The sequence below is a fragment of the Lissotriton vulgaris genome, chromosome 5 (genome assembly GCF_964263255.1).
Source record: "Lissotriton vulgaris chromosome 5, aLisVul1.2, whole genome shotgun sequence".
Classification (NCBI taxonomy): Eukaryota; Metazoa; Chordata; class Amphibia; order Caudata; family Salamandridae; genus Lissotriton; species Lissotriton vulgaris.
In genome coordinates this window covers 1,167,483,553-1,167,555,641 of record NC_141693.1, presented here as the reverse complement: position 1 = coordinate 1,167,555,641, position 72,089 = coordinate 1,167,483,553, and positions in this window count along the sequence as shown.

Genomic DNA, 72,089 nt, shown 5'->3' with positions numbered 1-72,089 from the left:
ACTTGCCCAAGGCATGATCCCGGATTGCCTAAAAGCAGCTTAGGTATCCCCTATACTAAAAAAACCTAAAGCAGATAGTGCTGACCTTAACAACTTCCGCCCTATCTCTAACATCCCCACTCTAGCCAAACTCCTAGAAAAATGTGTCCAATCACAACTCTGTGCTCACATTGAGAATTTCCAACTCCTGGACCAACATCAATCTGGCTTTTGGAGTTGGCACAGCACTGAATCGGCTCTCACTCACGTTATGGATGACATTTTAAAAATGCTTTACCATAATGAATCTTGCCTCCTAATCCTCCTTGACCTTTCCTCTGCGTTTGACACTGTCAATCACAACAACCTCCTATACATTTTGGAGAATAGGATGGCCTTTCTGGGCAGGTGTTGCAATGGTTCTCGTCCTTCCTCCACCACAGATCCCAAAGAGTCAAGGCGAACCACTCTCTCTCCCAGCTGTCCCCAGTATCTGAGGGGGTCCCCCAAGGGTCCGCCCTATCTCCCATTCTTTTCAACTTGTTCTTGGAACCATTAGCTAATGCACTAAATTCCACGAACATTCTCTTCCATATGTTTGCGGATTATAAGCAACTCTATTTGAAAATCTCCGCCCGGATAATTTCATTTCACTCAACACTATTTTAACGAATACTCACAACTGGTTAACCGAGAACCACCTCCTGCTCAACACCTCCAAAATGGAATTCCTTCTCATTTCTCCTCTGAATCACAACCCCAAGTTAGACTTCTGGATGAATCACCTCACTGCCTTCAACTGCTCCCCTTCATTATTGACTCAGCGAAATCTCTCGGAATCACCCTGGACAAGCATCTAAACATGAAGAATCATATTAGCAATGTGTGCAAGTAAATTACCTGATGAGGACACTCAGGAATCTCAAACCATTTATTCCACAGGCTAACTTCAAACAGGTGGTCCAAGCACTTGTTTTGCCGAGGCTAGGCTATGGAAGTGCTACGCTCTGTGGCCTCCCCAAATATACCTTGGCCCCACTAAGGGCATCATTGAACACTGCTGCAAGACTGGTTACAGGTACCAAAAGAAATGCGCACATATCCCCAGTCCTTAAATCCCTGAATTGGTTGCCCTTAGAAGCAAGAATACAGCTAAAGATTGCCTGCCTGTCTCACAAACCCCTCCATTTTAAACCCCCGGTTATCAAGCACAAAAGCTAGAACTCTCTGGAGGGACAGACCTTCTAGAAGTGCTAACTCTTTCTTCCTGAAACCCCAGATCACCGAGATTTCTCATGCTCTGCTCCGAAGATCTGGAACTCTCTCCCACCGGAAGTTCACAGAATGTCCCCCAGGGTTGCTTTCAAATTGGAAGCTAAAAGATTCCTTATGAACAAGTTCTTACCTTAAATGGATTTGGTTCCTCAGCTCTAAGGAAATGGACTTACACCTCTAAGGCCGGTGTAGGTGCTATTCTTCTTTAACTTTTCATTGTCTCCCTTCCTAATTCGATATGCACCAGTTCTGTCGTATTCCCTGTTGATCCCCTTTTGTATGTAACTGTTCTGTTTTCTTATATGATGCTGGTACTGTATTTATTACCTTTCCTCCAATTGTAAAGCGCTCTGATATCTTTCAGGATCATGTTTGCGCTATATAAAACTTTATAAATAAATCAGAGTCTCTTACAGGACATTAACACATATTGAAATATCCCAATAGATTTGTTGCCCTCTACTGCAAATCTTGAAAGAATTGATTTTATGCCAATTCCAATAAAGTTTCAAATTGCCAATCAAAAAAGTACTTATGTGAAACATGTTATTTTCCAGAGATGTCCAATATATGAAAACGAACTGAAGTAAGCATTATTAGAGAATATAATAATAAAGAAGAGAATGATAACCGTGCTGGTTCTGGAGTGATGAGATTTCATTCTAAAGAAGAAGCTGTGATTTAGAAGTCACAAATACATCATAGTCTTAGTATTTTGAAAGAAGGAGAAGGGCACATGTGTATGATACATAATGAAGGCATTGGTAAAGTCAAAGTAGAAGTAGGTTGTTGTACAAACTTACAATGTAAATAAGCATTACATTTTAGGTGCTGATACTATGCTTAGAGGTGTTTATCACATATTTACAAGACTGCCTATTTCACACTTTTAATGAGCTGGACTGTTACTTGTTATTTAGCATTAGCAGGAGTAAGTGCGATAGTGTAGGACAAAATATTTTGGCTTCTCTGCCTTGATTCCTCTAATAGAATTGCTTTAAATGATGTAAGAATTAGAAAGCTGTCTACTTTAGTAGAGCATTAAGTGAATAGCACAGCAGGTGCTTTAGCTAGTATTAATTAAGAGATACTTGCAATTAGAAGTATGGTATTTCAAACTTAAATGGCTTTAGATATGCTATTAGCAAAAAAGGGTGTGTAAGGTAATTAAGACTCACGTCTGCCAGATAATTCTCAGAGTATTAATAGATTTATTAAGAAGTTGACTAATATTGCACAAGAAGTTCACCCATCAGCAGAATATGAAATATGGGTTCAGATTGTTTCATGGTTAGGTGGGTTGGGTAAATGGGTGTTACAAGAAGTTGCTGTTTCCCTTGATGTCATATTTTTTGTTGTTTTGTTTTAGGTGTTTATGTAATCAATTTTGTGGAGTTACTTTGAGCATACTGTTAAAAATGAAGTGCAGAAGAAAGAAGAAGGGGAAATTGAAGAAATTTAAATGGTTCGGGAAAAAAGCCAAAAAATAAAATAGACGCAAAAGTTTAACTCTGAAAGAGTCAGATTCGATGACAACGATATTGTGAGTTTGTGATGGTGTGATACATTTCAATTATCGGAGGGAAGAATTGAGAAAGCTCACAACAAAAAGCTACAAGGGTCAGAGCTATACAAGACCAGAACTCTCTACCACTCCTAAAGTCGGCCTACGTGTTTGTCACTATTCTCTGTGCATGGCGTCTGGGATTTTACCCTTAAGCATCCCTGATTAGTCATCAAAAGAAGACCACTTACAACTGAAACACGCAAGATGACCCAGCACCAGAGTACTTATATCAGATATATATTTCAATGTATTTATATCATAACTTGCAATGCGCCACACAAAATAACAACAAATGGCTTCTTGAGGATAAGCAATTTCAAAGACTTGATTGTAGGTTGTTTCAGTCTTTATTTTTCAAATTCATTAAAACATAACAGGATTGCTTGCCGCCAACGCGTTTCATCCCACTCGGGACTTCTTCAGGGTTTCGTTATAATATTGTGGGATCACTGACAGAACCTCGGCAGACAAAATATCGGGAGGACAAAATATCGAGGTTAAAATATCGACTGACAGAATATCGACTTCCTATCTTCAAACAGGTAAGTGCAAAAACTATCGACTTCAAAATATCGAGTGTAAAAAATATAGAATGTCAAAATATCGAATTTTTTAAATATGTTAAAAGTAACTTAAAAGTAATATAACAATAAATTAAATGAATATAAACATATTTAAAATACTTAAATAAACGTGAAATAATTAATGTAACTTAAAAAAAAGTTTAATACATATATATATATATATATATATATATATGTGTATATATGTGTATATATATATATATATATATATATATATATATATATATATATATATATATATATGCAGACACAGAATCCCGGTACACGCTAGTACCCGCTCTCGAGTGGGTCGTCTCTGGGGTCCCGGAAGCCCAATTATTTCTCACCACGTTCTCCTTTTCGAAAAAGTACGTAGACGACACACCAGGAGTTTGCTGTGATGTGGAAGTTTATTGGCAGCAAAAAAGCAAACAACGCGTTTCACCTCACGGCTTGTTCACGTTTGCTGAGGTTTCAAAAACACAGTCCTTTTACATTGTTTTACCCTCAACATAGAGGTAGGACTACTCCAAAAACACCAATAGTGCACAGTGTGGGGGACATTTTGGAACGGGAATTAGCAACCTTTAAGTCCGATATCATTCACAATAATAACCAAAATAACCAAACTACATAAACCTTTACGTATAACATCACAGTTGTGGAAAAAATAGTTTAAATTCTCTAAATTAATTCTATTCCCCATGTGATATTGTTGGAATTACATGATTTACTGTTCAAGGAGAACTGAGATAACGCCCAAGTGGGCATAGTCTGGTAGTAATATTTAGATAAGTGGTCTGACTGAACTGTATTAAGTTAATCACAGTAATATCCTCGACATGACAGTTTGCAGAATTGTTGCAAAAAGATTGTTTGTTTTACCGAAATGCCGTAGACTTGTCATTTGCTCATGACCCATGCCATCAACTTCCCTGATAGAAAACAGATGATACCTGTTATTTAATAGATTGATGGGAAATGGTTGGAATAAAGCCCCAGTGGGCATAGTCTTAGGATAATGATCATGAGAACGATCTACCTATGCAAATCAGTTCCTAAAAACAAGGTTATTTCTAGGGTAACAATTTGTAAAGATGATATAATAGTGATTCGTGTCGATTTGATAGTTAGTTCAGAGTCTTTCAATATGTGGTTCAGAAATCCAGCCCAAGTGGGCGAGGCCATTAGTCATATATGATCTCAGTATATACTTGCAGCGAATTCCACAAGTAGTTGTCTTCAGACTTTTCCATCTTAGTTCTATAATACTTCTCCAAAATTGATTTCCAACATATTATAATAGTTTTGGTTATGATCGACAATCTTGTGCGTTAAGGTTCCAAAGTCCCGCATATATACAAACAATTCTGTGAATTAAAACATGGAAAAACTGTTTTAAAAAAGACGACTTACAGTAAGCAGCTAAATATTTCTGAATGTCTTTCAAACTCTATCATATTTACATTTTTACAGTTTACATTGTTCTTTTATTGCTCAAGGTGTACAGATAATTCTTCATGGTTATTCAGACCCTGAGGGAACGTGGTTTCGAAATCAATAATGTACCTTGATTCCATCTTCCTAAGGCATGTTGTTCTGTCACCACCACGTACTCCTAAATCTATCTTGTCCAGCACCACCATTTTAAGCAGATTCTCATTTTGGAAATGGTGTTCAAAAAAATGCCTGGCCACAGGGTATTGTACGTTGTGATTTCGAATTGCCCTTAGGTGCTGCAACACTCTCTCTTTCGCCCTAAGTGTGGTGCTTCCTATATACCACCTATCACATGGGCAGATAAGTAGATATACACAATATGTGGTGTTACAATTTAAATTCTTGTGTATTGAAAACACCCTCCCTGTGCTAGGCACAGTTATCTCTTTGCAGTTGGTGCTGTTACGACAAGCTTTACACGATCTGCAGCATCTAAACCCAGACGTGTCAATGGGTTTGTCCTTGCTAGTTACAGAATTCGGGCTGAGCTCATCCCTCAAGGATTTGCTCCTCCTGAATGTAACTTGTGGGTTAGCATTCAGATGTGATGTCAAATGTTGATCTGTCAAAAGTACATGCCAGTGTTTCATGAGAATCTTTTTCACATCTCTGGCTTGGCCTGAGAAAGTGGTGATAAATCTGATATTGGAATCAGTATCTTTGATTTTATTTGTGTCTAAGAGATCTTTTCTCTTCTTCATGTCCACCCTTTTAATAGCACCCTGTATAGTTTTTTCATTGTACCCACGATCTCTGAAGCGTTGAACCATAGTTTCCTGTTCTTTCTCAAACGCTTCTTTCGTGCTACAGTTACGTTTGGCACGTAGTAGTTCCCCATAGGGGATGCTGTCTATGAGGTTTCTGGGATGCGCAAAGGGATTCGAGGAAGACCGAAAGGAACAAAAAAGCAAAAATCAGGCAACAACGCCGCAAAACAGCCCGTGGGAATGGAAACAAGGGGCAGCAAGAATCAACTATGACGGTAATTAATTTATCTAATAGACCGTTAACTGTACATGAACATGAGGTGCTCTCATTAGGATTGTCTTTTTGCCCCAATAACAACTTTGATTATGCTCAGACAAGAATAGACTTGTTTTATTTCTCACGAAAACTTAAACTTAAAAAGTGGTTTGAAACCCACCCGCCCAAACCCCCACCGAGGGTAGAAAATAACTTTGAAAGTAACTTGGATTTGAATGACATGGAGTTAATGGAAATTATTTCCTCTGGCACTATTGAAAGTGGTGATTTTTTGAATAGTAATGATGTTAACACCTATGAGAATCCGGGGAGCAATTTTAAAGTAAAATCTAAATGCATTCCCCAAATTACATGTGAGGCAGTGGAGGTATTTGAAAAAGGTGTTCTACAAGACCTGAAAAAATTAAGACATGTTCGTATGCCCAATAACAAAAAGAACCTATCTTTTGAACAACACAATGCAATGGTTAGCCTCAAGGAAGACACTAATATTGTTATCCGCCATGCGGATAAGGGAGGCAATGTGGTTGTTCTTGATAAAGGTAACTACTTGGCAGAAGGACATAGACAACTTGAAGATAAGAATTGTTATGAGGCAAGTTCATTTGTTGAATTCAGGGAAACCAAAATTGCATTTGAAAATATGTTGTATGACTATAAAACGGTCTAATAACCTGGGAAGAATATGTATTTCTCAAATGTGATCATCCAAGAATCCCTATTCTATACCTTCTCCCTAAGGTACATAAAAATGCCACTAATCCACCAGGGAGACCCATTGTCTCGTCACTGGGTTCATTATTGGAAAAAACATCTGAATACATCGATTACTACTTAAGACCATTCGTAGTAGCCCTACCCACATATCTGAAGGATACGACTCATTTCCTAAAAAGCATTGAGGGTATTGTTTGGGAGCCTACTTACATCTTAGTCACCTTAGATGTAAATAGCTTATATACATGCATAAAACACACTATAGGCATAAAAGCAGTAGAACACTTCCTGAAATCAAGATCCATTGCATACTTGGAACATTCGAAAATGCTGGTGGCATTTATCAACTTTTGTCTGCACCATAATTTTTTCATTTTTGATGAGCTGGTATACCAACAGTCACAGGGCACAGCGATGGGCACCTGCTTCGCCCCTAGCTACGCTAACCTCTTTATGGGGTGGTGGGAGGAGCAGGTGTCCAGCGAAATCGCCAACTTTAACACCAATGTTGTCCTGTGGCCTCGGTATATCGATGACATCTTTGTGATCTGGGATGGCACAGAAGAATCAGTAAAAAGCTTTGTGTGCGAGTTGAACAACAATACCATCAATCTCAGATTCACTGAACACATACACAAATCCAGAATAGAGTTCCTGGACATAAGTGTAGAGATCCAAGGGACTGCTATAACCACCAGTCTCTACAGAAAAACTACAGCAGGCAATAGTCTCCTTAATGCCAGGAGTGCGCATCCCAGAAACCTCATAGACAGCATCCCCTATGGGGAACTACTACGTGCCAAACGTAACTGTAGCACGAAAGAAGCGTTTGAGAAAGAACAGGAAACTATGGTTCAACGCTTCAGAGATCGTGGGTACAATGAAAAAACTATACAGGGTGCTATTAAAAGGGTGGACATGAAGGAGAGAAAAGATCTCTTAGACACAAATAAAATCAAAGATACTGATTCCAATATCAGATTTATCACCACTTTCTCAGGCCAAGCCAGAGATGTGAAAAAGATTCTCATGAAACACTGGCATGTACTTTTGACAGATCAACATTTGACATCACATCTGAATGCTAACCCACAAGTTACATTCAGGAGGAGCAAATCCTTGAGGGATGAGCTCAGCCCGAATTCTGTAACTAGCAAGGACAAACCCATTGACACGTCTGGGTTTAGATGCTGCAGATCGTGTAAAGCTTGTCGTAACAGCACCAACTGCAAAGAGATAACTGTGCCTAGCACAGGGAGGGTGTTTTCAATACGCAAGAATTTAAATTGTAACACCACATATTGTGTATATCTACTTATCTGCCCATGTGATAAGTGGTATATAGGAAGCACCACACTTAGGGCGAAAGAGAGAGTGTTGCAGCACCTAAGGGCAATTCGAAATCACAACGTACAATACCCTGTGGCCAGGCATTTTTTTGAACACCATTTCCAAAATGAGAATCTGCTTAAAATGGTGGTGCTGGACAAGATAGATTTAGGAGTACGTGGTGGTGACAGAACAACATGCCTTAGGAAGATGGAATCAAGGTACATTATTGATTTCGAAACCACGTTCCCTCAGGGTCTGAATATCCATGAAGAATTATCTGTACACCTTGAGCAATAAAAGAACAATGTAAACTGTAAAAATGTAAATATGATAGAGTTTGAAAGACATTCAGAAATATTTAGCTGCTTACTGTAAGTCGTCTTTTTTAAAACAGTTTTTCCATGTTTTAATTCACAGAATTGTTTGTATATATGCGGGACTTTGGAACCTTAACGCACAAGATTGTCGATCATAACCAAAACTATTATGATATGTTGGAAATCAATTTTGGAGACGTATTATAGAACTAAGATGGAAAAGTCTGAAGACAACTACTTGTGGAATTCGCTGCAAGTATATACTGAGATCATATATGACTAATGGCCTCGCCCACTTGGGCTGGATTTCTGAACCACATATTGAAAGACTCTGAACTAACTTTATCAAATCGACACGAATCACTATTATATCATCTTTACAAATTGTTACCCTAGAAATAACCTTGTTTTTAGGAACTGTTTTGCATAGGTAGATCGTTCTCATGATCATTATCCTAAGACTATGCCCACTGGGGCTTTATTCCAACCATTTCCCATCAATCTATTAAATAACAGGTATCATCTGTTTTCTATCAGGGAAGTTGATGGCATGGGTCATGAGCAAATGACAAGTCTACGGCATTTCGGTAAAACAAACAATCTTTTTGCAACAATTCTGCAAACTGTCATGTTGAGGATATTACTGTGATTAACTTAATACAGTTCAGTCAGACCACTTATCTAAATATTACTACCAGACTATGCCCACTTGGGCGTTATCTCAGTTCTCCTTGAACAGTAAATCATGTAATTCCAACAATATCACATGCGGAATAGAATTAATTTAGAGAATTTAAACTATTTTTTCCACAACTGTGATGTTATACCTAAAGGTTTATGTAGTTTGGTTATTTTGGTTATTATTGTGAATGATATCGGACTTAAAGGTTGCTAATTCCCGTTCCAAAATGTCCCCCACACTGTGCACTATTGGTGTTTTTGGAGTAGTCCTACCTCTATGTTGAGGGTAAAACAATGTAAAAGGACTGTGTTTTTGAAACCTCAGCAAACGTGAACAAGCCGTGAGGTGAAACACGTTGTTTGCTTTTTTGCTGCCAATAAACTTCCACATCACAGCAAACTCCTGGTGTGTCGTCTACGTACTTTTTCGAAAAGGAGAACGTGGTGAGAAATATATATATATATATATATATATATATATATATATATATTAATTCAAACAGGACCCAAATTTTGAACCGAGGCCGCAGGAAGTATTTTATCTCGTTTATTCAATGAGTTGAGATTTGCATCTTGCTGTCAGGCATAAAACACAAAAGGAACATCAGAAATTCAAAGCGCTGGACGCGTTTCAGGATTCATTCCTTTCTTCAGCAGCGTTAGTTCTCGAAGGATAGACAGGCACTGTTCTCGGCGCACACTTATGTTGATGACTGCCTCAGTGGGTGTGGTTCGTTTTACGGCTTTCTGGGAAACGTAGTGTGACCAGAGAGTGCAACAGTAGGGAAAGCGTTGGATAGCGTAGGGGTAAAAATTACTATTCCCACTCCAGTGAGTGCAACAGTAGGGAAAGCGTTGGATAGCGTAGGGGTAAAAATTACTATTCCAACTCCAGAGAGTTTAACAGTAGGGAAAGCTTTGGATAGCGTAGAGGTAAAAATTACTATTCCAACTCCAGAGAGTGTAACAGTAGGGAAAGCGTTGGATAGAGTAGGGGTTTAAATTACTATTCCAACTCCAGAGAGTGTAACAGTAGGGAAAGTGTTGGATAGCATAGGGGTTAAAATTACTATTCCAACTCCAGTGAGTGCAACAGTAGAGAAAGAGTGGGATAGCGTAGGGGTTTAAATTTCTATTCCAACTCCAGTGAGTGCAACAGTAGAGAAAGCGTTGGATAGCGTAGGGGTAAAAATTACTATTCCAACTCCAGAGAGTGCAACTGTAGGGAAAGCGTAGGATAGCGTAGGGGTAAAAATTACTATTACCACTGCAGAGAGTGCAACAGTAGGGAAAGGGTTGGATAGCGTAAAGGTAAAAAGTACTATTCTCACTCCAGTGAGTGCAACAGTAGGGAAAGCGTTGGATAGCGAAAGGGTTTAAATTACTATTCCAACTCCAGTGAGTGTAATAGTAAGGAAAGCGTTGGATAGCGTAGGAGTAAAAATTACTATTACAACTCCAGTGAGTGTAACAGTAGGGTAAGCATTGGATAGCGTAGGGGTACAATTTACTATTCCAACTCCAGAGAGTGTAACAGTAGGGAAAACGTTGGATAGCGTAGGGGTTTAAATTACTATTCCAACTCCAGTGAGTGTAACAGTAGGGTAAGCGTTGGATAGCGTAGGGGTAAAATATACTATTCCAACTCCAGAGAGTGTAACAGTAGGGTAAGCGTTGGTTAGCGTAGGGGTAAAATTTACTATTCCAACCCCAGAGAGTGTAACAGTAGGTAAAACGTTGGATAGCGTAGGGGTTAAAATTACTATTCCAAATCCAGTGAGTGCAACAGTAAGGAAAGTAAATACTTCTTATATAAATATACATATCATAAATAGTAAAATCTATTGCAAATTAATTTAAATATTTAAGAATTGTGTACATTATATTACATATTCTATTAAAATGATAAATAAAAATTATTTAATAATATAAATTACCTACTAATACTAATTATTTACCTATTAACAATCAATTAATTCAAAATTTTTAAATATTTTACAAAATAAACTCAATATATTTATTTAAACAATTTAATTACTTACAATTTAATGACTTCAAAATCTATTCCTCTATAAACACACAACCCACTACAGAAATTAAATTAATTAAATTAACATATTTATTAATTAATCATTTAAATGTATTTACCAATTATATTGTAATTAATTCCCAATTAATAATCAATTAACAATTAATTCGAAATAAATACCAATTAATTAAATAACATTTGTAATTAATTATAATTAAATTACTTCCCACCCTATTCCCCTATAAACCCACAACCCGCTACAGAAAATAAATTACAAAAAAAATATTTAACAATTAATCAATTATATTTAATTACTGATTATATTTGAATTAATTACCATTTAATGATTAATTACCAATTAATTTGAAATAATTACCAATTAATTAAATAACATATTTAATTAATTATAATTAAATTATTTCCCACCCTATTCCCCTATAAACCCACAACCCACAACAGATAATAAATTACAAAAAATTATATTTTCATCAATTAATCAATTAAAATTAATTACGAATTATATTTAAATTAATTACCAATTAATAATTAATTAACAATTAATTTAAAAAAAATTAAATAATTAACATATTTAATAATTATAATTAAATTACTTCCCACCCTATTCCCCTATAAACCCAGAACCCGCTTCAGATTTATATTACACAAAAATTAAACATTAATATTAACTTCCCTTAAATTCGATATTTTTGTTGTCTATATTATGTCTAGTCGATATTATGTCCATTCTATATTTTTGATTCGATATTAATGCTATTCTAGTCGATATTACATTTTTCTAGTCGATATTTTTGCAGTCTATATTATGTCTAGTCGATATTATGTCTACTTACCAATATTGTGACACAAAATTCACATCAGTCTTCAAATATTCCTATTGATGATCAGAAAAGGTATATGTTATGAGAAAAGTAGTTATTTTTAACAATCAGAGATAATTCCATTTGTGTAATCCATCGAATTTTCCTCCTGATATATTAATCTCATAATATGTTTGAAACCATAGTGCGGTCCATTAGTGAAATTCCCGGCATGTGTGGTCCCTTGTAATCACAGGTTGCATGACCGGAGGACTGGTGTGATTACTTTGTTGGAAGTCTTTGCAGGAGAGCATCTTAAATGCACAATACTCTAACTGAGCTTGCGGATCGGTAGAACAGAAACATTGACACAGTTATGAGAAAACTAAGAAGGATGTCCACATGGGTGCAGGTCATCTATGAGAAGAAGGGAAAAGCAGAGACACCCGTAGATAATTTCTTTTGCGGGCATGTAGCCCCAGGAAAAAAAGCAGTTTGACAGCGAGGGTCCATTGCAAAGTCCAGGGCTCACTAGAGGTGAGAAATTTGTTGATAGGTTCTTTGGGAGTCTCCACAAAAAGATGATGGTGTAGGAAGAAAGACGACAGTTGTAGAAGGGGTTGGAGGTGACACGAGTAAGAGTTACAATGGCAGAAGGCAATTCAGATATTAAAGACCATGCCAAGATCACTTGAAACACTCCTTGCCTCCCAAGAGGAGACTAACTGATCATCCAGCTCTATTTCAACAACGTGCCATCACTTCAATTCAGTATGGAAAACGGTTTCGGTTTCAAAGCTTTTATTCGATTTGTAAACAAATCATACAAGCAAAACATGAAATCAATCCATTACATTGAAAATTTAAAAAGAATATACAAAATTTATACAGGAATCCGAGAAAATTCATGTAAAGATAGGACATATACTAGCACACGTTAATATTGGATCATAATTAAGGAAGACACATAAAAGTGGCAAAAGGAATAGAAGTTAACAGTTAAAATCGTACAGACAGGAGTAGATAAATTAGCACAAAAGATTAATCCTGGCAGCTGTACGTTGAGCAACAAATCCCCGCATAATCATAGGACATAAAAATTTCATTTTAAAATTTGTTAATACAAGAAAAGAAAAACATGTACAGACAGTTTTCAGTATGGAAAACAAAGTGAAGAGGCTGGAAAATTCAGGGCGGGCAGCACATTTTTGACTTTTGGACTGACATTATTTAGATGGATGTACAGACATGCATCTATGGAGATCGTAATGGAATAAGCACCCATGTTGAGCAGCGCTGTGAGGCTGCTGACAAGGAATACGGGGTACTGTTAGACAGAAAGTACCATGCTGCTCACATTCCAGAATTAAAGCCATCCTGGTTTAGCTCTTATGATGGGCTACAAAATAGGGGTCAATGAAGTGCGGGGAGAGGCGCCTGCTTTTCTTTCTTGATGTCAGCCCTACCACAGCTGCTAGATGGTGGGAGCTCCAGAGTCTTCAAAAGGAGTTTGTATCCCTGGGGACCAAGGCTAGCATGCTCTTCCCAGCTAAACTGAGAATAGTGATGGGGACAAAACCTCAATATTTGGATGGGCAGAAGCAGCCACTATATATCTGGGCACCAGCCTTTCCCCCTCTGCTGTCCTATCTGGGCTTGTGGATAGCCATTGTGCGGCACATAATGGTCCATATTACTGGGCACCAGGCTAGTGAGCTTGGCATCTTGCATTTTTTAATGGTTCTGATTGTTTGTGGTGTTCTACTATTGACGCTTACAAATCCCCTGATCCACTGCCCCTGCAGTCATTTCCTTCTATGAGGTTTTATGGGTTTCTTCCTTTTTTCGCGATCGAGTAATACAGAATACTTGTAAAGTTCTTGCCCTCAGACGATATGTTAAGAATTAAGTGCGATGAAAATCTAATAAAAAGATAACTGAAATAAAACTATCCGTCCGTTTAAATTTTTTTCACACTCTGGCCTCTAGCGTGAATTCTTTTCCAAAACGTACCTAGAACCTAAACGATGTCAATAATTAGTCCTAAACCTCCATTCGTGGCATGGTCTGGGGGGGCGGGGGGAGGGGGAGGGGGTGGGGTGGGGCTTTATTTTAATTTGAATAGTGGTTTCTGTTGCTCAAGCATAAAGCGCGAGAGGGCAGATGAAATAAGTATTTCACAGAGAGTAAATGTGGAAGATTGCCACATCTTTGAGATGCCATAGATTACCCAATAATTTGGAAACTTGTTCACTCAGTGTGTCAAGTCACCACCTTGATCAATAAAGCATACAAAGGCTTTAACAAAAAAAATCGTTTTTATGCGTGTTACATAAATATTACCAAGCTCAGTGTATTGTATCGTACTATAAACATAAGGACATGTTTGTAAAGCACACTTTTACCCCATGGAGTCTACTGGTGTTAGTGACTCATAAAGGATATTCATTAATAGTCAACCAAGTACTACTATTTTTATCGATTTCAGAAGGATGTAAAGCTGAGTGGACTTGTCAGGATTGGAATCTGAGATTACCGAGTCAGTCAGAGTTCCCTGCATTGGATGTATAGGTCCAGTAGATCACAATAAAACCCATGCACGTAATTTATTGTGTTTTGTAATGGCATTTCTTTTTTGAGTGCTTCCTTCTCCTGACAAGGTGTTGAAGTGCCTTACAAACAGGTAGCACACTACTCCATTGGATACCTATCATATTCAAGATATTTGTCATGTACATTGATTTACAATTGGTCATGTTGTTTATCACAGTCATCCCACAGTTTTTAAGCAAGTGTAATTAAATGTATCACTTAATCTGTTATGTAACGCTGTCACAATCTGTCCTGATACATATCCCACAATAGTTATGCAATCTGTCACGCAGGCAGTCATTCATGTCACTGGGAATATGGTCATGTAGCGATCATGTAAGCAGCCATTCAGGGACCATGGAAGCATTCATACAATGGGTGAAGTAAACACTCGTGCAATTGTATCATTATGATCTAGCTATAGTAGTACATGTGAAATACTATATGTTGTCAGCCTATTTGTATCCTTCCTACAGGGTAGCCCACAATAGACAGGAGAGCAATTCTAAAATCGCTATATTGCAGAGATCAGTACACCAGATGGCAAAGACTATATCTCTGCTGATGATAAATGGGAATAGTCTGATCTATTGCAATGACTGGTGTGTGCACTTAATAAGAAAATGTTGATTTTCCTAACTAGAATAGTGAAGGAAAGTCCTGGTTTTATTAAAGACACGAAGGTGAATACTATTTCTCCTTAACTTGCTGCTTGTATTACAATAGCCGCAAATCACAGAAATGAAAGACTAAATATTTGTCTTATTTGTACCTAACTGATGGTGAGATAAAAAGTGTACACGTCAAATGTTCAATAAAGAATAAATGCACATTAATATTACTAGTAGACTGAGTCTATTTTCTTAAACAAGATATTGTATATACCACACAAAGCTGTTCATAAAGGTGAACTAAAACGATGCAGAGGTTGTGGAGGTGACACGGACAAATCCACACAAACAGTAAAGGACAAACAAACAGAACCTTGTTACACAATGATGCAAAGTATATGTACATTTGCTAACAGTAGACTCATTGTTATGCTCATTTTTCATTGCAATTAATCTAGCATTTAGGTGTAGATGTCGATGTTTTGACACATTTGAAGATTATTTGGGGAAGAGTCCTCATCAGGACAGAAAAAAAGTATACACCCTCAAAAAACATGCTTAGATTATCACATCATCAAACAAGCATTGGCATAGCCAATAGGTCTCGCCTTTGGGACCTTAGAAGTGTTTAGCCATGCTGCACATTATGCTGGGTGCTGTGCAGCCAGGACTTGAAGAGCCAAACAATTACTGCACACTGGGTCATGCAATCTGAGTCTGGAATACATGCTTGCCTTAGGAAACATTTACTGACAAATTCCAAGGCTTTTTAACGAATCGCCAGACTCACCACTTATGCACTGCACTCTGAGATCTCACATGTACCACAAGTTCACTGCAGTCAGACATGTCTCAGGCACAACTGTGCACTGAACCCAGATGTCCAGCTTTCAGAAATGTCACAAGCACCGGCAACATGTCATAATGTGAAAAATCCTAAAACAAATTCCCTGCCATTGCAAAAGCCAGAAGAAGACATGACAAGATGGCTGACTGATTAAACAGTCTCTGCTGGCATCTGCTTTACATGCTTGGGCAGTATGTAGGCCCCTTCTTGTTTTACAAGGAACGCATGGAAGTCCCAGACAGTAGGTACTCGGAATGCATGGAATGCATGGATAATACGTTTAAAAAATATTTTCTGGCACATACCTTCAACTACTTCACCTGGCAAAGCAATGGCCCAAACATATGCAAAGAACAATATAAAAGACCAATTAAGTTAAAATTCATGGGGTTTGAAAAACGTGAGTACCTTACATGCACATATTGTCTGAATTGTTTAAAAAAATCGTGGCAAGTTAGACTGATAAAATGGTGCACATGAAATTTGTGTGCTATTAGTGAGGGTAAGGCCACACTGATATAATGCACCATAACATTGTGCTAATTCCTAAAAATAAGAAGGTCCAATGACTACGTATGATTATTTATGCATTTGTATGGTGTAGAGTTTGCACATGGTTTACTTTATAAAATACCTGCCTTGCTTTAGGAGCATCCCACCTTTAAACAGAGAAGTAGCCCTTAAAATATGTACCTGATAAGTAGCGTATCCTGGATGCTGCACTCAAGTTAAGTGCTGTTAACAAGACATTATCTGTATTTGTGTTTAGTATATGGTTGTGTGCGATTAAAACACTGTGTTTTTTGTGTTATGCTTCTTAGTAACACGCTTGTGCGGCATAATAAGGAGAGTGTGCTTGTGACTTTGTTGCTATTTATTCGAATTGTAATTCTCGCATTCAGGGGATAGAATGTGGCATAATCGCCAGAGCTTTGTTAGGTCTCGTAGAGAGACCTATTGCAGTCAAACCAGAAAGCTGAAGATTTGTAGAACTGCACGTGCTCGTGAACGCGCTTCTATCCCCCTGCCTTGCTCTTCAAAGGCTCCCCTTACCATTTGCTTGCTCCTGCCTCCCCGCCCACTGCTTCACACTTCACGGCCGCCAGGCAGTGACTCGCATTTCTCCTTCCCCCTCCCCACAGCAATGCCAAGAGCTTGTCCTTTTACCTTGCCTGTCATTTCTTTGTTTGATTTCTTCCCTTCTTGCTTGTTAACGTGTGCAGCTCATTTGGCAGCAAAACTGTATAACAAAGAAAAAAGTCAATAGGTCATAGACCTCATTAGAAAACGGATCTTTGGCCGCGGCTCCTCTCTGCAGCTGGCTTTTTGAGGCGATTTGCATACTGCCGTTTGTAGAGCAAAATAATTGAGTTGCACTGTTGCTGGCTTCGTGCCACCGCAAATGTAAAAAAATGGATTCTGTCTTTAAAGAATATTGATTGCGCTCTCTGAATAATGAGAACCACCAGCATTCCAATTGTTCTGCCATCACCACATGAAACGTGTCCGAAGCTGGCCCCGCATATTCTAAACATTACACAGTTCGTGCCGTTTAGGTCGTTTGTATAGCTAGTCAGACTCGCGTGCGTACAGATAGATGACTAGATTCGCTTTTGGGCAAACAAGTGGAATGCGTTTACTGGGTTTGTACTTTCCTTTACAAGTCATCTGTGCTGCAGTAGGCTTCTGCATCATGCAAAGGAAAGCAGCATTTAAAAACTGTGTCAGAATAACACGGCGTCACTCTTAAATCATAATGACATGTGTTCTGATCAGTGCTTAATGGAAGCCTGTTATCGACTTGCCAAGGATGAAAGGCTGAGTCGGAGTTTCTAACCAGTTACCTCCACCTCTCCAAGTAGGGGTGTAGTCCGCTGAGCTACCTTAGTTTCTCGCTATTCGCTAAAAAGACAACCGTTACTAATTGAAATGACTACCGCATTGCTAGGGAGGGTAGCTGTTGGCATTGAATCTGCTTCGGGAAGGGGACCTTATTTGTGGTTAAAAGCTAACAAACCACACACGGAGGCGTCCAACATAGTTGTCCCATTAAATATATATGCAAATATCAGACCCTCATGATTATACATCGCTGAGTAATTGGTGTGTGACCATAATCTCCTACACAGCTGTCGGCGGGGCGGTCACCCAGACAGAATCCGACCTCACTTCTTTATAGAGGGGACAGACCGCACCTCATGCAGTTTCCAGAGTATGCACCGGGTCTCAGTCGTTGGCAGGGGCTCTTCGTTTCAGCTGGCCCAATCCAAGTGCCATGAATTGGCAGATGAGGTGCTTGCTAACAAGTTTAAGCTTGTTCTCTCTGCCTTCTTCTCCCTCCCTCCCGCTGTCTCCTTCGTCCCTGTCTCTCGTCCCTCTCTCTTGCACTCTCCCTCTCGTCGGCGCTCTGTCTCTATCCTCTCTCTATCTCTCTGTACCTTCTCCCTTTCTCTCCCTCTGTCTCCCCTTGCTTTTCCTCTCCCTTCTCTCTTGCTGCTGAACCACCCCCTTTCCTCGGTCTCTCGGCGATGCTCCGTCTCCCTGCCTCTCTTGCCGCCCTGCCGGTCTCCTCTACAGCCGGCTGTCTTTGGCAGGTTAGATGATCCTCCCCCGACAGTATTGTAATCATATACACTTGGAATTCAGAAACGCGTTCAGGGGTTTTGCTTAAGTCATAACAGTGTGCTGAATTATTTTTGTAAATGTGTGTTTTGAGAATTTGAGGGGAGGAAGCGTGTTTGCAGTTGCATCGGGCTGGAATAAGAACGCGTTAGCACCCAATCAAATAGGTTATAGTATGTAATGAGAGGCGCTCTCACTAACTCGCAAAGTCGATATCCCACAACTAGCAGAGGTTTCGTGCTGAAGCTGAACCCAGGTTAACTTTGTTTCTTTTACTTGAGCAAACGATATGCTCATCCCACTATAATGTCAACCTTTCTTCCTTCCACGTTTGTCTATATCCCCACGGAATCTGGCAATGATGACTACTTTTATGGCTCTAAATCCCATCCTTCTTCCATGGTGTTGTTCCTTCTGCCCCCCGCCTCAAATTCTCATCTACGCTTTCTTTATGCTCACCCTGATCTTCCTCCTCTGATCACATGCGCTCTTTTAACCTTTGTTCTTCCTTCCCTCCCCCTCTCAACACGTCTTCCTTCCCTAGTTCGCCTCATTACCCCAACCCTCTGCTTGTCACCCTTTCCAAAATACCACAAGCTGCCCTGACCGGCCAGGCAGGTCTCATTTGTAAAGCTCATTTTCGAGATAAAGTTAGCAATTAATTATGTTTTCACTTTTGAAAAGTGGTGACCACGCACGGACCGTGCATATTTCAGACATAAAATTCAAATGAATGGGCCGCTCCCAGGTTTTACCTATATTACAGGGTTAGTTTTAAAGTTTATTTTATGTCAATAAATATTTTTTCACTGAACTACAAACTACGGGTATTTTGGACCAATGGATGGAGGGTATGTATTTCTAAGGGAAGACATGGAGCGGATGGGCACTCCCAGTGCATTCTGGGAGTAACAGTGCAAAGGCATTGCGGTACATATAACTGACCTAAATAACAGGAAAACATGGTCTATAAAAGAACATAGTTGTCAAGTTCTCAGTTTGCTTATGTGACATTTCCCTATTGACAGAGCTTTAAGTGGGATGAAAAAACTGGGGGGCGGGTATCAAAGAGGCGTGTTCGATATAATGCAGGTCGTAGATTAGAAACACCTAAGCTAAAAATCTATGCTTAGCATAGTTTACCACTCTACTGGTATTTTGCTGCTCTGTCATTGCATCCAGACATATAATACAGGTATCATTACAACTACAATAAGCCTGGACTAATGGCTTTGTCGATGGGTATTAGTTGCATAAGATAAATAGGCAACAAATGTGGCTTCTTTGTATAGAATATTGGAAATGCTTCAATTATAAAATGATAAGACTGTGAAGGTACTATAACAAGTCTCTTTGTAGTTACATCAAAGGCAGTGGAGGGTGGAACTGCTGCAGAGTTCATTTTTTTTTCTCACCCTGAGTGTGAGGGCAAAATTGGAAAGCCTATTATAAATAACAATAACAATAATATTTAAGTATTAATTATTATAAAAGCCATTGCTATAGGTGTCACATTTGCGAACGTTATAACTATAGGCATTGTAAATGACAAAGATATTAATTTTGCTATTTTCAAAACCAACACGTAATAATAAATGTGTCATTTACAATACCAATAGCTCAAACTTTCCTAATGCGAGACCTATTGCATTGCAAATGCTTGTTAGCTGGGGAACCTTGATCGAGTCTCGGCATCTGCTCAACATCCTGTGATTCTGGGCAAATCACTTAATCTCTCCTTGCCTAACAAAAATGAATGTGCCTTGTAACTGTACTCATGTAAAGCGTTCTAATACCTTTGGGTCGAGTTCACGCAATATATAACTGCAAAGATATAATAATAATTCGTAAAAAAATAGACAGGCTGTCAGCATGCAAGCTGTTTAGTAAGCGCTGACACTTTTTTGAATTGGCAGTGAACATGGTGCGATACGGAGGGAAGGTTAACGGAGGAGAGCAGAGTAGTCTCTGGTTAAGAACTGAAAGCAGATGAATAACTGTAAAGATTGCTACCGCTCTCTCTTCTACACAACATATAGGTCTTGTTTGGGCATGTGAAACGCCGCCTGTTTTTTCCTTGTTATCTATATTTGTGATATGAAGCATTATGTTTGAATTACAGAGCTCAAATTGGAAAAGAAGCATGAAAGTAATAATATTAAATAATAGTGATTGACAAAAAAGACACAGAGCTATGTATAGGTGCCTTTGTGCGATTTGAATGGGGTGGCAGGTTTGAAACACAAGCTGCAAAGTAAACAACCAAGCGGTGTTATGGTTCACACTTCACAAAAAAAGCAGGAAAGTCATCAAACCCAAAATGTGTTACGGTAGCGAAAGAAAACAGTTGATCAGTAGATACTCTGGAAGCGGATTGTGAAAACGAAAATTAGAGTAAAAGCGATTGAGATTGGAAAGGATACGGCAGCTAGATGGAGAGCAGGGTTGTTTAAAAATCCAGTCTAAATGTCAGAGTGAGAATGCTTTTGACGGTAAAAGTAAAGCAACACTCTGATAGAGTCACAAGTACGGATCCCAACTCAAAACAAAAGCTATTGTGCAATTGTTAGAAACGGGACCCTGGCCGGCCAAGACTCGCGTCGAGGTCAGTCAGGGATCACCATTTCTAAAGTCAGGGCAAGGGAGTCACACACCAAGGCAACCCCCACTCGCCCTCTAGGTAACGTAGCGCGAGCAGTCTAGGCTAAACTTGGAGGCGGTATGAGTTAAGTATTTGCGCACGCACCCCAGCAACAACACCCAAGGCCCACCACAAAGAAAGACTCCACACAAGGATATATAAAAAATAGCCTTTGTATTATAATAAACAACACATTAGATAACACACGCAAACTGTACAATATGCCAGAGGAACGGGCAGAATTTACAAGGGGAATTATTTACAGGACAGGGCCACATGGACCACTGTCAGGGGTAGGCACTTGTTAGAAAATAATACTGGTAGATATACACTTATGTCGTAAACATAGAATGAGTACCACCCAAAATTATAAATGCAACACACATCCAGTAATCACTGGAACAGAGTAAAGACCTCCTACGCAACCCTAAAATACTGTAGGTAATCACGCAGGTAACTAGGACCTTCTCATCAGGACCTAAGGAAGGAATACCAACACCTAAGCAATTCACTCTTAGCAAAGGGAAGGAAACCTAAACATAAAATGGGACATCAACAATCCTCTATGCAGGTCACATTTAGCAAAGTGGATAACATAAAATGGGACATCAACAATCCTCTATGCAGGTCACTCTTAGCAAAGGGGATAAACATGAAATACCTAATCAGGTCACTTTTAGAAAAGGTAAGCGGACATAAACAATTGCACATGAGATGCATTAAACACAGAGGTGCAGGTTAGAACATTTTGCGCAAGAATCACATATCAAGAAATTACAATGCGCGGGGTGCACATAGCACAACACTCACAATGTCCCTCAGGCCAACTGGCCTCGAAAGGGGCGGAATGCCCTGAGTCTCAGTGTCAGGGAGGTCTGCGCAGGCAGCACAGAACACAAAGCCTAAACGTGGCAACTGTCCACTAAGTGCTGGACAGTTGTAAATATGAACTGGGCAAACGTTGGAGCCAGGAGGGCTCAAGAACAAAGTGGGCAATGAGCCTCGCTGGGCTCGCAGAAGGAAATGCCCTGAGCCACTCGGGGCTCTAAAGAACCAATGCGGGCTGGTGGAGCCTCTCGGTACCCGAGGAGTGGGCTCCCTCGAGGTATTTACAAACCAAAGAACGGGGCAATGCCGGGTGGGCACCGGCTCTCGAAAAATAAAGATAAAGCAAGGTGGGCACTCGCTAATGCCGAAAATCGGCGAAATCGGTCCCAATGCCGGGTGGGCACCGGCAATGAAAATACAGCGCTCCCAAGCGCTTAGGGACTACAGAAAGCGCGCTCAGCGCTGAAAAGATAAGCAAAGCGCTATTGAGCGCTGGGGCACCAGGAAAGCGCGCCTGGCGCTATAAATCAATCAAAAGCGCTTCCAGGCACAGCAACAGCTCCAGCAGGGTCTGGAGGCAGGCAGAGGGGCAAGGCAGGGCCAGAGCCAGCACACTGGGTCTCCAGGCAGGGAGACAGCCAAGTGGCGGTCCTCTTGGCCCCCGCAGCAGCAGCAGCCCCCTCTGGCAAGATCCTAGGCAGAACCAAGAACAGGACAAATTGTATGGGGACACAGCCCCTTCTTATACAGCAAAACCCCTTTGTCTCAGGGGTGCAGGGTGGGGGGAAAACCAGTCGCAGCTGGTTCTGAAGTACTCTGTTTACCTTAACCACCCTCTCTATTCACTGGCAGGGTTAGGGCCATCAGTCGCACTACAGGGGGTGGAGCCAGCATTGTCCGGGGAAAGTCCAGGCCCATCAGGGACCAGGTGCACTCCTCCCAAGCCATCAAGCATGCTAATCTCGCACTCACCACCGGGCAGACCCATCCAGCCTTCCTGGAGCCAGGCTCACCAGCCAGCTCCAGCCAATCACACTGCAGACATATTTTACAGTAATATGCCAAGTCCCAGAAATGGCATTTCTACTCGTGACACACACATGCCACATACACCATTGCAAAGCATTCATTCCCACGAACACGCACATACCAAACTCGAGCATGCACTCCCCACACATCAGGAATTACTAGGGACAAAGACATTCCCCATGCATCCCTATGGGAGAGCAGGCCAGCCTAACTACCTGCACGCACTTTACTCTGGGACACAGAGAAAAAGTGCGCACAGACCAGAAAATCATCCACGCATATCATAGATTAAAAGCAAAAAGATTAGGGGTGAACCTGCCTTAAGGGCCAAGTCCAACACAACCCCCTTCCAGCCAAAACGCAGGGCAGACCAATCACCACCGTGATGGACTTACCTGCTTGGGGCGATAAAACACGGACGCGGGCCCGCAACTGCAGGGACACCCTCCTGTTTTACGCCACTGTGAACCCCTGGGGTTCTTTCTAAAACTATGGTAGAGACTCACTGGATTACCCCACTGGTACTCTCCAGCTGTCCTCGGCCAGGACCAGGCCCTAGGCCACCCAGGTGCCACTGGATCCTGCCAACTCACCAAGTGGGGGGTAGTAACCCCTGGCACATAACAGCCATTTTCCACTCTTCCTGTCTGCAAGACAGGGCTAGACTGCCACTGGTTCTCCAGCCTAGGGTCTACAACCTTAGGTGGACCAGGAGTCTCAGGGAAGGCTCTCCTCCCCTTACCTCTTCTCCTAGGGTTCCTCCGCCTCCTGCGAGGGGTACCCTCTAAACACCACTCTCCCAACCTAGGGTTTAACCCCTCAGGTGGTACCGGGGTCAGAGGTGGGCTTTCCCACCCTCTGCACCCCCTTCCAGAGTCCTGCTCCCTCCCAACCGGGGCGGTACCTCTGGAGAAAGAACTGGTTAGGACACTGATTACAGTGTTCCCACCCTTCAGGTCAGGCAAACCCTGAACCTGGCACTCCAACCTCCGGTCTAGAACCTTTGGTGGAATCACTGCCTGGCACTCCAGGACTTCTGAGGACTCACAGGTCATTCCCAAATCACTCTTTTCACTGGACTTCTGTACTCTCCCTCCTGAAGCAGTACTGCCAGACACCATAACTACAGAAGCTCCGCTCACAGATGCTCCAGGTCCTCCACACACGAGGAGATCTCCCTCAAGTGGACTAACAGGTAGGCATAGGTCCCCACCCTGGTGTTCCCTAAAGAAACCATCCAGGCTCTGAGGCAGGGCTTCGGGCATCTGGGGACTCTCGGTCTCACACTTACTTCCGCTCTACTGAGACAGACAGCAAGCCCCTACACCCTCCTCACTATACTGAGACCTAGCTGGGCTACTCTCACCCTCCTCCACCACGCTGGGTTGGAGAAAACCTGACCCACTATTATTGGAATCACTCACTAGCGGCGCTAAGGAACCTCTTGCACTCTCCCATCGGTCTGCTTCCTTGGCCAGCTCCCAAGGAACAAGGGTCAACCTCATCAGGTGTTGCCGCAACTCTGGGCGACAATGACTAAGCACCGGTCCCTTGAGAATAAGACAAAACAGTTTGTCATAATTATGTTCCGTGGGAACCTCTGACCACTCAATCAGTGCACACAGACAATCCTCTGTAAAGTCCTCCCAAGACTGGTGAGACAGCTTCCTACTGTCCCTGAACTGCAACCTATACTCCTCTTCTAAGGAAACAGAAACCATACTGGGAGTGGGACTGTCAACACCAACATTTAAAAAGCTGCCACCACTGGACTCCACCCTCCCTGGGGAATCCAGACAATTACACATGCACTCAGGGGGTAACCTACTCTCTTGGGCTACCTTCTCCCTGAACAAGGCCCTCTCAGCCTCTAGCTTGGCATGCTCCAACCTGAGCTGTTCCAACGCTAGCTGATACTCCCTCTCTTCCTTCCTATCCAACCACTCCTCTGGGGACAGGGAAAGGGATGGGGCACTGGTACTGACACTGGACCCAGCAAGGGACTCCCTATCTATGGGGTCCTCACCTTCTGCTGACATCCATCCACTGTCATCACCATCCAATTCACATTCTTCATCAGAATCTTCAGGGCTCCCCACAGACTCACCACCCTCATGGCGTGCGGCCCGGGCCCTATCTCTCTCTCTGTGCTCAAGATCCCACTGATCCTTTTGCCACAGGATCAGGCTGTCCCTAAGCTGGGACTGAGTAACCAACTCACTCACCTCTATGCCTCCCTTTTCGCAGAATCTGACCAGCTCTAATCTACTGTACCTAAACAGACTACAGAGATCAAAAACTGGCTCCATTTTGGCGGACGTTCTCGGGAAAAGTTTGACACAGGGAACCTGGGGGTCTGAGCTAAACAGGAGAATACAATCACAAAATTCAGCAAGATTCCTATCAGAGAACTTGCACTCCACTGTCCAGCGTAACACACACTCATTCACACACAACCCTCCCCTCGGACTGGTAAGGCAGTTTCTACCACCCCTGATTTTCTCAACCTGACCACTAGCGACACAGGTACCAAACTCTGGGAGCAGGGCGGGGAACAAGGTACTGGACAAAATACAAATGACACCTTTCAGGAGAAGCAAAACTGAACTTCCCTAAAAAACAATAATCCCCAAAATGCGGTTATCTAAAAAATGCAGAGCTTTGAAGTGTGGCCTGTCGCCACTGTGGTACAGCGCAAACACAAATTCTTATCCTCACCGCTGCCGCCAATGTTAGAAACGGGACCCTGGCCGGCCAAGACTCGCGTCGAGGTCAGTCAGGGATCACCATTTCTAAAGTCAGGGCAAGGGAGTCACACACCAAGGCAACCCCCTACTCGGCCCTCTAGGTAACGTGGCGCGAGCAGTCTAGGCTAAACTTGGAGGCGGTATGAGTTAAGTATTTGCGCACGCACCCCAGCAACAACACCCAAGGCCCACCACAAAGAAAGACTCCACACAAGGATATATAAAAAATAGCCTTTGTATTATAATAAACAACACATTAGATAACACACGCAAACTGTACAATATGCCAGAGGCACGGGCAGAATTTACAAGGGGAATTATGTACAGGACAGGGCCACATGGACCACTGTCAGGGGTAGGCACTTGTTAGAAAATAATACTGGTAGATATACACTTATGTCGTAAACATAAAATGAGTAGCACCCAAAATTATAAATGCAACACACATCCAGTAATCACTGGAACAGAGTAAAGACCTCCTACGCAACCCTAAAATACTGTAGGTAATCACGCAGGTAACTAGGACCTTCTCATCAGGACCTAAGGAAGGAATACCAACACCTAAGCAATTCACTCTTAGCAAAGGGAAGGAAACCTAAACATAAAATGGGACATCAACAATCCTCTATGCAGGTCACATTTAGCAAAGTGGATAACATAAAATGGGACATCAAAATCCTCTATGCAGGTCACTCTTAGCAAAGGGGATAAACATGAAATACCTAATCAGGTCACTTTTAGAAAAGGTAAGCGGACATAAACAATTGCACATGAGATGCATTAAACACAGAGGTGCAGGTTAGAACATTTTGCGCAAGAATCACATATCAAGAAATTACAATGCGCGGGGTGCACATAGCACAACACTCACAATGTCCCTCAGGCCAACTGGCCTCGAAAGGGGCGGAATGCCCTGAGTCTCAGTGTCAGGGAGGTCTGTGCAGGCAGCACAGAACACAAAGCCTAAACATGGCAACTGTCCACTAAGTGCTGGACAGTTGTAAATATGAACTGGGCAAACGTTGGAGCCAGGAGGGCTCAAGAACAAAGTGGGCAATGAGCCTCGCTGGGCTCGCAGAAGGAAATGCCCTGAGCCACTCGGGGCTCTAAAGAACCAATGCGGGCTGGTGGAGCCTCTCGGTACCCGAGGAGTGGGCTCCCTCGAGGTATTTACAAACCAAAGAACGGGGCAATGCCGGGTGGGCACCGGCTCTCGAAAAATAAAGATAAAGCAAGGTGGGCACTCGCTAATGCCGAAAATCGGCGAAATCGGTCCCAATGCCGGGTGGGCACCGGCAATGAAAATACAGCGCTCCCAAGCGCTTAGGGACTACAGAAAGCGCGCTCAGCGCTGAAAAGATAAGCAAAGCGCTATTGAGCGCTGGGGCACCAGGAAAGCGCGCCTAGCGCTATAAATCAATCAAAAGCGCTTCCAGGCACAGCAACAGCTCCAGCAGGGTCTGGAGGCAGGCAGAGGGGCAAGGCAGGGCCAGAGCCAGCACACTGGGTCTCCAGGCAGGGAGACAGCCAAGTGGCGGTCCTTTGGCCCCCGCAGCAGCAGCAGCCCCCTCTGGCAAGATCCTAGGCAGAACCAAGAACAGGACAAATTGTATGGGGACACAGCCCCTTCTTATACAGCAAAACCCCTTTGTCTCAGGGGTGCAGGGTGGGGGGAAAACCAGTCGCAGCTGGTTCTGAAGTACTCTGTTTACCTCAACCACCCTCTCTATTCACTGGCAGGGTTAGGGCCATCAGTCGCACTACAGGGGGTGGAGCCAGCATTGTCTGGGGAAAGTCCAGGCCCATCAGGGACCAGGTGCACTCCTCCCAAGCCATCAAGCATGCTAATCTCGCACTCACCACCGGGCAGACCCATCCAGCCTTCCTGGAGCCAGGCTCACCAGCCAGCTCCAGCCAATCACACTGCAGACATATTTTACAGTAATATGCCAAGTCCCAGAAATGGCATTTCTACTCGTGACACACAAATGCCACATACACCATTGCAAAGCATTCATTCCCACGAACACGCACATACCAAACTCGAGCATGCACTCCCCACACATCAGGAATTACTAGGGACACAGACATTCCCCATGCATCCCTATGGGAGAGCAGGCCAGCCTAACTACCTGCACGCACTTTACTCTGGGACACAGAGAAAAAGTGCGCACAGACCAGAAAATCATCCACACATATCATAGATTAAAAGCAAAAAGATTAGGGGTGAACCTGCCTTAAGGGCCAAGTCCAACAGCAATTATAAAGGAGACAGTAGGCAAATGCAATGCATAGCAGTTTCACAATGCGGTACAAAACTCTGTGCAAATGCTCTGAAGGAATAAACATAAGCGAGATAGGGCATAGGGAAGGGAAGCACGGCAGGAGAGCTGTGCTTATTAAAAAACAAGGGAGGACAAGGGTGAGAACGAGAGCAGAGGTATGTCCACATGCGCATGCGGCCACGATAATTGGAAACAGATGACCCCTTGCGCTGCTGCTCACTTCCGCAAGGTGGATGCCAGCACAACCTCGACTGTAACAAAAGTGCAAACCTATTTTTAAAGGTCCTCTCCTACAGCAGCGCTTGCGCACTGCGCTAGGCTCAACCTAAAAAGGTCAGAAAATGTGTAGACCAAACAGTGTTGTTATCCGGTAGGTAAATACTTGGGTCGATGAATTTTTCAACAGTCATGCGCCCATCCCGACAAAAATTAAAAGCTTGAAGGTTAAAGACTCATCCGTGACCAAGAATACCAGAACGTTTTGAAGCCATCAGCTGTAGATTAATGGATGGGGTGAGATTGTGACTCTTGTTGTGTGGGGCGTACATGAAGTGAGGGTGAAATGGAATAATACAAGAACATTTTTGCCCATTTTGAGGAGAGCTCAGAACCAGATCTGTGCCATCCAGACTGAAGAAATTAGAACCACCAATGACTTCTGTCTAGAACTCTGAGCCAGACACCTGAAAATCATGACAAAAGGAAGAAAAGTGTAAATGTGACCAATCTTGCAAAAACATGTTTAAGGCAAGAGGATACTGTGAAGGTTGGATAACTGACAGTTTAAACACGGTAAAAAGATCTATTGGCAACAGTTCCCAGTAATGATTCAGTGTTTGGAAAACTACTGTGTGAAGTCTCCTGCCCTAAAGGTACCTGAAGAACCAACCTGCCACCAAGTGAATATTGATGGAGTGAGGTGGCAAACACAAAATTTTGTGTACTCCTCATGAAATCAATGTCCCATAACCATAACGTTTATTAATTGCATGTGTTGTGAAAATAACCAACCATAGAATAAGATGCATACGTTATTTTTGTTTTTAAATTACACACAGGGAATACTAATTCTGCTTATATGTTGCAATAATACTAGCTAATAGCATAGCTTTAGTATAAATAAAATGCTATTTAAATGTGCTTTTGTATATGTTTTGTGAAAGGAGAGGGTTGAATATGTAAGTATAAAACGCTTTTGTGTGGTATATTGCTAGGTAACGACTAATGGGAAACATTAGCATGGGGGGAGGTAAACAGAATGGGTTTCATTATTAAAATTAACATGGATTTCTGTTTGTTTTCATGATAGTTCCGAATGTGGCCTGTGAGGCCTAGTGAGAAAATGGCCGCTCTGAGCTACTGCGAGTGGGTATTGATCTGCGCAGGTGCGTCAAAGTTTTCTGCCAGCGCAAGTGAACTGACTGTGCTTGAGGAAGAAGTTCAAGGCTGTATCACCCGGAACCTAGGATGGGTGCCAAGCGTGAGCAAGTGTATATCCAAGCCATGGGAAAGAAGGGCAATGTTGCTAAAATGCAATGTGCCTAGGCCACGGACTGCCTAAACAATGGACGCTTATTAATTTAGCTGAATCGCATGAAAAACGAATGCTGTAATGGTGAGGAAGTGCACATCCACCCGAATTTGTTCAATCAGAACACAAGATGGTGATGTTAGTTACTTTTCTAGATAGATTAAGTTGAGAATTAAGGTATAAAAAACCCTGGATTTGTAAGGTTGGGGTCGCTTTTACCATTTCTATCGGAGATGCTGCCCGTTTGCTGACCGATTCCTGGATGTAAGAATCTTATGAACTTCTTTATTTGTTTTCTTTGCAGGACTGTTAGGATAAGATGAGGGTGTTAGTCAGGGATGTTAGGAGAGACTGAATTTTGAACTATCTGTTCTTTGCTAAAACTTTACTGAATTCTATAATAAAGCGATTTTCTGAGCTCTTAATAAAATGATCATGTTTTGAAATAAAGTTTAAAAATTATTGAATAAAGAATAAATAAATGCGTAATGTCAGACATACTAAAGATTTCTGTGAATAAAAATTAGAGAAATTAAGAATTAAAAGCTGGTCTTTGTTTCTTCCTGCGCCTAATTTTCGTTCTAGCAGATCCATTGCCATTATGGTGTTGTGTCTGAATATAAGTGTTTAAAATAAAACCATGGTAAACTGTTTGAACTGTTAGTGTACAAATTAAATAGGTTTTTAGACGCTCCACCAAATGTTACAGCATTTCTCCATTGTGATTCACCAAAAAGCCTTGAAGCCAAGTGTAAGTGAACAGGGTAAATGCGCAGTGTTATGGGCCCCACTAGTGCATGTTATGTGTGTTTAAAGGTTTCAGGGAAATGGTGAGTAATGATTAGAAATAATTTCTGTAGCCGCCCTGTAGCAGTATTAGCTTGGTAGCAGAGTAGTGGTTGCTAAGGAAATTAGCTAGGATTATGTATAAGGTGTTATATATATAGTTTGATGTACAGATTTATGACTAACATCTGTTGAGTTTGTATTGCGTTAAATGTGGTCTTGAATAGGCTTCATAGAGTAGGGTGAAGCCAGTGCCTCCGTCTGCAGGTGGAGGAAGTGTGGCAAGGTAGTCGCACAGTGCATTAGTCTGTTTCAAAGAGTAGTATGGTCATATACTGCGGTGGTATCCATGGGAAAGAAGGGCAATGTTGCTAAAATGCAATGTGCCTAGGCCACGGACTGCCTAAACAATGGACGCTTATTAATTTAGCTGAATCGCATGAAAAACGAATGCTGTAATGGTGAGGAAGTGCACATCCACCCGAATTTGTTCAATCAGAACACAAGATGGTGATGTTAGTTACTTTTCTAGATAGATTAAGTTGAGAATTAGGGTATAAAAAACCCTGGATTTGTAAGGTTGGGGTCGCTTTTACCATTTCTATCGGAGATGCTGCCCGTTTGCTGACCGATTCCTGGATGTAAGAATCTTATGAACTTCTTTATTTGTTTTCTTTGCAGGACTGTTAGGATAAGATGAGGGTGTTAGTCAGGGATGTTAGGAGAGACTGAATTTTGAACTATCTGTTCTTTGCTAAAACTTTACTGAATTCTATAATAAAGCGATTTTCTGAGCTCTTAATAAAATGATCATGTTTTGAAATAAAGTTTAAAAATTATTGAATAAAGAATAAATAAATGCGTAATGTCAGACATACTAAAGATTTCTGTGAATAAAAATTAGAGAAATTAAGAATTAAAAGCTGGTCTTTGTTTCTTCCTGCGCCTAATTTTCGTTCTAGCAGATCCATTGCCATTATGGTGGTGTGTCTGAATATAAGTGTTTAAAATAAAACCATGGTAAACTGTTTGAACTGTTAGTGTACAAATTAAATAGGTTTTTAGACGCTCCACCAAATGTTACAGCATTTCTCCATTGTGATTCACCAAAAAGCCTTGAAGCCAAGTGTAAGTGAACAGGGTAAATGCGCAGTGTTATGGGCCCCACTAGTGCATGTTATGTGTGTTTAAAGGTTTCAGGGAAATGGTGAGTAATGATTAGAAATAATTTCTGTAGCCGCCCTGTAGCAGTATTAGCTTGGTAGCAGAGTAGTGGTTGCTAAGGAAATTAGCTAGGATTATGTATAAGGTGTTATATATATAGTTTGATGTACAGATTTATGACTAACATCTGTTGAGTTTGTATTGCGTTAAATGTGGTCTTGAATAGGCTTCATAGAGTAGGGTGAAGCCAGTGCCTCCGTCTGCAGGTGGAGGAAGTGTGGCAAGGTAGTCGCACAGTGCATTAGTCTGTTTCAAAGAGTAGTATGGTCATATACTGCGGTGGTATCGTCGTATATCACAGTTTAGGGACCTTAGGTGTGAAAGGGTAAATGTTTAGTGAGGACAGTCTATGAAATTTCAGCCTTCAAGTATACGGATCATTCCGTGCTTCCCGACTAAAACGTACTGCTGGGAGAGTAATAGGTCTTAACCCGAGCTTGATTGAAGGGTAAAAGGGTAAAAGGAGTGGCGTCTCTCTTTTGCTAACAATAGAGGAATTCTGTGGTGGGTTAGTGGACGCGCTGCCTACTGGTAACACAGAGTTTATGTATATATGAATAGGGTTTTCTGTATGAACGTGTGTAAATGTAATTGCAATACGCGTTCAAGCGAAACTCTGGAATTGTCTCTAAGGAGGTGAAAAAGATCTCTGTATGTGCTTTTCTAGAGAAGCGAGATCGTTATTGCCTGATAGAAGGGTAAAGCCAGCAGAGTTGCTTTATCGGCGAGTCTAAAAATTCTGAGGAGATAAGCGTTGTCTACTCCAGGTTACAGAATACTTGTGCGATTGAAAATTCTATCACTTTACTAGTGAAACAGATTAATGGAATTGTTTTGTGTAAGTTACCAACTGATTTTTTGAGAAATATCTTAAATACGGCTTTCGAAAAAACCCTGTAAGGGAGGGGTCAGTCGGCGCTGCAGAAGCCAGAGCGCTGGAGACGTTAAAAGTGTCGCGCTGGGATTGGTCCGCGTGACCAAGTCAGAGTAGGAGCTCATTGGTTCATCACAGAAAGCAGCAGAAGCTATTGGTTAAGCACTATAGTAACGCATCGTGTTCTTACTGGTGCATTAGTGTGAACCGCGCTGTGATAGGTTGGTGTTATGGAATCAGTCAGAATAGTGCGCGATCTTTTGAGAGAAGGGTAAGTTTCCAAAAATGTCATATTATTATTATGACGATGACAAGAAGAAACCTTCATGGTTTAAAAGACTGAAAAATGTGTTTGTAAAAGACAAGGAGGTAGTTACAAGAGAGGGAAAAATACTTCCTTCGCCGAAAACACCTGCTTCTTACATGTTGTCAAAATATGGATATCATATGTGTGTTTGGTTGGATAATTATATGCAGTATACTAAGGATGATGGTGTGTTAGCCTTTCCGGAGGGAGGATCGTTTGATGTGGCAATTTTGAGGAATTTGAGAGACAAAATGATGAGACTTGAACCGAGACCTAGACCAACTCAGTTTGAAGCATTGGTTGAATGGGAAGATGAAATGCATCAAATGGAAAGTGAAAGGCTGAGCAGGGATCTTAGACCGAGAGGTAGAGGTAGAGATTTGTGGGGAGAGACTCATGAGACCAGGATGGAGAGACAGTAACATGTGCGATGGCATGTATCCGGTCAGAGTAGTAGAAGAATATGAGGGACGAAAAAGTGCAGAGAAAAGAAGGAATATTGATTAAGGGAATCAAGGCTATGGTGACAGTGAATCAGAGGATGCTGTATTAGAGGAAATATTAAATAGAAGACCGCCACCATACCAACCAAGTCCTTTACGGACTACTCCGAATGCCCCAATGATAGAAGAAAAAGTTAATGAAACACCAGAGCAGCCATCAAATTTTAGAGATTTTCCTGAACGAGTAGAAACGAGATATGTCTCGAGTACACCAATAGGAGAAGCTAGAAATACAGGTACACCTGTACGAGGTAATGATTTACACAAGATTGTTTTGAGTCCAGAAAGACAAAATAATGAGCAGCCAAGTATGTCAGAATACGAACGATCTGCACACAAGTTAGTTCAGAATTTAACCAGAAATATGGAAGCTGTAACTGTTCCAGTAACGATAGGACCTGTGATACCCATATTTGATGATCAGAAAATAAGAGAACCAAGATTAACAATCCCATTACAACAAAGTTTAGAGAGAGCGAGAGAAAGTACTTATCCAGATTTATCTGAAATAAGACAGAATACAAGTGTAAATCCACCAGAATTAACTTTTAATAAAATTTGACATGCGCATTCCCGACAGGAGCAGAATCTGACTCTGCAACTCCAGAGAGAAGTACAGACAAAATAGATTTGACACAAACACCTAGAGATCCAACAGAAAGATAAATGAGTGAATGGATTAAAACGCTAAAATTAAAAGAGCAGGAATTAAAAGTGCTGGACGTGGCAAAACTAAAAGTAGATATGGTGGAGTTAATAATTGGAACGATTGGGACAGATAGATTAAAGAATTACCAGGATGATGAGCTCATGTTTTTATGTAAAAGTATAACATGGAGAGCTAAGACAATGTATGATCAATTGGAAGAAGTGGCAAGTGAATATGGAATAGAGTTTACTAAAATAAAATCATTGCAGAAAACTTATAGAGTAGATTTTGCAGAAAGAGACATTGAGAACATGAATACTGCTGGAAGATTACTTCAGATAAAAGATTTAATTGTGCTTTTGCGAAAATGGGGTGATGTAGGCAAATGACGAGTCAAATGGGCAAAGAAGAAGGAGGAGAATAGTGATAAATCAGCGTTAGCTTTCCCAGTTAGAGAAAAAGAAACAGAGGTAACTGAATTCCCTATGAGAGAAGTTCCGGGAGGAGGATATGTACATGTTCCTTGGAGCAGACAAGATATATTGTCATTTACAAATGATTTCCCTAGATTGAGAGAAAAACCAGTAGAATGGTACCGACAAGTTGACAGATTTGTAAAGGTATCGAAAGTATTGTGGATTGATTTAGAAGGATTATTTGACATGGTGGTGCCAGGAGATTTGTGGACAGAATGTAAAATATCTGTGGATTGGCCAAGGGAGGAGCATCCTAGGGATCCAAAGACAGGATCTCCATCACCGGATGTGATGAGAAAGTATGAACAAGTGATAGTGTGGTTGAAAAACAAAATACCTCCAAAAGAAACTGATTGGGTAAAAATAGACAGAACTACTCAAGAGCCGAAAGAAACTGTGCATTCTTTTTATGAAAGGTTGTTGTTGGTTTTCAAACAGTATAGTGGTTATGAGGAGCTAAGTGAGAAGGATATGAGCCACTTTGTATATAGATTTATATATGGATTAAGACCAGAAATTTCAGATATGATTAGACATAGCATGATGGATTGGCAATCGAGTTCTGTAGACAAAGTATTGAGACAAGCGAAATATTGTAGTGAAGAGTTTGAGGCGAAACAAAAGAAACTAAAAGAGAAAGCTATGTGGGCACAAGTGAAAGTAGCAGAACAACAAGTGGCGCAGATGGAAAACAAGAATGCAGGGGATCAGAGTGGGTTTAAAGGCAAACCTAAATTGGTGGGAAACATTGATGAAATGAAAAAGAAAACACAATGTTTTAATTGCGGCAAGGAAGGGCATTGGAAACGAGAGTGTAAACGTCCGCCTAGAGTTAATGGGGAACATACATCATTGAATCCACAGGTGCAGTTTGAGGTAAATCAGCAGCAGTCACAGCAACAGCAGATAGCAAATCAGCAAAGTCAGGTGCCACAAACCGCCACTGCCAAATAGTGGAAATCAGCAGAAGTACAGTGCAGAGACATGATTCAGCGGAGGTGAGCAGGTAAAGAGACCGCAAAGAGTAAATGCGTGTCCGCAATATTGGTTGCAAGAAGAGAATGGCAGTGGACTGGATGAAAGTGTCTGACGGTGCCTGAGGGAGGAAGAAGAGTGTATGCTTGGAGCCACTCTTGAGGTAGATCAGTCAGGTCCATTTGTGAGCGGAAAGGTGAATGATGTGGAAATAACTTGTCTAGTGGACACTGGTGCTACCCTTTTCTACTGTTAGATCAGTGGAAATTCAAAATCTTCCTCTCTCGGGTGAAACGATCCAGGTTATAGGTGTAGCCAACAGACAAATAAACACTCCCTTAACAAAACCAGTTGAAATAGAGATTGGGACATATAAGGATATGCATCGGTTTGTGGTGTGTGACAGTAGTCCTGTTAATCTGTTGGGAAGAGATATATTGTGTAAGATGAACTGTGCCATATATTGTTCACCAGATGGCATAGAATTACAGACTCCAGATGAAGATAGTTTGTATAAATTGACAATGCTCATGATTGAGGCAGAACAGGATAAATTTTTCCTGTGTTTGATAAAGACAAAATTCCTATTAACCTAAAAGAGGCAGTAAAAGAAAGTGTGTGGGATTTCACTGGAAAGGATATAGGTTTGATGAAAGGGGTTGATCCTGTGAAAGTGACCATAAAAGAAGGTGCTCTAGCTATCCGAATACACCACAATACAAAATGACTGCAGAAGTGATTGAAGGAATTACTCCAGTAATTGACAAAATGATTGAGCAGGGAATTTTGAGAGAAATTGAGAGCAGTCCATGTAATTCACCGATTATGGGACTGAAAAAGCCAAACAAAACATTCAGAATTGTGCAGGATTTGAGAAAAATTAATAAGATTGTTGTTCCATGCCTGGAGAGTCTGTGTTAGTGCAGTATATTGATGACCTACTGGTTGCATCAAAAACAAAGGATGCCTGTGTAGCTGATACAGTGGCATTGTTGAATCATTTGGCTGAAGAGGGACATAAAGTGTCTCCTTCGAAATTACAGGTTTGTCAGAAAGAAGTACAATATTTAGGTCACAAGATTGCTAAAGGAATCAGACAAGTTACTATTGAGAGAATTAAAATGATACAAGGAATGCAACCACCAAAAACTCAAAGACAGGTGAGAATGTTCCTGGGAATGGTAGGCTATTGCAGACAGTGGATAAGTGGATTTTAATTAATTGCAAAACCATTGCAGAGACTGACAAAGGCAGATATCAGAGACCCACTTGTTCTGACCAAGACAGAGATGGAAGCATTTGAGCAATTAAAAAACAAACTGTGTGAAGCACCAGCATTAGGGATGCCTGATTATGAAAAAGAGCTTGAACTGTACTGTAGTGAGTGGGAAGGATGTGCTTTGTCAGTATTGATCCAAAGACATGGGAGAATGAGAAAACCGATTGCGTATTTCTCAGCTGTTTTGGACCCTGTTGCAAAGGCTTTGCCATGATGTTTGAAAGCAGGAGCAGCAACAAGTGTAAGTCTGGAACAAAGTGAAGGAATTGTGATGGGATTTCCTGTGAGGGTGTATGTACCTCATTCAGTAGAGATTCTTCTCACAAGAGCGAAAACGCAGTACATGACTAACAGCAGATTGACACATTATGAGAAAGTGATTTAGGGGCTGAAAATGTGACAATTGCAAGATGTGTGAATGTAAACCCATCTACATTGTTACCTGAAACCATTGAAGCAGAAGTAAAAGGTGAGCTTGATCACAAGTGTTTGGACGTTTTGGAATACTGTACCAAACCGCGTCCTGATATTAAGGATGAACCCTTGATTGAATCAGATTATGTAATGTTTGTGGATGGATCATGTCTAAGAACAGAGAGTGGTGTTCTAAGTGCTGCATATGCTGTTTGTACAGTGGCAGAAGTGCTGGAAGCATCTTGTCTGAAAGGAATTCATTCTGCTCAGATAGCGGAATTGATTGCTTTGATACGAGCATGTGAGTTGGGAAAAGAGGTGAGAGTAACCATAGTGACAGATAGTCTATATGGTTATGGAGTTGTTCATGATTATGGGCAGCTCTGGTCCCAAAGAGGTTATTTGACCTCTGCAGGAACGCCTATACGGAATGCAGAATTTGTGAAGACATTGATAGATGTGATTCAATTGCCTAAGAAACTGGCTGTGGTAAAATGTTCTGCTCATAAAAAAGGTGATGATTATATAACCCGAGGAAACAACTACACAGATGCAATTGCCAAATACTGTGCTAAAAACCAAATTTCAATAAATCGGGGAAAAGTTGAAGAACATGTGCCAAGTCCTTTGATGCTAACCACTGTAGTTGAGACGTGGCAGGAAGTGAAGCAGATGCAGCAAGAGGCAGGAACAGAGGAGAAAGATATCTGGATAAAATCAGGTTGTAGACAGAGGGAAGAAGATGAAATTTGGGTTTACAAAGATGAAAGACCGATAGCATGATTTCAGATATGGCCCGAATGTACCATGGTCAGGCCCATATTGGAAGAGATGCCATGATCCGTCTTTTTAGACAGACTTGGTATAATCCCAAATTTAGAATGATTGCTGAAAGTTTGTGTCAAAGGTGCTTAGTATGCCAACAATTTAACCCAAACAGAAAAATTGTTGTAAGTCTGGGAACCATAGGACGGGAGGGTGGCCCATTCACAAGAGTTCAGATGGATTTTATTAAGCTACCTCCATGTAACAGACTCCGATATGTTCTTGGGATAATCTGTTTGTTTTCACGATGGATTGAAGCTTTCCCTACACGGAGAAATTATGGAATTACTGTTGCAAAACTGTTCTTACGTGAGATAATACCAAGGTTCGGGTTTCCGGTTACGATTGAATCGGACAGAGGCCCGCATTTCCAGAATGAACTTCTGCAGATGATCTGCGAAGCTCTGGATATTCGCCAGAGACTGCATTGTGCATATAGACCTGAGGCTTCAGGGGTAGTTGAGCAAGTGAATGGAACAGTTAAGAATAGAATTGCAAAGATGTGTTTGGCAACAGGAATGAAATGGCCAGACGCATTGCCGCTTGCTTTGATGACATTGAGGAGCATACCTGACAGAAAAACTGGATTAAGCCCACACGAGATTTTAATGGGGAGGGTGATGAGACAGGTTTTTGTATCAGTTAATAAGCTGTTAGCCATTAATGATGACATCATACTGGATTACTGAAAAAATCTATCTGATGTGGTTACTTCTGTGCTCCCTAGGTGGGAACTGAAGCAAATTCCAAAGAGAAAAATCCAGCTCATGACTTAGTCCCTGGGGACTGTGTGAGAGTGAAAGTTCACCGTAGAAGGAATTGTTTGGTACCAAGGTGGCAAAGACCACGTCAAGTTATCTTGGTCAGTACTACTGCAGTCAAATGTGCTGGACTGAAGAGGTGGGTTCATGCGAGTCACACAATCCGTGTGCCAGAACCTGAATACCCATACGACGGTGAAAATACAACTGACTCTGATTCGGAAGGTGAACCAGACAAGGATCCAGATACTGAAGATCGACAAGAAAGTCGATATCTGGAAATATCAGAAGCCAGTTCTGCGTCTGAAGGTGAAGGTGACAGGGAGATTGTTGAAATACCAGATTCAGAAGATTAATTTGAAGATCGAGAATCGGTAGAAGCAAGCACCAGTAAAGACGCAACAGAAAGTGAAAAGAAAGTTGCTGAGGAGGAGAAAACTGAACCAAAAACTGAAGATTCTGGAAGCAGGAACGAAAATCCTGAAACAGGGGAAGAGGAAGTAGCTCATGATGAAAATGAGATTCCAAGTACCAGTTATGAAGGTGTTCCTAACAGAGTGACAGAAGAGAAAACAAAATCTAATGAAGATCAAGACATTGTGAAAATCATAATTAATGATACAGTAGAAGACACTGACAGTGCAGACGAGTCTCCATTAAGAAAAAGCACAAGAGAAAGAGCTTTGGAGGTGGAGCATAATATAACAGAGCCAAAGACTAAGAAAGTCTGCAAAGGAGACAACTGGCCTAAAGGAGCTGGAGGATTTAAATTCAAAATAGTGAATACAGCAAAAGAGCAAGAAGACCAAGTGAACGAGATTACCAGTCAAAAAGAAACCCTGGGAAAGAAAATAGAGACTATTCAAAGACCAAAAAGAGTGAGACGTCCAAATCAGAAGTAAAAATCACCTGAGTGGACATACATTGTCCTGCCACCAATTGTTGAAGTAAATAGTAGTCAAGAAAATCTGTACAACCCAAAGACAATTGGGAATAGTGAGTAAAAAGGTTGGTTAAGAAATACATTTTTAGGTGCTCAAAGTATATGATATTAAAGTAAAAAGCCTGAAGTCCTGTGAAACGGATTTGTAAATATAGAAAGGGTCAGAGTTGACACAAGGTCGAAGAAAACTTGTTAGAGTGCTGAGTAGTGTGAAACTTGTACGTGACATAAGGTCGAAGAAACGTTGTTAGGGAAAATGGCAATGAATAACCACCATACGAAATGTTCTATTTTTAGAAAATGGTGTAGGTGTTTTACTATTTGTATGAGTTTGTTAGTAGTAATATGGACAATATTAGCTATTGTGATTCCTTTTCAAACTAATTTGACAAAATTAAAACCGAATGCAAGCTCAAGTAAGCAAGTTGAGAAAGAAAAGGTACCTGAGACCCATGTATACAATCCAGAATTGCATCAAGATAGTTCTATTAGTGATTATAGTAAAAACAGTTTTTCGAAATTACTGCTTGAATATATTAAAACTATGAATGTAGATGACTGCTATGTGTGTGTAAAATTACCAGCATCAGTGTCAGAAGGGGTGACCTATCACCATCTTCCTCTTACATATGAAGTAACTTGTAGTGTAATTACAAGCTTGTTTTATAAAACTGGAAAGCTGGAATATCAACATTCCAATGTGGATGAAATATTTGCAAAGTTAAAGATTGACAATAAATTGAATAAGGGAAAACATGCAGAGGTGATGGGAGAATATTTCTCAGAAGTAGATGAATTAACACATGAATATACTTTTGCTCATAATTTGACATGTAAAATGAGAGTTGAAAAGAAAACCTTTTTAGGCATGGTTGAGGAAAGAAGAATTGCTTATAAACGAAAGGAGAGAATGGAGCACGAAAAATCTAAATATTATATGTTTGATGATGAGAATATCGAGGATAAAAATGTGAATGTAGCAATAAATATAGATGCGCCAATGATGGGAAACTTTTGTATCAGAAGAGATAACACCATGTATGACAATTATTTTGTGGGTGCAAGTCAATGTGAAGATACCTATAGAATTTTAGGGGGTTGCGGATTTAAGGGAGGAAATGATCCTGTTTTTCCTGGAATTTATTTTAATTGTGGGAATAAAGCCTATTATAGGTTGCCTAACCACTGGTATGGGACATGTTATGTGGGTTTGGTCTTTCCTAAAATTTTTCATGTAGATAGAGGTACTAATGGAAAGCATGAGATAGGTAAAGTTCTAAGTTGAAAAAGAAGAGAAACTGTGTTAGAAATAATAGGTGATGTGTTTGGAACACTGATACCAGCAGTGGGAGATCCGTTCAATGCAAATAGAATTAGAAAATTGTCCACAATTGTTGATCGATTATCAACAGACACTGCAGGAGAATTCCTGATGGTGAATACTGAAATGATTGCTATGAGAACTATGGTTTTGCAAAATAGACTTGCTCTTAATATAATTTTAGCAAAAGAGGGAGGAGTCTGTGGGATTTTGAAAGTTCAACATTGTTGCACTTATATCCCAGATAAAAGTCAGAATATTGAAAAATATATTTTAAATATTACAGATTTGCATGGAGAAATTGAACCACTAGAGGTTGAGGGTGTCCTCGAAAAACTGGGTAAAAGTTTAACAGCAATCAAGCATTGGTTTCAAGAAATAGGTAGTTCAATTATAGGTAAAATACTAATTCCAATAACAGTCATAGTAATAGTGATTTTTATGATAAAATTGTGCTGTATATATAAAGGAAGAGAAGATTTTAGAAGGTCAATAAAGAAAAGAAATGAAGCACAGCAGGCAAGAATGAGAGAAAAGAATGAAATAGAAATGGAAGAAATAAAGGAAAAGTTTTTCAAAGATTCAAAAGAGAAAGAGACAAAAGTATAGATGATATTAACCAGAAAGGGAACTGAAACATGTTCAAGTAAATTTTACAAAATTTTGGGAGGTATTTGGTGATAAAATCACCAGATGAGGGAAATGATGGAGCGAGGTGGCAAACACAAAATTTTGTGTACCCCTCATGAAATCAATGTCCCATAACCATAACGTTTATTAATTGCATGTGTTGTGAAAATAACCAACCATAGAATAAGATGCACACGTTATTTTTGTTTTCGTTTTTAAATTACACACGGGGAATACTAATTCTGCTTATATGTTGCAATAATACTAGCTAATAATGTATTGTTGTTGTGTTGTGAACTAATGCATAGCTTTAGTATAAATAAAATGCTATTTAAATGTGTTTTTGTATATGTTTTGTGAAAGGAGAGGGTCGATTATGTAAGTATAAAACGCTTTTGTGTGGTATATTGCTAGGTAACGACTAATGGGAAACATTAGCATGGGGGGAGGTAAACAGAATGGGTTTCATTATTAAAATTAACATGGATTTCTGTTTGTTTTCATGATAGGTCCGAATGTGGCCTGTGAGGCCTAGTGAGAAAATGGCCGCTCTGAGCTACTGCGAGTGGGTATTGATCTGCGCAGGCGCGTCAAAGTTTTCTGCCAGCGCAAGTGAACTGACTGTGCTTTAGGAAGAAGTTTAAGGCTGTATCACCCGGAACCTAGGATGGGTGCCAAGCGTGAGCAAGTGTATATCCAAGCCATGGGAAAGAAGGGCAATGTTGCTAAAATGCAATGTGCCTAGGCCACGGACTGCCTAAACAATGGACGCTTATTAATTTAGCTGAATCGCATGAATAACGAATGCTGTAATGGTGAGGAAGTGCACATCCACCCGAATTTGTCCAATCAGAACACAAGATGGTGATGTTAGTTACTTTTCTAGATAGATTAAGTTGAGAATTTGGGTATAAAAACCCCTGGATTTGTAAGGTTGGGGTAGCTTTTTCCATTTCTATCGGAGATGCTGCCCGTTTGCTGACCGATTCCTGGATGTAAGAATCTTATGAACTTCTTTATTTGTTTGCTTTGCAGGACTGTTAGGATAAGATGAGGGTGTTAGTCAGGGATGTTAGGAGAGACTGAATTTGGAACTATCTGTTCTTTGCTAAAACTTTACTGAATTCTATAATAAAGCGATTTTCTGAGCTCTTAATAAAATGATCATGTTTTGAAATAAAGTTTAAAAATTATTGAATAAAGAATAAATAAATGCGTAATGTCAGACATACTAAAGATTTCTGTGAATAAAAATTTGAGAAATGAAGAATTAAAAGCTTGTCTTTGTTTCTTCCTATGCCTAATTTTCGTTCTAGCAGATCCATTGCCATTATGGTGGTGTGTCTGAATATAAGTGTTTAAAAAAAAACCATGGTAAACTGTTTGAACTGTTAGTGTAAAAATAAATAGGTTTTTAGACGCTCCACCAAATGTTACAGCATTGCTCCATTGTTATTCACCAGAAGCCTTGAAGCGAAGTGTAAGTGAACAGGGTAAATGCGCAGTGTTATGGGCCCCACTAGTGCATGTTATGTGTGTTTAAAGGTTTCAGGGAAATGGTGAGTAATGATTAGAAATAATTTCTGGAGCCGCGCTGTAGCAGTATTTAGACATAATGCATCCCAGGAGGTCTATGTATTGGACATGCAACTATTGCCCATATGTAAAAGTTCAATGAAATGTTCCGTATCTTTGGTGAAACCGAATGGCAAAGAAGCCTGCAAACGATCTAAGCACTTGATATGCGTTGACAATTCCTTTACAGATCATGTGCCTCTAGTTGAGTCCTAAACATTCCAAGGACCTCATTTCCACAGACTGGCATGAGACTAAACATATATATGGAGATCTGCCGAAGATGGTATGATCATTCTAAGCAACTAAAAGGTTTTGCTACCACGTCATCTTTGCTCAAGTATCATTGAATAATGGTACTTTGTCTCTATAGAAAGATCTTACCATAAATGTCTGATAGTGAGATATTAGTGTGCATGGGAATGAAGTGGCTAAGGAACTACAGCTTAAATAGGCCATACCAAAAGCTCCGCCATCCTGACAAAGTGCCTGAGGGATAAGGGAGTGTGACATCATCCTTATTTACTTTAAAAAAGAGTTATCTTGGACTCGGGAAGTTTTAAAACATCCTCTTTGGATTCTATAGAGCAACTTTGTAGAACATTGAGCAGAAGACAGAATCAAAAGGGTGAAACATAAATGGTAAACCCTGATGTTCCTCTGATATTAAAGGGACCTCCTGTGTTTCAGACAAATTTGAACAGATATAAGAGTGCTTACGGTCTAGCTTTACTATCCATTCTCCAGCAAAAGAAATATCCCTGAGATGAGCAATGAAGTCCATTTTGAAGTGACAGTTCTTTTTTGTTCCTTTCTTTTTCATTTTCTGATCACATGTGGCCATAAAACCCCTAAGATGGAGTGAACGCTCTTCTATGGCTCCTTTGGAATGAAGCTTTCCTATATTCCATGAGCTCTGATTCTTCTATGCATAAATGAATTGAGCTTTGAGAAATCCTTGAAACAAAGGTGAGAAGAACTCTATTTGAATAACCCTGTATGGTTTGAGTACCCAGGGATTCTCTGAAATTGCTTACTAAACACGCTTGGCAACCAATTAACATGAGGGGTACATTTTGAGAAAAAGCTCGCCCTTTCCTCTGTTGTAGGGGTAATATCGCCCCATTTTCCTTTTGGGAAAGAAGGAGAGTTATTGGTATTGCTGAGACTGGCCAACACATGGGTACTGCTAAAACAGGTTATCAAAGTGGTCAAGGCAGGCGCAACCGTTGCTGGACATAGTGGCTTTGTCAAAAACATGTCTCCGAACAACCCTCTTCAGAGAGCACTGTACTTTGCATACTGAGGAAAAGCCTTGACAGACATCCCCATTTTCTTTTTTAAATTGTCATTGAAAAAGGGAACCCTGTGCTGCCAGATCAATCTCCGAGCTTGCAAGTTAACACAACTTCTAATTATTCTCAAGTAACAAAACTTTGGGCCTGATTTAGACTTTGGAAGACAGGTACGACTATTGGTCTGCCAAACTCTTGTCCGCCGGCCTAATTTAGAGATGGGTAGATGCCATTTAGAGACTGGTAAAACTGGTGGTGAGAGTCATAAAAATTATCCCCACAACCCAGGGTGAGAGGCTCATTAGTGTTTTTTGTTTTTCAGAAACAAACTCCCACTTTGGGAGTTTGAATCTGAAAAACAATGCAAATGGCCGTCAAAACTGATGGCAGCTGATCCCCAAACATTTTGTACCCTGAGGGGAACCACTGTGACAGTTCCTTTTAAGGTAAAGAAATAACCGCTGGATGAGCAGTCATCATTAAATTTAACAGATAAAGTGCCATCAGGATGGCGGAGATGATGCCCTTTGTCAATACAATTAACACTACTCTAGCAGCCAAAGAATAAATTAGGCTCTGTTTGTCTTTCCAGTGAAATAGCCACATTGATTATCAGCAAAACACAAAACTTGTTGAGCCCAGTTATAAAAGACGGTCTACTAAATCACTAGACTTCTTGTTTTGTTCTGAGAGTTCTAAAATATTAGTAAGTGAATCCGCTACATCTGAAAGGTTTTCCTGGCATGAGACCCAGGTCCTCTTTGTACCATTCTTTGGATCACATAAAAAAATACTTTTTAGTTGTTTCATTGAACCTCGAAACTCTAATGCAAGAGGCATATGATCCAAGACTCAAACCCTTAACATTCAGACTGAGAGTCTTAAACTTTAACCTTTATGCCACAGGAATTGACGTGCTGGAGATGGGCCAAACATAGGCTTCATTATCACCAAGAAGAAAAAGAGGCTGAAAGTGACCTCGCATCTGCTTCTAGTAATACAGCACATCACACGTTGACGCAGCACCCTGTTGAATAGGCCCACCTCTGTTTATTTTGTGCCTCTCTGGAGATTTGTGTCTACTTAGATCACTTTCCTACTCCAAATCTGGGTGATTCCAAGACTAGGATGAGGTGGGCTCAGTCACCTAATGTGACATGCTTCATCATAGGCCACCTCATCCATTCCTGGTAAGATTACACTACCAGAGCAAACTCAACCTCAAGTGAGACTATATTGAGGGAGTTCATAGAAATTACTAATCTGGATAATTATCTTGGATACCAGCTATTTTATCTAAAAATACCTTAGAGTAAACCACAAGAATCCCTTTATTAGGTGGTACCATAGGTATATATACAATTACTTAAGAAGTATATTCGAAGGAAATTATTGGGTATAATGGAGCAAGGTGAAGAACAAGATTTTGTTCAAACTTGTGAAGTTAATCTCTCATAACAAAGTAATCAGATTAATAAGCTTGTGGTGAAATTATTAATCAACTTAGTTTAAGAATACATTCATCATTATACGCGGGATAAACTAATGTGCTCTATGTTGCTAACGCAAAGAAAGAATAAGAAACTAACCTTGTCTATTGTCTTTGTCAGTATTAAATGCGGCAGTTAAATTAATGGCATGTGCTTATTTTATGTGCTTATGTTATGTCTTTCGTGATAAAAGCTCATGGAGTTCCTGCTGTACAAAAAGGAGAAGTAATTATAATGCTGCCTATTTGTGCTTTTGCTGGGTAACATAATTAACAGGATTAATTAGTAAAGGGGGAGGGTAACAGAATGGGTCTCAATTCTTTAATTAATTGATGTCTTGTGTTTTTTTGATAATAGTTTCCAAAGTGAGGCCTAAAGATGGTTCAGAAAATATGGCTGAGAGAGCTGCAGACGCAAAAGCTTGTCCAGAGTGAACTCTTTACACATGCGCAGTTGTGAAGATATTTGCTGCAAAGTCATCGTGAATTGAAAAACAGTTATTTGGTCGCGTTGAACGTGTTCATGGAGAGATGGCTCAAGGACAGGATCTTGAAATGTCTGCCAAGGTTAGGAAGTAAACGTTCGAAGCTCGAGGAAAAAAGTATCTTTCTTGAGGAAGCTGAAAGACATGGAAATGAAAGACAATAGGGCTTATATGAAGCCTGGACTTGGTCAAGAGTCAGAGATGACCTAATAATTTTATCATGGACTGACTCAGGACAGCCAATCAAAAGTTCGGATTTGCTCAAAAGAATGTAAAATGTAGAAAGTTTAGCTAGAGAGAAAGGTATAAAGTCTGACATTATGAGCAAGGAAAAAACTCTTACTTTCCGATTCCTGAGTGACGTGACATGCTGATGGACCTTTGGCGCATGTAAGGACAGCAGACTTTAAATGATTTTTCCCTTTTAGGTGAAGAGAGAAATAGATAGGGAAATAGTTTTAGGGAATGGAAACTGTTATTCTGCTAATATTTCATAGTTTTGAGCTTGCTTTTAAATGTCAGTTTTAATTTAATTTCCTTATTAAATGTTGCTTTCTTATTTGCTGATAAAATAAAGATTCTGAAACGTAAATGCTATTTCCTTATGAAAAATAAAGTTAATAAAATTAGATTTGAAAAGGGGGCGTGGCTTAGCAAGCCACGATGGCGGCTGTGTCCTGCTGAGGCTCCGCGATCGGGCTAGCATCCAGCCCAGTTCCCGAGATCGCCGGGAGCCTCAGCCCACTGAATAGGCACCTGGGATCCCCCGTGCACTGGGGCGCCGCTTCAACGACCTCCGGCGGCGGCGGACGAACAGCACGGACCGACCTCTACAAGCCCGGAGCCGAGCGCCTCAATCCAAGATGGCGGGCGCGACCCTGTCCGGCGGACACTCATGCCACCGGGAGCTGACCCGGTGATTGAAAGCCCCAAGAGACAGAGCTGACGGGCGCCTACGAGGGGCCCCAGAACAACAACGGGACCGACCCCCCCGGAGTGCGCGCCGGACGGCGCCTCCCCGTGATTCAACATCCCGGTGCGCAAGATGGCGGCCGCCGCACCGGGGCTCCACTACATCGGCACTATGGCCTCACCGAGAGCCTGATCGTCCCCCCGGCACCGGCAGACTCACCAGGCGCGGAAGGTCGGCGGACGCGCTGTGGATGTGGTGGTGTGCCGTCCAGTGGTCGACAACGTGCGAGCGAGGGCGGTGAGTGCCCGTCCCTCCCCCCCTCCCTCAGAGGTCTCGGCGCCTGTGGCCCCCCCCCTACAACCTCGGGGGCTCCGTGAGGCGCCGAGGCACACGCCGCTGACTGACCCGAGGACCCAGAGCGCCTCCACTACCCCGCGCCGAGCGCCAGCTCCGGGTGCCTGACCCTAAGATGGCGCCCACGGAGCCCTAGACTCCAGGAGCAGCGCGAGCCTCACCACGGGAGCAGGGGCGGCTCCTCCCAAACTCGAGTCACTGCCAACGGCCGCCCACTATTCCGGAGCCCCTTTGAACTCCCACCACCTGACCTCTGGCCCTCCCGGCCGCCACTGACGCTGTGCCACGCGCCAAGGGGGGCCCACGGGGCCTTTTTGACACCGGGACCACCGGACCCGATGGCCTCGGACCACCTCTGAACCAGAAGGCGCTCCCTGAGACGAGGAGGGACCGCCCCGGAGCCTGGGGAGACAGGAGTGGCCGGCTGCCATTGAACTTGCCCGTGGCCCAGCTGCGTCGGCCTGCTGTGCCCAGAGTACACGGCGGCCCGGTGGCCCACTTACCGGCACCTATGGGGAAGACAAAAGCCTCGCAGATGACGGCTGTCCCTGAAACGGCCGTCGAAAAGATGCCACACACAAGGACGTGGACGCAAGCCAATGCGTCGCAAACAGACCCTGCGCTTACGGCGAAACTGGACCAGGTGTTGGCGGCGATCGAAATGTCTCGCCTCTCCATGGAAGAAAGACTGGGCGCCCTGACGACGGACATTGGTCTGATCCGCGACGATCATCGTAAACTGGCGGACAGGGTGAGGGAAGGAGAACGAACTGTGACCGAGCTGCAACCCGTGGTGAAGATGCAGGAGGAAGACATGAGAGAGGTCCTACGCCGCGTGGAAGCCCTGGAAGAACGCACGGTGGACTTGGAAGGACGCTCGAGAAGATGTAATATCCGCGTTCTGGGCCTGCCGGAGGGGATTGAAAATTCGGATCCTCTGACCTATATGGAATCCTGGACTAGATCGTTCACCCCAGAGAGCGAGCGATCACCGTACTTCTCCATCGAAAGGGCCCACAGAGTCCCGGCCCGGGCGCCCAAACCCGGCCTCCCCCCACGACCCATGCTGGCTAAATTCTTGCACTTCCGTGACCGAGATGCGGTGCTCCGCGCGGCCCGGGCGGCTGGCCCCCTGCAGGTGGAGGATCAACATGTTATGGTGTTCCCAGACTACGCCCGGGAGGTCCAGCAGCGGCGTTCCACCTTCCTGGAAATCAAAAGGCGCCTTCGTGCCAACGATCTACAGTACTCCCTGCTGTTTCCAGCCCGCCTTAAAGTGCTGCACAACGGGAAAGCCCTTTTCTTCACCACGGCGGCGGAAGCACAAGATTGGACTGAATTCCACTGCCCACTGCTTCCTAAGCCCGGACCCCAGAAGACCCGCAACAACGACTCCAGGAGATCTAGACGACGGGGCGTGAGCCGCGCCCGATCCGGCCGCCCCAAAAGCCAGGGGTCTTCCCCCACGGGGTCACCCGACCTCACGCAAATCATGCAAGAACGACGGGACGCCCTACGAGCGGTGACCGAACTGCACATGTCACCCCCAGCTTCGGACCTGGAAGGTCGTCCACACCTGTTCACCCCAGAGAAAGACCGAGACAGCGATGGAACGATGTCAGGATTTGGCCCAATCTCTTCCCCCCTCCTGGCGGCACCTGCACTGGACGCTACCCTGGCCAGCCAACCTAACGCCTCGTCATAAACATTGAACTATTAATTACTGTATCCTTCCAATGGTTGCCCGCTACATTGCGCGACATCTAGGAGCCTAGATTGCTTCGCTTGACTACTGTATGCGCTGCCGAGCGATAGACTCTTCTCCTACAAGAGCCCGACCCGCGCACAGGCCCAGCAGCGACACATGCTGCCACCCCCGCATTTACCTGTTATATTTATCCCCTAGTGGGATACTAGTTTGGATATGCCACCTCCAGTGATATATCCTCAGTATTGGGACTGTTGCCCACCCAAGGTTCTATCTGTTGTTCTTCCCCTTAGTCCCTCCCCTACGATTGTGGAAGCTTGGCGCGCAGGAACACACATGACACAGACATGCTGGCGACTTTCGGGTATCCCAGGGGGACCCTCACCCTTCCCACGACACCCCAAGAATGGCAGCCCCACGCTCAGACGTTAACGTCCTCACATTGAACGTGCGGGGCCTACACACACCCAGCAAACGTTACTCTGTTTATGCCTACATTAGACGCATGTCAGCCAATATCGCACTACTACAAGAGACACATATAAACGCTACTGAACTCACTCGCCTACAGTCTAAATGGCGAGGGACTTTCTGTGCCACACAATATTCGGCGTTTGCACGCGGCGCGTTAATCTGGGTCAGGCCGGGCACTCCCTTCCGGGCGCTTCGACGGGTGGTGGACAAAGAGGGCAGATATGCGCTACTAGAGGGAATTCTGGACGGGCAGGGAATACTCCTTGGCAGCATTTATGCCCCTAACGTGGACCAGGATAAATTCTGGGACCATCTCACTGGCGTCTTGGCCCAATTCACTACGGTCCCATGGATACTAGGAGGCGACTTTAACTGCACGTTGGACCCCACCCTAGACCGCTCCCATCCCCCTCCCGCACATTCCCCGGCCCCCCGGCAGGCAGAACTCTTTAGGACATGGGTTACACACTGGGCGCTCACTGATGCATGGCGACATCTACACCCACTGGCTCGCATATACTCCTTCCACTCGATCCCACACAACCTCCGGGTCCGCCTAGACCGCTTCCTCTGTTCTACACCAATTCTCCCTAAGATCACGTCTACAGAATACCTGGGCCGGATCCTCTCGGATCATGACGCCCACATTATACGCCTAACCTGGCGCCCCCCCCACCCACCGGTCCCCACCTGGCGCCTCCCTAAGGATTGCCTGACCGACCCCGTCTTCAGAGACACACACAAAACCAGCATACAGGACTACTTCACACATAATGCAAACACGGCGTCGTCGGTACTAGTGGAATGGGACGCGTTTAAGGTGGTGGCCAGGGGAGACTGCATCAAACAGGTGGTAGGGGTGCGCCGCACCTTGGAGCGGACACTCCTAACCTCGGAGCAGGCTCTGGCCGCACTCACTAAGCGACCTGACGACTCGGAAGAACACGCTGTACTCACGGCCGAGGCTAAGACGGAATACCAGGCCGCCTGCGCTGACCTCCGGAAATATAATTTTAGGGCTTACGCCTCCAGAGTGCATAAGGACAGGGACAAAGCAGGGGCACTGCTAGCCTGGATGGCGAGACAGGACACCGAACTCAAACCCATCACGGATATTATCGACCCGGACGGTGTGCTGGTGCGCTCACAGGCCGAGATCCTTCTGGCGTTCCACCGTCATTATGCACAGGTGTACGAGGCCCCAACCCAGCCCTCCCTGTCCTCCGTAGACAATTTTCTGGACCCCCTGACTTTACCCACAATATCGGACGTCGACAAGCGCTCCCTCGACGCCAAGATTGTCCCGTCCGACATCACCCAGGCGATACGGGCCATGTCCCGCAATAAAGCGCCGGGGTTGGACGGCTTCCCACTAGAATACTACTCGTCCTTTTCCCCCTTGCTGGTCCCCCGCCTCTCACGGGTATTCGGGGCATCTCTTCATCTTGGTAGGCTACCCCAGTCAATGCGAGAATCCGTGATCGTCACCTTCCCCAAACCCCACAGAGATCCACTTCACATGGGGTCGTATCGCCCCATCACGCTCCTGTCGGCCGACTGTAAACTCCTGGGGAGAATCCTTGCGGATCGATACGCGCAGATCATTCGCCCCTTGGTCCACCCCGACCAATGCGGCTTTGTGCCGGGAAGGAACACCTCCCAGAATCTCCGCCGCGTCTTCCATGTTCAGGATCAGGTGCGTGACCGATTTCCTCGCGCCGCCTGTCTCATCATGGACCTGGAGAAGGCGTTCGACACCCTCACCTGGCCTTATCTCTTTTCGGTCCTACGCCGACTCAATATCGGCCCGACACTCATGGCGTACACGCGCCTCCTGTACACCGATCTCACCTCTCGGGTGCGTATCGGGAAACGCATATCACCGGCATTCGGAGTTTGGCGGGGCACAAGGCAGGGGTGCCCCCTGTCGCCTCTCTTATTCGCTTTGGCGGTCGAGCCGCTGGCGGTCCGGCTGCGCCTGGAGGGTGTGGAATGGGGTATTCCTCTCGCGGATGACACACATTGCGTGTCCATGTACGCGGATGATCTCCTCATATACGTCCGAGACATCGAAATGGACCTGGCCCCCATAGGGGCGGCGCTGGCGGACTTTGCAGATGCCTCGGGACTCCGAGTGAACTGGGACAAGTCCACAGTCTATCCTCTACACCCGAACCTACCCCCCCGAGAAGTCGAGCTCGGTCCGCACACGCTCTCGTGGTCCGCGGAGGCTCCCAGGTACCTCGGGGTCCGCTTGTACCACTCTCCAGCAGCCATGTTTGAGGGCAACCACCGCGTAGTACTTGCTAGTCTGCGCCCTACGGTCGCCTTCTGGAATAAACTCCCGCTGGCCCCGATAGGACGGATAGCCCTGGCTAAAATGGTGATGCTCCCCCGACTCCTTTACCATTTCACAAACTTGCCGGTTATACCACCCAGGTCCTTCTTCCGCGAGGTCGACTCCCTCCTAGGGACCCTTATCTGGGGCGAGGGTCGTCACAGGGTTGCCTTGAAAACCCTCCAACTTCCCACAACTCAGGGAGGGCTCGGAGCCCCATCCTTCGAGGCATACTTCCTCGCGGCACAGCTCCAATGGCTATCCTACTGGACGGCGGATCGCTACCCTCAGGAGACCGTCACCCCGACCGGCAGAATCGCAACCCCAGAACTCACTCGTCTTCTCCTCCCGGGCACCAAGCCACGGCGCACATACCCCCTTCAAGTGGCGATAGCGCGCCGGTGCATGATGCGGATCCACCGGTTGTCCCCCGGTAGACCTCCATACTCCCCGCTGCTACCACTGATAGGCAGCCCTAGGCAGGACTCCTACTTCACCGCTCCGCTGTTCGCTGAGTGGTCCCTCTGTGGCATCACGGATCTGGAATCGCTCTTCGAGGAAGGCCAGCTAAAATCGCTTGACCGCCTGATCGCTGAATACGGACTCTCCCCAGGCCAATTCCTCAGATATAGACAGCTACTCGACGGATACCGGCCCCACTTTAATCTCTGCACTGGCGAGCCAGACACGCATCCAGTAATACATACAATCCTACATATGGGGGTGGGACGCCATTTAATCACCTGGTTATATAAATCCATCCGGGAACTCTCGCACGCTCCTCTTACGACCCTGCGGGCTACTTGGGAGGAGGACATAGGCCGCGCACTGCACGACTCTGAATGGACTAAAGCACTTGAAGCCCCAAAACGCGTCTCTAGAAACGCCCGCTTCAAGAACATCCAATACTATATCCTACACAGGGCATACCTCACCCCAGCGCGATTGCAGAAGTTCTATCCCTCCACACCATTTCTCTGCCCCAGATGTTGCTCCCCTGCGGCAGATTTCCGACACATGTTCTGGAGTTGCCCCGACCTTCACCCCTTTTGGCGGGCGGTGCACGACACTTTGACGGGATTAACGGGCCTCACTACCCTAGCCACCTGGGAGTCCAGCGCACTAGGCATCTTCCATGGTCCTAAGCGAGACCCGGTACACAGGCGCTTCGTGTCCCTAGCACTCCTGTTGGCCAACCGATGTATAACCATGCGCTGGCGTTCCCCGGAGGGTCCCTCTGTGGCGGCATGGAAGGGCGCGGTTGGTAAATGGGCGGCGGCGGAGGAAGATGCCCTTAGAGAGGAAGAAGCCAGGGGTGCGCGTAAAATTCCCATATCCATGGAATGGGCCATGCTCCTCCACAGCTTCCGGCAGTCCACACATGTAGAAGAACCACCTACTCCTCCCCCCCCTCCCACCCCTGAGAACCAGTAGCCTCTACATGGTGTCTACCCTCCTGGGACCGTCCCCTGGTACCTCCTACTTCTTGATCAAACTCTCATATTACATGTCACCCACCTCGGTGCCCGCATACACGTGGGGTGTTCACCCCCCGGCCCCACTCCTCCCCCCCCCCCCCTCCCCCCCCTCGGAGCGTAGACTGACTGGCCCCGTGAAAATCCCCCCCTCCCCGACGCCCGTCGCCAGCATCCTCCTACTTGGACCCTGCCAGCGCCCACATGCTTCTCTCCCACAGTTTTGTTCCCCTTGTTCTTAGGTGCCTCCACTGTATGAACAGTACAGACCTCGATCCTACGCTTTCGAGGCGGGATCCTACATACCTGCAGTTACCCACTGCCCCATTAGGAGTGCAGACTCGCTGCTTCCCGACCTGCGAACATATATGTACGATTTACACTGATTATCCTTGGAAATTGTAATTTTGCACCAGTTGTATAAAAACAAGAAAACGTTGCGCGCTTGGCTGTTCGTGGCTGAATGTTGAGGCCACGTCAGTAGATCATTTACACTGTACTTGTATACTTTAATGCAACAATAAAACAAATGTCAACAAAAAAAAAAAAAAAAAAAAATTAGATTTGAAAAGACAAGCTGGTCTTGTTTATTCATGGTCTAGTTTCCATCAGTTGATCCAATCGCCTTAAGTGATTTGATTAATAGGTGATAAATTGTTTAAAATCATGGTAAAGATAAATGAACTGCAGTTGTATATAATAATGTAAATATTATGTGAATAGATGTATTAATCAAATCACCTGATTCAGTAGCTCAAAAATTGTCTCATTGGTGTTATGGGCCTGTATATGTGTTTGATGTTTAATGGTGGGTATTGAGGTGATAGGTAGCATTTGAGAGACAGTTTTTCAATCAGAGCGCTGGATCAGGTACCATGTACCTTACGTACCTCTGTTGTGCCAACATGTTTCTGCCCTCAGTAAGTCTTATTTTAACTAGGAATTTGTCAGGGCTTATTTTAGGATTCCTATATCTATATCTATATTACTATTATAAAGGAAGAACTTTGAGGCTTTGAGGCGGGTAAACTCGGGAACCACAGCTCCAATCCACACACCCGATACATCGTTGGAATCCTCAGGGTGTGCAGATGGACATAGGCTATATAAATTTAAAAAATACGTTATATTTAAAAAATTTACATTTAAAAAAAAAGTAGTCCCCTCGAAGTAGCGCCGGCCGCGACCTGCATGCTGACGTCGTCCAGGAGCACGAGAACGCGAGGAGGAGCGGCGGACATGGCGTGGGGGAGGAGCACTGACGAGCGGCACACAGGCGGTGAGCAGCAGCAGACCGGCGGAGCGGCGAGGAGCACTGAACTGAGGAGCGGCGGCTGAGCGGCGGCTGAGCGGCGGACATGGCGCGGGGGAGGAGCACTGATGAGCGGCACACAGGCGGTGAGCAGCAGCGGACCGGCGGAGCGGCGAGGAGCACTGAACTGAGGAGCGGCGGCTGAGGTAAGGCTCCGGGGGACAATGTCAGGGCAGGCGGGGGTGGGGGCACGCGGGGATGGGGAGTTACAACAAAAAGGCTCCGGGGGACAATGTCAGGGCAGGCGGGGGTCGGGACAGGCGGGAGACCCTCTGGCATAATTGTGCTCAAGCTCCCGACTCCCGCCGGCCGCTCCATACTCTGTGAACTCCTACTCTTATCCCTGCAACCTCTGCTCATCCTCGCCTCCCTGCAAACAGAGCGCCAGAGCCACACTTACCCAGAAAGCTCCCCAGTGCCTCAGGCGCTGCTGCTGGCCACCACTGCAACACTGGGCCTCTGGCATAATTGTGTGAGGTAAGCCTCCGGAGGACAATGTCAGGGCAGGCGGGGGTCGGGGCAGCCGGGGGACGGGGCAGACAGGGCGGACGGGGGCCCGGGCTGATGGCCAATGTCGGGGCAGGCGGGGGTCGGGGAAGCCTGATTGCTCCCGGACAAGGTCGGGACGGGCTGCTAGTTAATCTATATTTAATGTAAAGGAAAGGACCTACTTCTACTTGTAAGATCAAATGTAATTCACCTAATCCAGTGAGACCCTGTGCCTCATGGTCTGTTCAGGGGTGGGTGACTCCTATTGTCACACTTTTTCATCAAGGAGATTCACCTTCTCTGTTCCTACCTTGGCCCCAAGTGCAGTCATCTAAACATAGGATTAACATCAGCATCTAGAACATTAACATCTAAAATGACTGACAGTCCTTTCTTTAGGAAAGGGGCAATGGGCATATGTTGTCTTTCTGATCATTCAGAATGAAGCAGAAAGTATTGGAATCATTTCATTACCATTGTCTTATACAGTGGTATTATATTTTATCATAATCATACTCTTTCACATTTACCAATAACACTAGGTTATTTATTTGTCTTGCACTCTACCTCCAGATATGTCGTCAAGCACTTCCGCTATCAGCCATCAGCTGTTCTTGTATGCAGAGTCGGAGCCGGAGTTTTTGCGGCTGAGGTGGAGACTGTGGTGTCGGGGGATAGAGGGCTCGACACTTGGGGGAGTGCATGCAGGGCCTGTGACACACGCTCTGAAAATCACGACAGGAGACCGTGTGGCATGTAACTATCGGGACACGTCTCCGTCGTCTCCCTGATGCACGGATATGTGCCCTTTACTTTTATTGCAACTTGTCCATGTGACCGATACGATGAGCGTATCGTAACATGTGACGTGTCACGACATCACAGACACAAACACTATGAAGATAAACGCCAGTACATTTTCAATCAGCTCCCCATATAACAAGAACAGTCTTACGTGAGATAGTCCTTCAGACGACAGGAGGGAGCAGGATTTCTTCGGTGCTGATACTGAGACAAACCCCGACTTTGAGACTCAGCCACCTCCGCTTCCAGGCGGGCTTCACAGCGGCCATTCTCCACGGGAGTCGGACACCTCTTCACCCCTGCACGTTGATCATCTTTAGGGCATAAGATGTTGGAGTCTTCCAGGTCACCACTTTCCTCTTCAGGACTCAGCTCGGCTTCTCTGTCAAGCCTAGTCGGGCTCATCATCACAGGACTGTCCTCCACCTCCAGCCTGACTGAGGAAGATTCAGAGATCTCCGGATGATATCTTTTGAAATGGGACACGTTTCATCCACCTTCTCTCGACCTCTGATGGCGATGATTCGGGTTCCCCTAACGTTGACCACAGTCCACGGCTTTCTTTCATATGGCAGGTGGAACTTGCCAGTGGCAAAACGATTCTGGATCAGCACCAAGTCCCCTATTTCAAAACAGCGAGTCTTAGCATTCCTTTTCCGACTGACTTGAGCATACGCCTCCCTGCAACGAGCATCAATCCGAGTATCATCAGGGGTCAGCGGCTGCCACTGTGGATGATGAGGTATTGAATCCGTGACCACCCGGCCCATCAGGAGATGAGCGGGAGCAACTCCAGTGGTGGTGTGTGGCGTCTGGCGATAGCTTCTGAGGAATGTGAATATTGCCAACTCTATTGACTGTTTCTTGCCATGTACAATCCGGATGACTTTGTTTAGAGTCCTCATAAATCTCTCAGCTTCCCCATTCGCTTGTGGCCATCTGGGAGTGACTCTCCGATGCCGAACACCGAGATTGGTGAGGCAGGTGGCAAATTCCTGTCCTTGAAAGGAAGGCCCGTTATACGTGCGCAGCTCTTGCATTAGGCCATGGGCGGCCAGAATTTTTTCAATTTTTGGTATTACTTCCGCAGCATTTGGAGACGTCACGATTTCAACCTCGGGATATTTTGAATGTTCATCAGTCGCCACCAAGGTATAGCGACCATCAGGCAGACTGCCGAAATCAATACTGACGCAGGACCATGGAGACCTCGCCCGAGGTTCCACAATGACTGGAGCAGGACGGGGCATTTCCCCCGTTACTTGGCATGAAGAACACGAGCGGACAGTGGCCTCTACTAGCTCGTCCATTAGGGGGAACCACACCTTGGTCCGGAGTCGAGATTTCGTTTTCACCATGCCTTGATGTCCTATGTGGGCCAATTGAATGCATCAATCCATCAGAGACGTGGGAATCACCAGCCGGTGTCCCCTTAAAAAGCATCCTGTGGCGTCTTCAGTGAGCTCATCCTTGACATGGTATAAACTTTCCATTATTCGTTGGGCCGAGACTGTCAGGATGTTCCATTCTTCTTTGGCTTTGTGCCACTTACCACTACGGAGGGCCGCTTTGGCTCTCTGCAAACAGTCGTCTTTTGCCGTCTCCTCAGCGATATCTCTCATGGACAGGGGCAGAGGGCATGACCTGGCCATCACCCACTTGACATATTGTTCGGTGTCATCAGCGTCCTCCATTTCCTTGGCAGTGGCCGCTCGGGATGTCGAGATAAGTAGTCTGCCGGGTTGCGAGACACAGGTTGGTATTCTACCTTGCAGTTGTAGTCTTGGAACTGCAACATCCATTTCTCTTTCCGCGGCGGCGGCTTCGTAGAGGTTCCTGAGAACAGAGCCATGAGAGGTTTGTGGTCCATGGTTACTACAAAAGGCTTGCCATAGACGTATAAATGGAAGTGGCGACACCCCCAATGAATGGCAATAGCCTCCATTTCTACTTGAGAGTTTCTTTGTTCAGTCTCGGTGAGTGACCGGCTCGCGAAGGCCACCGGGGCCCAGTCCTCCTTCTGACGTTGTTTCTGCAGGAGTACGGCCCCTAGGCCCATCGGACCTGCATCCACAGCTATTTGTGTCATTTTCCTGGGGTCGAAGAAAGCAAGCGTAGTAGCCTCTGAGAGTGCGTTCTTAATCTCCTTGAAGGCCTTAGCTTGGTCCGGACCCCATCTCCACGGGACTGTATCTTTTGTGAGTTCTCTCAACGGTATTGTCAGAGTTGTGTGATCACGAATAAATCTCCAGCAGTAGTTTATCATGCCCAGGAAGCTACGTACTTCCGTCACACTGGTGGGGGCTGCAGCGTCCTTGATATTCCGGACCTTCTCTGGGTCTGTATTGATTTCCTCCGTGAAAAAAGTGTAACCAAATAATTGCAACTTTTTCTTCAGGAATTCGCACTTTTCCCGGTGCAGGGTGAGTCCGGTATCACGCAGGCGGCGAAGCACTTGGGCAAGGCGTGAGTTGTGTTCAGGAATTAATTTTCAGCTGCCTCCAACTGCCCTTCCTCTCTGCTTTTTGCTACTGCCAGCGTCAGGATGCCTCTTGAGGTGATAGCGCGCTCTACAAGTACAATAAATAATAATTGTGCGTGAATCATAATGTCATCACTGACGTTGATGACACCTGGAATGTCCATTATCAATTCATGTATGACGTTTTGAAAGACCTCAGCAGCGCTAGAAACACCAAAACTCAATGGGGTATAACGTTGGAGCCCCACATGGGTTGAAAAGGTGGTGATGTTTCTAGATTCTTCATCAAGCACCAGTTGATGGTATCCGGACCATAGGTCTAGCTTGGAAAACCAGCAGGCTCCAGCCATTTCTCCAATGAGATCATCGATAGTTGGGGTTATGTGGCACTCGCGTTTGATTGCCGCGTTAGGTAAGAACATGTCTACACATATCCTCACTGCGCCAGGCTGCTTGGGCTTCCGCGTGATGACAATGGGAGAGACCCAGGGTGTGGGTCCCGATACCTTTTCGATTATTCCTGCAGCTTCTAGTTTCTTGAGTTCCTCCTCAACCTGTGGCCGCATGTGAAACGCTATCCTCCGATGCCTTAGCGCTTCGGCTTGTACCGTTGAGTCCACATTTAGATGAACTTCTTTGCCCTTGAATTTCCCGATGCATTCAAAGAACTCAGAAAATTCTTCTAGCAACAGTTGGATCGACTCATGATGCACGCTGAAACCAAACGTCACCACTCCTAGATCTTCGGCAGCACGGCACCCTAGGAGCATACCTTGGCCATCTTCGGTGACGTACACGTTGGTGGTGACAGAGCGGTCTCCATGAGAGATAGGTGTTTTAAAACGACCTTGTATTTTCAGTGGAGTGTCTTGGCCGTAGGAGAACACAGTGATTGTTGACAGATACAGCTTGGGTGCTGAGCACAGCGTCTGGTAGAGGGAAGATGCCATGATGTTGATGGTAGCCCCAGTATCCACCACAGCCATGACGTCCTGGGATCCCACGCAGATGTTGCACTGCGGCGGCCGTCGCGCTTTGCGGGTGGGCATGCCAATCATGTTTACTCTATGGACCACTCGCTCTTCATCTTCGCCGTCATCCATGTCGCTAGGCGTCCGATCCCCTTCCGGTATGGCGTTGACCACCTGTCGTGGCTTGCGAAACTTCTTTGATCTGCACACTTTCTCGAAGTGGTTGAAACGCCCACATCCCGAGCATCTCTTCCCTTTTGCAGGACACTCTGCTGGCTGGTGTGGAGGTCCGCCACAGTACCCGCACGTTCCTCCTGGTCCCTGAGTCGTGGTGATGTACCCTTTCTTGTTCCATCTCACCGGTGTTTTGGTCGTGACTGCGTTGACAGGTTCTGTCTTCACCGAGACTTGAAGGGCTGCCTCCATGTGCCCTGCACGCGCTTTTGACAGCTCTTTGGTGCGTCCCAAGGTCAGGATGTCGGCAAGGGATTTTCCAGATTCTTCCAGAATGCGTTCCCAGAGTTTGGCGGAGGCACATCCTTGAATCACTTATCTCGTCTGTCTCGTCGTGGAACTCGCAGGTTGATGCCAAGCTCTTGAGTCTAGCATGGTACGTGTCCAAGGATTCCTCCGGGAGCTGGCGTGCCTGCCTGAATTTGAACCTCTCGTAGTCCTAGTTGGCAATCGGCTCAAAATGTCCATTAAGAGCATTTATTAGGGTGTGGTGGTTCTTGGGTGTGGCTTCTACGAGCGTTTTAGCAATGTTGTGAATATCCTTGCCCCTTAGGTGCAACAGCATCGCTCTCTTCTGGTCCTTGTGTACCTTGGTGGCCTCAAAGAATATCTGTAAGCGATCAACCCAATCCTTCAACTTGGGAGCCAGTGACGATGGTGACCCCTCCACGATGAAGGGCTCTATGAAGGTATTTGGGACATTGTTTAAGCGGAGGCTCTGATTCTGTAGGCGCAGCGCTGTGGTAACGAGAGGGGTAGGTGCTCAGCCTTCCACTGACCTCCTGGTTATCCCTGCGTGGTAAGAGGGGCACCCGGACGTGATGTGTGGCACCACTTGTCTCTCTGCTGGCAGATTGCCTCTTCTGCTGGTGCGCAGTCTTCCAATCGGCTTTCCCAACCCCATTAATACGAGGGCAGTGGCTCCAGTGTGGCTCTGCCACCTCAAGACCTGTGCCGTGTCTAGTGGCAAGGTAGACCTAGAGAGGGCCTCAGTATGAATTCCCCGGGGCCAGAGCACGGCCTTATTCACAGTCCCTTGCTGGTGCGCACCGTGTTGTGCCAGCGGGCTTGGTGGACAGCCTTTCACCTTCCCCTTTTGCAGCGCGAGCACGTGTGGGGCCTCGCGGTATTTTCTTACAGTAGCTGGGCCAGGCGGAGGCACACTCGGGCGAGCGTGGCGCTAGCAGCGCACGCGGGCTGCTGGCAGACGGGGCATCGAATTTCAGGGGCCCTCCACTTGACCCGGGTGCCACCCCGGGCCGCACACAGCCACAGTAGAATTCGTGGGCGGCAGGACGCACTTGGAGCAGGGCGCAGGGGCGGGCTCACCTTGAGGCCGTGTGGGGCCACGCCGACATCCGCCGAACTTCAGGCCGCCGATCGGAGCACTTCAGCAGCTCCCGGGTGTCAGGAGACACAGCGCCACAGTGCGGGGCACAAGAGCCTCAAGCTGTCAGGGAGCTCAAGACCGCCTCACCGCAGGGTTGCGTGGGTGCGACACATCCTCGGGTTCGAAACTTGGAGGAGTGCATGCAGGGCCTGTGACACAAGCTCTGGAAATCACGACAGGAGACCGTGTGGCATGTAACTATCGGGACACGTCTCCATCATCTCACTGACGCACGGATAAGTGCCCTTTACTTTTATTGCAACTTGTCCCTGTGACCGATACGATGAGTGTATCGTAACATGTGACGTGTCACGACATCACAGAGACGCTACATCCTGCCCGAGCCCCGGGCTGAGCGTTAGTCTGCTCCCGCCGCCGCGCTGCTATAATATCGGCCATCACATCACCGCTACGGCACGACCGCCCCCCTCTGCGACGAGGCCCGGTAACATTACGACCAGCAATCTACTTTGCGGGGTGGTTCGCGGCCGCGGGTCATGGCGGAGGGTGCGGGGGTGCAGACGAGGCACGCTGTGGCTTGACTGGAGTGGCTGCAGATTGCGGGCTGCGTGCTGAGGCGATTTCACTCCTCAACTGCTCCTCAATTGGCTGCTTGCTAGTTGGCTGTCCCCGCGCTACCCGCTCTGCCCACCACTTGCCCTCTCCGCCTCTTGCTTTCCTGCCTCCCCCGTTTCTCCCCATCTCTCAGTCTCTGTGCCAGCTTTTGTTTATTGTGGTGCTCGAGAGCCTGAGGGGGAGCCTGGGGGGTTCGGAGGTAGAAGGGGAGCGGTAGGTGGTAGGTCGTGGCTGCAGTGTTAGGGCAGGTGCGACACAGTGGCTTGAACCACAGTCCTCCAGCCGCAGGCTTCACAACTACAAAGATTGGCGGCAGGTCGTGAGCCTACCATGCTGGTAGAGATAAATTGGTCTAGCCATGGCAGCTTTGGCTCACAGAGTGCAGAGATCAGGTGAACATCGTCCACCCCAGTCAACCCAGTTGGGCAGCAGCAAAGAAGCAAAATATAAGCCCGCTTTGTGACCCCTCTGGATACAAGGAAAGGCAAAAGAACGGCATTTCAGGAAAAAATTCTCCTCTGTAATTAAAAGAGGACGCCAAAGGATAATAAAGGACAGCAAAAAGATAGCGAAAGACATCAAGGCAGGCAATAGCCCCTGCTACAATCAAGGATTGGGAAGACAAAGGGAGACATAATTTACCAAAAAAAGACAACAACCTTAGAAAAATCTATATCAGATAAGCAGCAGTCACAACAGCCAAGACAGCTAATTCAGCTAAACCAGCTCATAACATCTCGTATGCAATAATGCGGTCCAGGAAGTCAAGGCAGCAGGCAGCAGTAAACCCTGCCAAAAGAACGAGGAGGACAACCAAGAAGACACCAAATAAGGGAAGTGACAAAGCACATGCTAGGACTAAGGATGAAGTCTTCAATCTGATTTCTCCACTTATCACCAGCCCACATCCCTCACCAAATGGCATGGCTAGTAGTGCAAGTAGTGATCCTATCTTGCCCAAGTCAAGTTACCAACCTAAAATATACACAACATTTTCATTCATAAGGGACGCGGCCGGTATTGTGCTTAAATAGTAGCAAAGTAACTAATCTCCCCGATCCACTTCAGCCTTTCAAGGCCCACCAAACGGAACACCAGTTGGCACATCAGCAGCAATGGCAGCAGCTGATGCCAGTCTCCGGCAAAAGCCATGGTAGCAGCGATGCAAGGCCATTAGAGGCAAGAGATGTGACAGATGCAAACAAAGAGGCAAAGACCCAAGGAACCGAGGTAAATGAACACCTAAGACAGAACGACTTGAGTCAACTGAAGATAGACCTGCCCAAAAACACCGCCACATTTAATGAGAGTGGACATGACACGCTTGGAGTGGCTGTGAGCCGCGCAGCAACCAACTAGAGAGGAAGGAATAGAAGGAAAGAAGAAAGAAAGAAGGGAAAGTACCAAAAACCGCATCACCCCTAGGCATGCCAAGGATGGATCCTTGGACAATACGCCATCACATCAATTGGGAGAAGAGGAGGAAGATTCAGAAGAACATAAGCTTAGTATAGCTCTCCGTGGACCCTTACATCGACCTAATACTCGGCCAAAGGCCAAAGTGGAAGATAGCCCCAAAGACAATCCTTTCTCCTCGGGCACTCTTGGCCAGGAGACACCCGAGACACTTGAGACACTTGGGATATGTAAGCATAAGGAGGCGATCAGGGCCAATGCGGGCAAAATAGACAGCAAAGACTCCCACAACATGACAACATACATTGAAGCCAGAAAAGTACCACCTACACTCCACTCATCAGTGCAAGATGAGTTCACACAATTAACCCTAGATAAAACTTAAAACCCAACATGGCCGCGGTATTGCCCCAGCTCAACCCAACAGTAATACGCAACGGGCTCCAACGCGATTACTAACGTCTCAAGAAACCGAACCAGAGTCATCATACCTCACACCTGAAGAATGGGAGGAACTGGTCGCGTCATATTCTACTGCCCCCGGAGGTGAGCCAGAAGGAAGAAACAACAGCTCCCCAAAACCTAACATCGAAAAGGACAAATTACAAGACACAGACAACATCTGGTCCACCTTGCTGCATACAATGCAAATGTCTGTGAACGCATTGCAATACCAATCAGACAAGATGGACCTTCAGTTGTCAGTCCTCAACTCACTCCATTTTCGTTGCTAATATAAACTATAAGCTGGTAGACCTTAACAATCGGATTAAGAGGGCACAGTCAGATACATAACTCACCCAGTCTAGCTGCACCTGCAAAACATTTGTGGACAAGCTGGCCACACTACCATCAGCAATGGATAACATCCTCACCGACATAAGGAAGGCAGTGCCAGTCAAACCAGCTTTTGGCTTGGCTCATACTAGCAACGGCGAGCAACCGACAAAAAACTTCAGTAAAAACCCAAGAACCCAGGCACAGACCCAGCAAATTACAATTGCAGCACAGACATCAGATGGTAGGAAGCCCTGGGAGGCTGGGGACCCACCCATATCAGGGACAAATAACAGCTCACTGAGCCAAGGAGCCACAGCACCCCCAATAAGCAACACCTCGCACTCCAGCAAATGCCCAGAAAAACAGGCTCCGACTGAAGGTGCGCAATTAACCTCCCAACAGCGTAGAAAACAAAGGAGGAAGGGGAGAAATCAAAAACCAATGCAGGCTTTGTTACATAGCAGGGATGGAATCTTTAGCCCCCGGAATGCGCCAATGAATGACTAACAAAACTCCTCTAGTAAGGAGGAAGAAGTTATAGACCCAGGCCGGGAAAGAAAAAAGAGGCCAATCCAGGGAAAGGTATTAGAAAAGAAAGAGTGCATATCCCCCAATAGACCCATAATTGATGGCCCTGAGCAGAAACCGGAGAACAAAAGATGGCGCTCAACAGGGGAACCATCAATAACACTATAACAGACTGGGCACTCAATAAGGCCACACAAGACTTAGCAACATCATCAACAAGATAAGTAAACAAATAGCCCTACAGAGTAGCATATGCTCAAAGGGGGAGATAATCATAACATCACCACAGAAAAAGTCACAGCAAGCGACAACCAGCTACTTGGCCTGACAAAACCACCACGGGGGCCACCATCATTAACAGAGGTCTCAATAGCGAGAGAGAACATCTTGGAGCAACAAACAGTGCTTTCAAGTGCAACAACAATAATCATGTTTCACCCAGAGTATACATCAAAGGGACGGGTTGATATACTAAACAGGGGCAACATTCTGCGACTACTAAGGTCCATCAACAGCTTAAAGAATATAAAAACCACCGTCTGGGCCACACCAGAACTAGCTGAGAGAGTCCTAAAGGAACAAACCAGATTTAACACCAGGGGCATTAAACTACAGCCATTTGTAAAACCAATGTTTCCTGATCGCTTTTTGGCCGAATTAAAGAGCCAAGAAGAAACCCTAGCTCTGCACAACCGAGCCTACGATTATTCTCAGTACTGCGAGGGGCACGCAGTAACAGCACTGAGTACAGGGAAAACGGAGAATATAATAAACTAGAAGCATACTCTGCTAGAAGTAAAGCCACACTAGAGTGGAGCAGGGTTTCCAGGACAATAAACATCAAACCTGAAAGACTGTGACACTCCAAGCTTAATGCCTGAAAATCTGTTTCTTGAACATCAATGGCCTGGGAGATAAGACCCCTGATGCGGAACTGCAATCTTATCTGCAGAAATTTGACATAATTTCGCTCCATGAAACATGGAGTGGAGCACCAACTGCACTGCATGGTTTTAACTTGCTCTATCTACTGGCAACAAGAGGCGCCAAATTTGGGCCCAATAATTTATTTTTATTTATTTATTTATTTATTTATGCGATTTTATATAGCGCGAACTTTACCCGAAGGCGTCAGAGCGCTTTACATAGGACCCAGTTTCAACCATAAGGACTGATGGTTACAATCGGAAAAACAGATTTGCAAATTTTTGACTTACATAAAAACCAGTTGAAAACAAACTGTCTTAGGATTACATGCGTTATAAAAAAGGTACAAACAGAAAAAATTGCAAATGTACAAGAGATAAAATCACACAAGGAGGAGATACAAATGGATAAACTCTAGGCATATACTAGTGATATCTCTATCTACTTAGGGAGGGGATACACATGGATATACTCTAAGAGTCACAGAGGAATGGTAGAGAGCACAGCGGACTCCTGCATAAACTAGTGATTAGAGTTATCTCTATATACATAGGGAAGGGGTAAGACTGGATATACTCTAAAAGTCACATAGGAATGGAAGAGAGCAAAGCGGACTACTGCATGTCCTAGTGATTAGAGTTATCTCTAAATACTAGAGGCCTAGAGACATACAGCTCCATAAGTAGCATTTAGGTAGCAGAATCATTGCCATACAACCTAGTTCCACCCAATGCAATGCAAGTAATTCAAATGACCTTACAGGGAAAGATGAATAAAGAGTATGCAATACTCGTAAACCTTTATCTGCACCCACGCGATAAAATCAGAGGGAGTCAACAATTGAAGAAAGAACTGGTGAAAATAATAACAGAAGAGAAAGCAAACAGCTGGATAATCACAGGGGACTTTAATCTAAACATGCTCAGCAAAAGAGCTGATGACATCTATTCAGAAGAGGGTCCATTTGCTTGGGAGGAAACGCCTCAAGATAACAACACAGATAGAAGACCTACAAAAGCCTCTAAAAAGCTACTGGCATTTTTAGAGCAACTGGGCTCTTGCACACTAAATGGTAGATTTCCCGGAGATCGCCCACAGACAGCAACATTTAACAACGCAGTAGCAAGGTCCACAATTGACTACACTTTCTGCTCTCGCTGTATGTTCTCAAAGTAAAAGACTAGCGCATTGGGAGCATGGATTTTAGCGATCACTTATCCCAGGAAATCTCGGTAGAAGAGCCATCAAAATGCAAATTGCCCCAGCAACACACTCTGTTTGGAATTTACCAATAATGAGAAAAGAGTCAAATGCAGAACCAATGATCCCGAAGGCCTCCTTTCCTTTGCGAAACAACTCCTGGAAGAAGCGGAAGGAGCCAACTCCGATACAATAGGAGGCTGGGAGGCGTTTACAAAAGCCCTACGGAACAGCTACAGAGACACAAAGGGACACTTTTGAAATAGGAGAACAAATTGCCCCCAAAACCAACGGTCAGGCTACAAACTATGGAATAACGTCAAACTAAAAAAGCTAAAAGCTGATAGCCAGAAACTGGTCCTAGGATGCTTGATTCCGGTCCATGAAAGACATGACTTGGCAATTAGGGCTGGACTGTTCCCATGAGGCACAGGGTCAAGACTGATTTGCGTACGGCCATGTCTGAACTGGGGTGGTGTGGAGTGCAAAAAAACGATGGATTTAGGCCCAGATCTCTGTACTGGGGTGAATGCATGACATTGTTCTGCATTCTGTCCATCAACTGTGTTTTTTGCGTTTGTCACCCCGAGTCGGATGGGTATGCTCAGACGTGAGTCCCATGCTCTCCACACCACTGCAGTCAAGCTATCCTGGCTGAAGATGGCTGATAGCCAGAAACCGGTCCTAGGATGCTTGATTCCAGTCCAGGAAAGACATGGCTTTGAAGTTCGGGCTGGACTGTTCCCATGAGGCACAGGGTCAAGGCTCATTTGCATATGGCCATGTCTGAACTGGGGTGGTGTGGAGTGCAAAAAAACGATGGATTTAGGCCCAGATCTCTGTACTGGGGTGAATGTATGACATTGTTCTGCATTCTGTCCATCAACTGTGTTTTTTGCATGTCACCCCGAGTGGGATGGGTATGCTCAGACGTGAGTCCCATGCTCTCCACACCACTGGAGGCAAGCTATCCTGGCTGAAGACGGCTGATAGCCAGAAACCAGTCTTAGGATGCTTGATTCCAGTCCAGGAAAGACAAGGCTTGGCAGTTCGGGCTGGACTGTTCCCATGAGGCACAGGGTCAAGGCTGATTTGCATATGGCCATGTCTGAACTGGGGTGGTGTGGAGTGCAAAAAAACGATGGATTTAGGCCCAGATCTCTGTACTGGGGTGAATGTATGACATTGTTCTGCATTCTGTCCATCAACTGTGTTTTTTGCATTTGTCACCCAGAGTGGGATGGGTATGGTCAGACGTGAGTCCCGGGCTCTCCACACCACTGGAGTCAAGCTATCCTGGCTGAAGACGGCTGATAGCCAGAAACCGGTCCTAGGATGCTTGAATGGTCCAGGAAAGACATGGCTTGGCAGTTCAGGCTGGACTGTTCCCATGAGGCACAGGGTCAAGGCTGATTTGCATATGGCCATGTCTGAACTGGGGTGGTGTGGAATGCAAAAAACGATGGATTTAGGCCCAGATCTCTGTACTGGGGTGAATGTATGACATTGTTCTGCATTCTGTCCATCGACTGTGTTTTTTGCATTTGTCACCCCGAGTGGGATGGGTATGCTCAGACGTGAGTCCCATGCTCTCCACACCACTGGAGTCAAGCTATCCTGGCTGAAGACGGCTGATAGCCAGAAACCGGTCCTAGGATGCTTGATTCCGTTCCAGGAAAGACATGACTTGGCAGTTCGGGCTGGACTGTTCCCATGAGGCACAGGGTCAAGGCTGATTTGCATATGGCCATGTCTGAACTGGGGTGGTGTGGAGTGCAAAAAAACGATGGATTTAGGCCCAGATCTCTGTACTGGGGTGAATGTATGACATTGATCTGCATTCTGTCCATCAACTGTGTTTTTTGCATTTGTCACCCCGAGTGGGATGGGTATGCTCAGACGTGAGTCCCATGCTCTCCACACCACTGGAGGCAAGCTATCCTGGCTGAAGACGGCTGATAGCCAGAAACCAGTCCTAGGATGCTTGATTCCGGTCCAGGAAAGACATGGCTTGGCAATTAGGGCTGGACTGTTCCCATGAGGCACAGGGTCAAAGCTGATTTGCATATGGCCATGTCTGAACTGGGGTGGTGTGGAGTGCAAAAAAACGATGGATTTAGGCCCAGATCTCTGTACTGGGGTGAATGCATGACATTGTTCTGCATTCTGTCCATCAACTGTGTTTTTTGCGTTTGTCACCCCGAGTCGGATGGGTATGCTCAGACGTGAGTCCCATGCTCTCCACACCACTGCAGTCAAGCTATCCTGGCTGAAGATGGCTGATAGCCAGAAACCGGTCCTAGGATGCTTGATTCCAGTCCAGGAAAGACATGGCTTTGAAGTTCGGGCTGGACTGTTCCCATGAGGCACAGGGTCAAGGCTCATTTGCATATGGCCATGTCTGAACTGGGGTGGTGTGGAGTGCAAAAAAACGATGGATTTAGGCCCAGATCTCTGTACTGGGGTGAATGTATGACATTGTTCTGCATTCTGTCCATCAACTGTGTTTTTTGCATGTCACCCCGAGTGGGATGGGTATGCTCAGACGTGAGTCCCATGCTCTCCACACCACTGGAGGCAAGCTATCCTGGCTGAAGACGGCTGATAGCCAGAAACCAGTCTTAGGATGCTTGATTCCAGTCCAGGAAAGACAAGGCTTGGCAGTTCGGGCTGGACTGTTCCCATGAGGCACAGGGTCAAGGCTGATTTGCATATGGCCATGTCTGAACTGGGGTGGTGTGGAGTGCAACAAAACGATGGATTTAGGCCCAGATCTCTGTACTGGGGTGAATGTATGACATTGTTCTGCATTCTGTCCATCAACTGTGTTTTTTGCATTTGTCACCCAGAGTGGGATGGGTATGGTCAGACGTGAGTCCCGGGCTCTCCACACCACTGGAGTCAAGCTATCCTGGCTGAAGACGGCTGATAGCCAGAAACCGGTCCTAGGATGCTTGAATGTTCCAGGAAAGACATGGCTTGGCAGTTCAGGCTGGACTGTTCCCATGAGGCACAGGGTCAAGGCTGATTTGCATATGGCCATGTCTGAACTGGGGTGGTGTGGAATGCAAAAAACGATGGATTTAGGCCCAGATCTCTGTACTGGGGTGAATGTATGACATTGTTCTGCATTCTGTCCATCGACTGTGTTTTTTGCATTTGTCACCCCGAGTGGGATGGGTATGCTCAGACGTGAGTCCCATGCTCTCCACACCACTGGAGTCAAGCTATCCTGGCTGAAGACGGCTGATAGCCAGAAACCGGTCCTAGGATGCTTGATTCCGTTCCAGGAAAGACATGACTTGGCAGTTCGGGCTGGACTGTTCCCATGAGGCACAGGGTCAAGGCTGATTTGCATATGGCCATGTCTGAACTGGGGTGGTGTGGAGTGCAAAAAAACGATGGATTTAGGCCCAGATCTCTGTACTGGGGTGAATGTATGACATTGATCTGCATTCTGTCCATCAACTGTGTTTTTTGCATTTGTCACCCCGAGTGGGATGGGTATGCTCAGACGTGAGTCCCATGCTCTCCACACCACTGGAGGCAAGCTATCCTGGCTGAAGACGGCTGATAGCCAGAAACCAGTCCTAGGATGCTTGATTCCGGTCCAGGAAAGACATGGCTTGGCAATTAGGGCTGGACTGTTCCCAAGAGGCACAGGGTCAAGGCTGATTTGCATATGGCCATGTCTGAACTGGGGTGGTGTGGAGTGCAAAAAAACGATGGATTTAGGCCCATATCTCTGTGCTGGGGTGAATGTATGACATTGTTCTGCATTCTGTCCATCAACTGTGTTTTTTGCATTTGTCACCCCGAGTGGGATGGGTATGCTCAGACGTGAGTCCCATGCTCTCCACACCACTGGAGGCAAGCTATCCTGGCTGAAGACGGCTGATAGCCATAAACCGGTCCTAGGATGCTTGATTCCGGTCCAGGAAAGACATGGCTTGGCAGTTCGGGCTGGACTGTTCCCATGAGGCACAGGGTCAAGGCTGATTTGCATATGGCCATGTCTGAACTGGGGTGGTGTGGTGTGCAAAAATACGATGGATTTAGGCCCAGATCTCTGTACTGGGGTGAATGTATGACATTGTTCTGCATTCTGTCCATCAACTGTGTTTTTTGCATGTCACCCCGAGTGGGATGGGTATGCTCAGACGTGAGTCCCATGCTCTCCACACCACTGGAGGCAAGCTATCCTGGCTGAAGACGGCTGATAGCCAGAAACCAGTCTTAGGATGCTTGATTCCAGTCCAGGAAAGACAAGGCTTGGCAGTTCGGGCTGGACTGTTCCCATGAGGCACAGGGTCAAGGCTGATTTGCATATGGCCATGTCTGAACTGGGGTGGTGTGGAGTGCAAAAAAACGATGGATTTAGGCCCAGATCTCTGTACTGGGGTGAATGTATGACATTGTTCTGCATTCTGTCCATCAACTGTGTTTTTTGCATTTGTCACCCAGAGTGAGATGGGTATGGTCAGACGTGAGTCCCGGGCTCTCCACACCACTGGAGTCAAGCTATCCTGGCTGAAGACGGCTGATAGCCAGAAACCGGTCCTAGGATGCTTGATTCTGGTCCAGGAAAGACATGGCTTGGCAGTTCAGGCTGGACTGTTCCCATGAGGCACAGGGTCAAGGCTGATTTGCATATGGCCATGTCTGAACTGGGGTGGTGTGGAATGCAAAAAAACGATGGATTTAGGCCCAGATCTCTGTACTGGGGTGAATGTATGACATTGTTCTGCATTCTGTCCATCAACTGTGTTTTTTGCATTTGTCACCCAGAGTGAGATGGGTATGGTCAGATGTGAGTCCCGGGCTCTCCACACCACTGGAGTCAAGCTATCCTGGCTGAAGACGGCTGATAGCCAGAAACCGGTCCTAGGATGCTTGATTCTGGTCCAGGAAAGACATGGCTTGGCAGTTCAGGCTGGACTGTTCCCATGAGGCACAGGGTCAAGGCTGATTTGCATATGGCCATGTCTGAACTGGGGTGGTGTGGAATGCAAAAAACGATGGATTTAGGCCCAGATCTCTGTACTGGGGTGAATGTATGACATTGATCTGCATTCTGTCCATCAACTGTGTTTTTTGCATTTGTCACCCGAGTGGGATGGGTACGCTCAGACGTGAGTCCCATGCTCTCCACACCACTGGAGGCAAGCTATCCTGGCTGAAGACGGCTGATAGCCATAAACCGGTCCTAGGATGCTTGATTCCGGTCCAGGAAAGACATGGCTTGGCAGTTCGGGCTGGACTGTTCCCATGAGGCACAGGGTCAAGACTGATTTGCATATGGCCATGTCTGAACTGGGGTGGTGTGGTGTGCAAAAATACGATGGATTTAGGCCCAGATCTCTGTACTGGGGTGAATGTATGACATTGTTCTGCATTCTGTCCATCAACTGT